The sequence below is a fragment of the Nannospalax galili genome, unplaced genomic scaffold (genome assembly GCF_000622305.1).
Source record: "Nannospalax galili isolate Female #2095 unplaced genomic scaffold, S.galili_v1.0 scaffold485, whole genome shotgun sequence".
NCBI lineage: Eukaryota > Metazoa > Chordata > Mammalia > Rodentia > Spalacidae > Nannospalax > Nannospalax galili.
In genome coordinates, this window is record NW_008354534.1 from 852,203 (window position 1) to 923,219 (window position 71,017).

General features: G+C 47.0%; 2 protein-coding genes across 6 annotated transcripts in view; both read right to left on the reverse strand.

The window, feature by feature from the left end:
- Positions 1-7,888: 7,888 nt before the first annotated feature.
- On the reverse strand, positions 7,889-30,637 carry Tkt (transketolase). 2 transcript variants are annotated; one of them, XM_008851824.3, is made up of 14 exons: positions 29,967-30,303; positions 22,443-22,560; positions 21,593-21,706; positions 20,809-20,906; positions 16,354-16,545; positions 14,824-14,942; positions 13,391-13,584; positions 12,276-12,440; positions 11,379-11,535; positions 11,111-11,241; positions 10,379-10,462; positions 10,161-10,254; positions 9,036-9,158; positions 7,889-8,175 (listed from the first exon to the last, which is right to left on the reverse strand). In XM_008851824.3, exons 2-14 carry the CDS (start codon positions 22,524-22,526, stop codon positions 8,000-8,002), a joined length of 1,731 nt encoding a protein of 576 aa, XP_008850046.1. In that variant the 5' UTR covers positions 22,527-22,560; positions 29,967-30,303; the 3' UTR covers positions 7,889-7,999. The 2 variants fall into 2 exon arrangements, with proteins under 2 accessions (XP_008850046.1, XP_008850045.1); XM_008851823.3 differs by lacking the exon at positions 29,967-30,303 and adding an exon at positions 30,419-30,637 and having other exon boundaries at positions 7,891-8,175.
- A 22,103-nt stretch (positions 30,638-52,740) lies between these two features.
- The window catches only part of Dcp1a (decapping mRNA 1A), a 56,933-nt gene continuing 38,656 nt past the window's right edge, over positions 52,741-71,017 (reverse strand). Inside the window, exons 6-11 of one of the 4 annotated variants that reach the window (XM_008851827.3) lie at positions 69,960-70,073; positions 61,917-62,015; positions 61,269-61,652; positions 58,453-58,518; positions 56,931-57,149; positions 52,741-56,647 (exon numbers count right to left, since the gene is read on the reverse strand). In XM_008851827.3, the coding sequence (XP_008850049.1) occupies positions 56,567-56,647; positions 56,931-57,149; positions 58,453-58,518; positions 61,269-61,652; positions 61,917-62,015; positions 69,960-70,073 (963 nt within the window). In that variant the 3' untranslated portion in view covers positions 52,741-56,566. Of the gene's footprint in view, positions 56,648-56,930; positions 57,150-58,452; positions 58,519-61,268; positions 62,016-69,959; positions 70,074-71,017 lie in introns of all 4 variants that reach the window. The other 3 variants (XM_008851825.1, XM_029555347.1, XM_008851826.3) reach the window with 3 other exon arrangements.

Genomic DNA, 71,017 nt, shown 5'->3' on the forward strand with positions numbered 1-71,017 from the left:
TATTCTAGGAAATATGCATGACTTTCAAAGGTACAACAAGAATCTTCCAGAGACAAGTTGGGCATGGCCCAGCAGCTTTGAGCTCTCATCTGACACCTGGGATTCCATTTCTCTTTGCTATTGACTGGGGATACCAGGACCCAAGAGGACAAAGCTTGCTTGAAATCTCAGAGTTGCGGGTGCAGGAGCCTAGGGTGGTTAACCAGGAGCCCATGCTCAAGTGCCTGCCCACCATTGCCTCGCCCCATCAGCATATTAATATTATGTGATCTGGCCTGAGTCTTACTTCAGATATAAGGGGTGTGATCCTCTAAGGGAGGGTGTGTAGCAATACTTTGTTTTATCTGTACAGTGTGAGTCCCTTCTGGCAGGTGAGGGATTTGCCCGAGGCCACACAGGATAGATGGCTGATTGATTCCCCTATGATTGGCAGGCTCCATTCCTCTGCAGGAAGACCCCACCTCCCAGCTTCAGTTCACATCGGCTTGCATATGCCCTCTGTTCAAAATAGGTGTTTGCTTTTGCCCAAATATGGCACCTCTGCATGCCCCCCTTCCATCCTCCCACAACTCATTTTCAGTCCAAACCCAGGGTCTTCTGAAGACTTAGCTTCAATTTCCTCTCAAGAAATCTCTGCTGAACTCCCTCCCCTCAACATCAAGCTTACCCCTCCTTAGTCCTGGTTTTCTTCCAGTGGCTGAACTGACTTGCTTTTCTCAGCTGTAAGCCTGGCAGTGGGAAGCAGAGACAGAAGTAGGAGAGACTGTTGAGGAACTGAGAGTGAGGCACAGGCTGGGGGTTAGGGGTGGGGTTGGGGTGGTGGGGAGGTCATTCAGGGGCCTGGAGAACAGAGCAAAGGCTGGTGGGTGCACGTGGGGAGGCTATGCAGGCCCTGTCCAGAGGCTGGGATTCATTTCCAGGTAGCTCTGTGTGTGCGTGTGTGTGTTGGGAGAGTGTGTCAGCTTCTAGAAATTTTCCTGGGCCTGTTGTAGGGAGACTGAATTGGTGTGAGGGGTAGAGGTCAAGAGGCAGCCTGGGGCTGGGGAGATTGCTCAGTGGTTAAAGCATGTGTTGGGCAAGCGTGAAGACCTGAGCTCACGATCACACAACCCACGTAAAGCAGGTGCTGTAACAACAGTGCTCCTGTGGTGAAATGGGAGGCTGAGACCAGAGAATGCCTAGAAGCTCTGGGATCCCCACAGACACATCCCCAGCATCCATACACTTAGGAAAAAAAAGAGAGGGTCTGGAGAGATGGCTCAGAGGTTAAGAGCACTGGCTGCTCTTGCAGAGGACCTGGGTTTGGTTCCTAGCACCCACATGGCAGCTAACAACCGTCAGTAACTCTAGTTCCAGGGGATCTGATGCTCTCTTCTGACCTCTGTGAGCACTGTATGACACGGGTGCACTTACACACACGTAGGCAATCTAGTCATACACATAAAATAAAAATAATAAATAAAAGATTTTTTTAAGGAGGCAACTGGAAGGCCCTGTTGGGGAGAGATGTGGAGATCTGGAGATCAGGAATTCTAGACCTAAAGTAGCTTATTCTAAGGTAGATAAGAATTCAATTTACTTGTTTGTGGATTTTGTTGTTGTTTTGGTCTTTGGAGACAGGCTATCACTAGCCCAGGCTAGCATCGAATATGACATAATGTCTTACAAGAAGAAATAGAAAAGCGTTGGCGTGGTGGCACATGCCTTTATTCCCAGCACTCAGAAGGCAAAGAGTTGGATCTCTGTGAGTTCAAGTTCAGCCTGGTCTACATAGTAGATTCTAGGCCAGCCAGTGCTACATGGTGAGACCCTGCCTTTAAAAAAAAGGGGGGGGGGGCGTTGGAGAGATGGCTCAGCACTTAGGAACACTTGCTGTTCTTCCAGAGGACCTGGGTTCGATTCCCAGCACCCATATGGTGCCTTAAAACTATCCGTAACTCCAATTCCAGGTTATCCAATGCCCTCTTCTGACCTCCATGGGCATTACAGGGCGCAAATACACTTATATACATGCAAGCGATACATTCCTGCACATAAAATAAAAAATAGAAAGTAAAATATTTTTTAAAAAAGAAGGCTGGAGCGATAGCTCAGCAGATAAGAACACTGGCTGCTCATCCAGAGCTCCTGGGTTCAATTCCCAGCACCCACATGGAGGCTAACAACCATCCCTAACTCCAGCTCCAGAGGATCAGACACAGTCTTCTGGCCTCTGTGGGCGCTGCACAACATGGATGCACTTACATACATGAAGGCAATATACTCATACACATAACATAAAAATAAATACTTTTAAAAAGAAAAAGAAAAGAAAAAAGGGGGGTGGGAATAAATTAAGTCCTGAGGGTGGGCCCTGAGCTGACAGAATTTTCATCCTTATGAGACACCAAAGGTTGGGAGCACAGCTCAGAGGTAGAGTCTTGATTAGCAGTATTAGAGACCTTGTGTTTGACACCTAGCACTGAGAACAAACAAACCAAAACATTCTGTTCTTTAAGGTTCCTATAGTTTTTTTTGTTTTGTTTTTGAGACAAGTACGCACTATATAGGCCAGGCTGCCCTTGAATTCATAGATATTTGCCTGCTTCTGCCTTTGGAGTGCTGGGATTAAAGGTTTGTGGCACCATACTTGGCCCTCTATTTTCATTCTTTTTAGTTAGCATACAAAATAATGGGTTTGATTACATTTTCATACATATTTATCATTACACTTGCTTATATTTGACTCCCATTGTATTTTATTTTTTGAATGTTTTTGTTTGCTTATTAAGATTTTTTAAATGTTTTATTTTATGTGTACGAATGTATTGCCTGCATATGTGCACTCGTATTGTGCAATGCTCATTGAGTCAGAAGAGGACGTTGAATTCTCCTGGAACTGGAGTTACAGATGGTTGTTAGTCACCATGTGGGTGCTGGGAATCGAACCCAGGTCTTCTGCAAGATCAACTGATGCTCTAACCACTGAGCCATCTCTCCAGCCCTGTTTATTAATATGTTTAGGTTAGGATACAACATAATGGGTTTCATCGTGGCATCCTCATACATATTTGCTATTAAACTCTGTTCTCATCATTCCCCTTCCCAACTGCCATGCCTGTGCCCTCTCCCTTCAGCTAGTTCCCTTCTCCCAGTTAGTCCCCACTTCTGCTTTCCTATTATAAGGATTCCATCATCTTCTCTATTTCCCATCTCCCTTAAGATTGCTTCTTCCACTCTCATGATCCCTTGTCTAGTTTATTGACCTATAAACATACATATCTAAATACATATATATACAAATTTAATTTACACGTGAAGGAAAACATTCCTATTTGTCTTCCTGAGTGTTGTAGAATTCAGACCTTTAAGCAAAATAGCCGCCATCTTCATCATATCAGCTATTCCTGCTTGCAAAAGACCATTGGGTGCTGTCCTGTTGACTGGTGATTATTTGCTCAGAAAAGGAGGGGATAGGGAGGGCCACTGGACCCCCACCTTAGATTCTAGCCACTCCCACGTACTCCTCCCAGCCATGTATGCAATTCTGCCCTATCTACATGTGGCCAAGGGGGTCTAGGTGCTAGAGTATGTAGGCTGGGGAGGAAAGAAACTCCCATCTATGCAGGTAAGAGGAAGCCATCATCTACTAGGTCAAGACTTTCCAATGTGGTTGTTTTGGGGTCCCCCATGCTCCTGTAAGAATCCCCTCACTCACAGACAAAAAGCAAAGTATTTCTTATTCTCACTCTTGTCCCTCACTGGCTCTCACAGATGTAGCCTCTAGTCTGCCATCTTAACCATAAGTCTCTGTTGTGTTTTATTCTGCAGTCAGAGCCTTTTGCTCCACCCCACTTCTGACATGGCTCCCAGACCCGAGAGCTAGGAGCAGGACCCCTCCTGTGTCAGGCTCAGGCTGTTGGGGGGACAGCCTCTAGACTTTTCCTGCCTTGCCTTGGAAAGCTGGATAAAAGAAAGGACTCCTGCTTCCCAAGGCTGTGTCAGTACCCAAACTAGCTCAAATTAAGACCCTGGGTATCCATGCTGCGGGGCCTCCATTTGGCCTTCAGCTCACAGAAAAAGCCTCTCTTTCCATAAGGGCCACTTGTAGGCAAGCCCCTTCCCCTGTGGTGGACATTGGGACAAGAGATGAGGCTTGTGGGTCTCCACCGAGCTGCCACGTGGGCAAGAGGAGCCTTGTGGCTGATACCATTTGACTACCCTGTTCTTTTGACAAGTTTATGCTTATTTTCTGTGATTTATACATCAAATTCACATGTCTATAAAGCCCAGACCACTGACAGTCTGATTTGGAATCCCACCCAGGGTACTTGCAGTGTCCCTTCCCTTGGGGGACACAGAGGACATAGGGGAGCTCCAGGCCCCCAGGCAGAACATCTTTCTGAAGGTTTTCTTTTTTAAAATTAACATTATTATTTTATGCATGAGGGTTATGCCTGCATATACGTATATAAGTGTGCCTGTGTCGTGCAGTGCTCATGGAGGCCAGAAGAGTGCATTGGGTCCCCTGGAACTGGAGTTATGAACAGCTGTTAGCCGCCATGTGGATGCTGGAATTCAAACCCAGGTCCTGTGCAAGAGCAGTCAGTGCTCTTAACCCTGAAGCCATCTCTCCAGCCCTGAGGTTTTCTGCATAGCAGAATCCAGATTCCCATCACATGCACCTACCCGGCAAAGGTATCCTTGGTGGGAGTGAGGAGGCTGGATCACCCCAGCTTTTCAGACATGGGGGCGGCAGATAAAGGGCACAAAGTTACCTTTCAGAGATGATGAAAATGTTCTGGAACTGATTATGGTGATGTACAACTTGGTGAGTTTAATAAAAACCACTGAACTGCATACTAAATAGGTGAATCACGAAGTATGTGGTTATGTCCCAGTAAAGCTGATAAACACGCCAGGGTTCTGTTAATGACAGTCATCATAAAGTGTAACACCCCAGCATGCTGGGTAGCTCCCAGTGCTATGCCCTGACTCACATGCTGTGGGCAGAGCCCCATGCCTCCATGTCTGTGGTCACAGGAAACTCGGTGCTAAAGGCTACTTGCCCTGAATGAATTGTTAAGAAAGGCATCATCTCTGAGCTCTTATCTGTCTGATAACGCACTAATGGTATTATTTAATATGCCTCTTATTTCATCCTCATAGCAGCCTTAGGAAGCTGTCATTATTCCCATTTAATAGACGAAGAAGTGGAAGCTTGGGAGATGACTCCCAGTTCAGAACAGAGAGCTATGGAAGTGGGCCAGACAAAGCTCTACCTCCAGAGTTGTGGTCTGGGAGCTTCATGAAGTCCCCTCCCCTGAGAAAGGTGCAGTGTACCTTGCTCCGTCACCATGCCACATCACATGGCCATGTGGCTCTGGCTCCCTTCTGCCAACTAGGCTGGAGGGGCTCTCATGGGTTTGGGCAGTCAGACCTGCATCTTTTGTGCAGCCTGGCATTCTTCGCCCTAACCAGCTCCTTCCAACCTCCACAGGCCAAGGAGATACAAGGATGCTTCGGTTATCCTCCCTGACCAGAGCCTAGGGGAGATGACAGGTTCCTCAGGCTCTCAAGGCCCAGGTGACTGGGCTTCCAGCACTCTGTATCAAATCTCATCAAAAAGCAGCAGCAGTTTCACACTGATCATGGCCCCTGGATCCCTAAAGGCTATTGTTTCCTGATGTCATAGGACTGGGTCCAGGTGACTAGGCCATGGGTTCTGGGAGTCCCAGTACAGCTCCTTAGCCTGCCCACACTCTAAGCTCCTACCAACTTGCCCAGGCTCTTAATGTAAACTGTATGGGCCCTGGAGAGGCTGGGCTGCCTACAGGTGAGAACAGCTGCCTCTTCCATCTCTCTCCCTGAAAGTTCAATCCCCTCCCTGCAGTGCTAGAGACTGAGTCCAGAATCTCAGACATGCTAGCAAATGCTTTACTGCTGAATCACACCCTTGGCCCTCATCTCTCTGCCTTGCATTAGCCAATCCTGCCTAAGTCCGTGGGGCCACAGATAACCAGCATGTAGAGGCTCATCAGGTCCCTATGCCTAACCCAGAGGCTGGAGCCTGGTCCCGCAATTTGGTGCCCTTTTCCCATTTACTTCTGTAATCTTATTTGCACAGACCTGTAAGCTCTAGAGAGCATGGTAACTTTGCTGACATACACAGGCTCTGAGCTGTAGACATCTCCCATCATCCTACAGGATAAGGACGTGTATATGGGACTGACTGTATAGCTCCCCGTTAAGGAGGTCACAGAAAGTTGGAGACTGGTATGCTTAAGTTAGAGAAACCCAGGCTGCAATCCCTTACTTGCTGTGCTGGGCCAAGTAGCATGTCTTCTGAGCCACATCTATAAAATGGTATCCTACTGTGGTGAGGATTAAATAAAATGTGTGCATAGAAAGTACTGGAGGTGTTTAGTAATGTGACCTTCACCTCACCCAGCTGCTGGGAGGCTGGCTGCCCAGAGCTCACACAACAGCTCCCTCCTCAGGTACCTGTGCAAGCAATTGGAAGCACTGCAGTACACAGACGGCCACCAGAGGTTGTCCAAGCACCCGACTCCAGGTTGCGGCCTGAAAACCTCTGTAGATTTCCTTACTCTGTTTTTATAGGTTGCTGGAAAAAGCATTATAAGTCAGGACCCCAAACTTGACAGAAGCATCCCCTTCCCACTGTCCCTCACTTGGTCTAGGCAGGGAGAGGCTTGCCTGCTTTTCTCTGAGGGAGGTTTCCTGCCCTGTGCTGAGAAGCCCTGGCCACCTGCCCGAGATCCACTTGCGTGCCCCTTCCTACTCCTTCTGAAGCTGGCGATGGACGATGAAGCTACACGGCCCCTGGTGCAGCCAGCTCTGGCTGAGTAGTCAGTAGCTGACAGGTCTGACAAGCTCATTCTGTCCAGACTGTGGGGTGGACATGTGCATACCTCAACAGACACGCCTCACCACCCTCCTCAAGGACACTGAGGATTTCCTAGGGAGCCCAACAGTGCCAGGCCCTCTCTGTCCTTGCCAGGACTTCTACATACACAACTGGTCTTAAAAGTGGGGCTGACTCTGGTAGCAGGAGGAGAAATGGGCTGTGGTCACCAGTGAAGTGACCTACCTGGAACAACAGAGCAAGGCAGGCTGGGGCTGGTGCTGGTGCAGCTGAGACTTGCATCCCAAGTGTGTGGGCCAGAAGTCAAGTGTAGTCCTGTGCCCACTGGACCCAGGAATCTGTACTCTAGCAAGTTGAGGGGGCAGGGTCCATACACCTAGGATGGAAGACCTCTGGTCAATGGTGTCCCATCTGTTTCTGCTCTGCTACCTGAAGTTCTGATGCCACTCTGAGGGTTCCTTTCTTCCTCAGGACAAGGCTGCCCCGTCTTCCTTTGCTACTCTGAATATTGGCTATGAGGGTTCAGAGGGACAGCTATACATGGTGGCTCACATCTGGCCACAGCAGGAGGATTGCTGAAAGTCCGAGGCTACCTGGGCTACAGAGTGTCTCAAAACCTAAAAACACAAAAACAACTTCCCACTATCCCCAAAGGAACAGGACAAAGAACAACTCCCTTCTACTCTAGACTCTGACCACAAAGCTGCAGGACCTTGGGGGACATGAAGTGACCATGGAGGGTCCTGGACAGCTTCCAGACCAGGAGGGGAACTCCCTGGTCTCCCTCAGGGCACTGTCGACAGGGGAAAGGAAGAGGCTGGACCCTAGGCTGGCTAGAAGGCAGGCTTTGGCAAGTGTCCCGAGTGTGGCTTTGGACTTAGAGGCTGGACTGGGGGAGGTGATTCCTGGGGACACCCAGGTCTAACCCTAAGCCAGAGTGCCAACCAGACCATCCCTCTACCTCCAGATTTCCCAGAATCAGTCCTGACTACATTCACATCAAAGAAAAAAATCATCGCCGGATATTTTTTTCTCAAAACATATATTTACGTCTCCTCTCAGTACATCTTTGAGCACCTTTGCCAGAACCTCTCAGGAATGTGCAGACCCCCCACCCGGCACCCCATACCCTCCTTAGCCCTTGGTGACAAGGCCCTTCACAGCTTGCACAATGGCATCCTTGTCAATACCAAACATCTTCAGCAGCTCAGCTGGCTTCCCACTTCTTGGTACTTGGCTAACAGCTAGACGGGTGACAGTGACTCCAGGCTCGCCCACAACTGCAGCAGACACCGCCTCACCTATGCCACCTGAGCAAAGGAAAGTGAGGTGAGTCAGACAGGCCTCAGCTTGAGCCAAAGACAGCAAAGAAAGTGCTCTATGGCCCTCGATAGGCAGACGCCATTAATCCATCATTTCTGTAAGCCCAAATGTGGCCCCTCAATTGATCTTTTTTTCTTCTTTCTTTTGAGGAGTTTGGCCTCAAACTGGCTATGTAGTCCAGGATGACCTTGAACTTCTGATCCTCCAGCCTCCACCTCCACAGCACTGGGATTATAATCATACATGTCACAATGCCCAGATTCAATGGATTTTATCTTTCCTTTTTTAAAAAAATATTTAATTAGCTAATTCATTGTGTGTGTGTGTGTGTGCACGTGTACAAGCATGCATGTCACAGCACAGGTGTGGAGGTCAGAGGACAACTTGTAGGACTCAGTTCTCTCCTTCTGAACATGTGGGTTCCAGGTATCAACTCAGGTTGTCAGGTCTGGCAACAAGTGCCCTACCCACTGAGCCTTCTCGCTGGCTCTTCAATGGATTTTAAAACACCATCCTCTTGGCACTTATCAATAGACCAACTTGACTCTCTTCCTTTGAGGCCATTCCAAAGAAGAGTGGTATGTATTTCTGGATGCTGCTTTTTAAGAGACTCAAAAAGACTGATACTCAGTCTTGTTTTTCCCCTCTGTGCAGTCACCTTGCTTCAGGCTTGGTTTAGGGATCCAGCCAACTCAGAGCTGCTGGATGGCTTTGTTCCATGAGCCCCTTTGTTCAATGTTAAGAATGGCAAAGCAGACTACCAGAGGAGTTTAAGGCATGTCCATCCCTTGCCCTTGCTCTACCACCCCTGCCCCTTGTCTAGGCTTCTCTTCCCTGCCTCAATTACCTTCATAGTAGTGGTCCTCCACTGTGAGGATCCTGCCCTTGGTTGCATGGGCGCTGTCAAGAATGAGTTTTCTGTCCAAGGGCTTGATGGTGAAGGGGTCCAGCACGCGGATGTTGATCTTCTCTGTAAGGGAAGAAGACCTAGGACATGGCTGAGGGAAAGGCTGAGTGCTGTGCTTTGCTCTGTGGTGAGCATTCCATGTCCCCAACCCTGTGGGACATTCTGGGGGTTGTCACATAGCTATGAGCTTAGCCTGTAGGTCTGCTTCCTGGGATGAACTAGCAGTCCCCTTGTTAGCATTGTTGAGCCCTTGCTTGGCAAACCCTTTTGGAGGATCTTGATCAACTGTATGGCCTGTGGAGTGTCCCAGAACAGAATGGAATGTGGGGCCCTGAATGCTTCTATACCTTTGAAAACAGAAGGGGAGCCAGGGGGAGGGCTCTAGGTATCTGGTCTACGGCAAATGTTTACGGGGAGATGGGGAGAGGAGCTGGAGCCAGAATGACCTACTCAGAAGGAAAGACCCAAGCTCGAGACTCCCAGAAACCTGGACACCCTGCATAGATGGGGCTTCCTTGCCCTCCCCCAAGCCCCGTCTTGCCGTAGCCTCCTTCCAGTTCCTCCCCCACTGCAAAGGCCACTCTGAGGTCACTTTAGCAAGCTACCACCCTGTTTCCTGGTGTTCACATGCTTGAGATGTGACACATCTGGTGACTCTACTGCAGGGAGGTTAATGCTTGTTGTCTACTTTATTACTATTGAACACTCAGTCACAATATAGTGTTAGCACCAGTCACACCTAAATCCTCAGGGCAGCTATAGGGAAAGTGCTAGTTTACAGATGGTGAAACTGACGCATAGCAATGGTGAATAACTTAACTACTGTCCAGCTGAGCTTGATTCCAGTTCCACTAGAAGGCTCCAGGGTCTCTGAGCTGACCACTATGCTTGTTAGAGACTGTGGTCACCAGATCCAGAACTTAGTGTCTTGCTGGGCATGGCATAATAGCTCAAAGGATGGCTTTAGTTATTGTCATCATCATTTAACTAAAAGAGACTCTGTCTTATCTAACACCTAACATGAAGGCAGTGCTCAACCTGAGACTTTCCTAGTCTTTTCCTCACCTTTCTTCAGCAGCTCTGCAGCAGCCAATGCCTCATGCAGGGTCACACCAGCCCCAATCACTGTCACTTGGTCATCCTTGTTCTTCAGAACCACCTGGGGATGACATGGGACCAGTGAAGTTCAGTGATTGAGGCCAGGGTGGGCTCTGACAGTGGAACTAGCAGCAGGGGGGGTTCAGCTGGTTCTATGGGGTCCTCTGAGACATCAAGGCACTGACCTTGGCTTGTCCGACCTGGAAATCCTCATTGTTGCTGTAGATGATGGCATTTTCTGGGCGGCTAGTCCGGATGAAGCAGATGCCCTGGGATTAAAACAGAAAAACTGAGAAAGAGGCCAACATTGTGCCCTCAGGGTCCTTCTAAAGGGCCACCCTTCCCAGGCCATTCTAAGCTTCTTTCCAGGACATCAATCCCAAACTGGAGAAGAGCTGGTGAGGTGGGCTGCAGTCACTGCAACCTAGATGCTTAGCAGGGGAAAGGAATTTGTTCTCTGTAGCCTACACCTCTCTAAACACTCCTGAGAACCATCCATAGCTCTGCCAATCTCAGACTGGAAGCAACTTCCTACAAGGTAGACTGGCCTCTGGGTGGGGCTGTTCTCCCAGAATGCTTCAGCAAGCACCCTGCCCTCAGGCAGAGAAACAGGAACCACCCAGTCTGTGGCAACTCTGCTCACTCATTTCATCAAAGAGGGCAAATGGTATCAATTGCCAAACTGGCAAAGTGTGGTGATCAACTGGCCATATATGCTGTGCGGCACTAAGAATGGCATGTTTCTTTCCTCCTGGTCTCATTTCTTTTAACTAGACAAACACCAGGGCAAGGTCAGGAAATGCCTCTCTGGGCAACCAGTGGCCAGCTCTGTGCCTCTTTTTTGGCTTCTTTTGTCTCTTTAGGAAACAGCTAACTTCAGAAAATACAGCCCCTTGACCAACAGCCATATAACCAACCTTTGTATTGGCTGCTAGTTCCACTGCCTTCTCTGTTGCAACTCCATCACTTGGATAAAAGACAGTTGACATGGGGATTGACCGAAACATAGCCAGGTCTTCCAAGGCCATCTGAGAGGGTCCATCTTCCCCTGGGGTATGGGAAAGGAAAAGCTGATGATTGTCCATCCATGGATTCCAAGGTCTTAGAATCCTGGTCCAACCCCTCCCACACCTACTGGTCTAAGTCAAGGGAAGGTATGGGTATGAGCATCTAGGCTGAACTCACCGATGGACACACCACAGTGAGAGCCACAGAGGTTGATGTTGCTCTCAGAGATGGCTGCCATGCGAATCTGGTCGAAGGCCCGTGTGAAGAAGGCTGCAAAAGTGCTGCAAAAGGGCACTGTCCTATCTCGAGTGGCACAGCCTACAGCAATGCTCACCTAAGAACAGGAGGGGAAGGTCAGCCCTGAAGACAGAGGGAGCCTGGATCTCCTCCTGAGCCCACCATGCAGGAAGTGCAAGAACCTATGGTCCCATCAAGTTACAGTTACGTGAGAGACTTCTGTACACATGGGGACTCTGCAGTTCATTTCTAAATTCCTTTGACTTGAAATAATCATCTCAAAACTTCTCTTAAAATCATTTTCCTGACTCTAACCCCAGCATTTGGGAGACAGAGGCAGGAAGACCAGGAATTCAAGGCTAGCTTTAGCTATATATTGAGTTCGAGGTCAGTCACTACATGAGATTCTGTTTCAAAAAAAAATTTCCCCCCTTTGAAACTGCTTTTCTTTTCCTCTTTCCTCAGGGTGACAAAGCTTCATACAGGCTGAGGAGGCCTTGGCTGCTAAACCCTATACTAGCATGTTTCAACTCCCTGGCTGCTTTACCTTCTTTCTGGAAGGTCCTTTATACCAGGAGGTCTCCTTCACCATACCTGGCCTATGCACAAGCTCTTCCCATGTGCACCTACACCCTGAGCATAACCAACCCAAACTGTAGCTATTCAAGGCCAAAGATCAACATTGGGTCCTAGCTGTCTTTGTAATCTCCCTGGGCTGGCCCACAGCTGACAGCTGGCCCAACATAGCTGGCCTAAAGAAGGAAGAGGGCTTTAGCCTGTCTTTGCACAGTCAGATGGCAGCCCTGCAGCTGTGGCTGGCCCACTCCCAGCACATACCATGTTCTGCTCGGCGATGTAGCACTCAATGAAACGGTCTGGGTGCTCCTTCTTAAAGATCTCTGAGAAGGTGGAATTCTTGGTATCCCCATCCAGGGCAATGATGCGGTCACTGGCATGGCCCAGCTTTGCCAGGGCCTGCCCATAGGCCTTGCGGGTGGCTATCTATGGGGAAGAGGGTAGGCTATAAGTACCACTGGAGCCTGTGCAGAGCTGTGACCTGGGGTCTTGCCTGCCTCTGGGGACTCGAATCTTTAAGGGTGGATACAAATGGTAGCAGAGGCTGGGCACGGAAGCACATGCTTGTTAAGTCTAGCAGTCACCTCTGGCAAGAGTATGTTGAGTTTGAGGCCAGCTTGGGCTACACAGTGAAAGCATGGGGGCCAGAGAGATGGCTCACAGTTAAGAGCACTGGCAGCTCTTGCAAATGATCTGCATTGGTCCCCAGCACCCACGTTAGCTAAAAACTGTCTATAACTGTAGTTCGAGGGGGCTCTGACACTGTCTTCTGGCTTCCATGGGCATTGTATGCACACAGACAGAACTCTCATATGTAAAATAAAACTAAAAAAAAAAAAAAAAAAAAAAAAGCTGAAAGCAAAATAAATACAAAAAGGGAGACAGATACAAGGTGCCCTAGAAACTGCCAATGCACAGGAAGACCGAGGACCTGGGGGATTTAGCTCAGTGGTAGGGCACGTTCCTAACAAGTGCAAGGCCCTGGATTCGGTCCTCAGCTCCGAACAAAAAAAAAAAGGCTGGATGCAGGATACACCAAGGAGTTCACTCAGGCGAAAGACTCAGAGCAGGGCTGCTCTGCCTAGCTTTTGCCAGGCCATGAAGGAGTCCTGAGTGCTACTCTTACTTCAACCAGAAGATTACCATGTGACTGATGGCAAGTCCCTTGACCTCTGAGCCTCTTCAGAGCTGGCTGTTGCTGTCCCCATCAGGGAACAGACAATGAGCAAGAGGGACTCTTAATGTTCTCTCCTTACCACAAACCCCTTCCTTTCCCAACCTTCCAGAAGATACATCTTGGTCATGAACTTGGCAAGCCAAAGAACCAGCCCATCCCAGTCTCGGCCAATTCAGAAAAGCAAGGGCCAACCAGTTACCTTATCCCCCACTTTGTAGCTGGGTGGTGTGGGCATGTGGATATTGTTGATGTCCACTGAAGGGGCATCCTCCTGTGGTGGACTGGCCAGGATCTTCTTTTTGCTCTGAATCTGGCTGTAGATCTCCTGGATGGTCTGATCAGCCATGTTTTTTGGGAGGGGCTTCCCATGCCAGGCCTCCTTGTCTTCAATCCCTGCAGGTACAAGAGGACAGAGGGACAGGTAAGGTGGGCACTCCTAGGGGGAGGCTTGTCCAGGGGAAGAGCAACCATGGAACACAGGAATGGTGTTGTCACAGACAAGCAGAGCCTACCACAGGGCACCATCAGGAAAAGAAGAGGGCACAGAACAGGACTCCTGCATGCCAGCCCCTTAGTGAACTCTATCTGTGTTCAGATGAGTAGGAAGGAGGGGAAATGTGTGTGGGCAGATGTGTATTTCAGGCATCCAGCCCCATCCCCTTTTGTCACTGTTCCTGCGGGTCCCTTCCCCAGTCTCCACAGCCAGTACAGACAGGTCTGCTGCAGAAATCACAGACTCATTTTCTTGGGGGGTTGGGAGGAACCCCTGCCATAAGAAGAGGAAACTGAAAACCAGAAGAGAGAGAGAGAGAACTTGACAGGCCTAGGAGTCAAAGGGCTAAATGCATCTAACATATTGTGAACAGAGTGGGGTCCTCCCATCCCTTCAGACCTTCACTGTGCGGGGATCAAGCAAGGCTTATATCCCTTTCCTCTGAGGTGCCAGGAAGCCGTGTTCTTACTTGTCAAGTCATCTCACCAGGCTCCCCCGGCTCCTTTTTCCTTTATGACACACAGTCTCATGTAGCCCAGGTAAAGCAGGTTAAATAGCTGAGGATGACCTTGGTTTCCTGATGCTCCTGCCTCTACCACAAGTGCTGGGGTTACAGCTTATACCACTCCTCCTGACTCTTTTTTATTATAAGCCATTCTAACTGGAGCAAGATTTCTCATTATCCCTGGCCACTTTGAGCTCAATTTTCTCATCTTTAGAGTAGGCAAGGGCTAAACTAGGCCGTGGGATCTGAAGCCCACCCCTGGGTGCTAAGGAGGGAATCTAGGCCTGCTTTTTTATTCTCAGGCAAGAAACAGGAACCACTTTCCAAAGTCTGGCATGGGCCTCTGCCAAGCACCAGTCTATTGTACACCGCTTCCTTGTGGAGAACTCAGGTCTTTCCAGTATCTCCTGGAGTATGTGATGCTATCCTGCACCGCAGCTCAGGGCAGATGGCTGGAGCTGGCAAGGATACTCCCTAAGGTGGGGTACACAGATCCCACCTAGTGAACTCCTGCCTGCCCACAGAGCTCAGCTGAGACCAGTCACCAAAGGAAATAAAGGCTGGTGTTTCCTCAGGCTCAAGGCTCCCACCCTCAAGGCTCTGTGTTGGGAGGGGAAGGAGCTGACACACAGACCTGTGATCCCGCGGCCCTTGAAGGTCTTGGCAATGATAGCTGTCGGTTGGTGCTTGGCCTGGCCAAAGGCCTTGCACAGCTCCTCCACACTGTGTCCATCCACGATGATGGTATGCCAGCTGGGTGGACAGAGGTAGCACAGGGTGAGAGGAGTGGCTGGCTCTGAAGAGCCCCCCCAGGGAAAGGTGTGGCCTGGCATCTGGGAGCTTGCCTGCACCCCACCCCATGGCTACACTCTGAGCTGGAAAGCCCAAGATGTTTTCAACTTGGGCTTGCTTTCTTTTCCTTCTTTTTCCACGTTGTTTTACTTCCTTTGGCTGGCTTTTAATTTCCCTCCTTCCTAATACTTCAAAGCTCAGTTCATGCACTATCTCTTTTGTCCTGATCTTCTCATTTCCTACTGAGAACTGTTTTCTGGGTTTGGAATCCATCTGCTAGTAGATTCATAAATGTTTTGGCTCTGTTTATCTGGAGGCCACATGTGTGATCCTTCCAAAGAGGTGCAAAATTTTTAGGCACTCAACCATGCTATGCACCCTCTGTCAGGGAACTGGGACAGCTCTGTAAGCAATCATGCTTTGGACTTTGTTTCCAGTGCCAGGAGCTGAACTCAGGGCTAAGGAATGACCTGACCACTAAGCTAAGCCCCCTCCCTTTCCTCACCTTTTTGGTCATATTGATAAAGATAGTAGGGATAGAACTCAGTGGTATAACATTTGCTAAACATATGTAAGGCCCTTGGTTCTATCCCTAACACTCTCCCTACACACAGAGAGAATAACTTGTTGAAGTCACAAAGCGATTTGTGGAAGGACTCAAGAAATCTGGCCTCAGCTACAAGTTACAGACAGGTCCCAGGGGTACTCCAAGTTTCCAGACTCATCTTGGGGAGGCCCTACAGGTACCTGGTAGCTACTTCTTCATCCGCCCAACAAGAATAGCACTGCCTTCTATCATCTCCCTCAGTAATGTCAAAGCAACCTTGATTGATGCTCCCATCAGTTATCATGGGCTTGGATTTATCTATAAAGGGCAGCCACAGAAGCCTTGCCCAAAGCTCTCAAGCCCTGTATATGCCCAACCCAGCTCAATTCCTGCATCAGAGTCTTTTTCTCCAGAGCTTCCTTAGCCAGTGTGGAGCGTCACAGCCCCAACCTCAAGAGCATTTTGTCTTTGAGGCTGGGGGAGAGACACTAGATGATGTAGGTTGGCACCTACCTAGATGGACCTTTGACTCTGAATCCATTTCACTAAAGGCTCAAGGGGCAAGTTCAGAAAGCCTGTCTGTCTCCTTTTCACTAGAAGAGGGTCCTGTTCCCCTGGATGATCAGGGATGGAGCATCCAGCTCACATTCACCCTGGTCTGAGACACTGAATCCATATGCCCAGAGTTTGGAATTGTGAGCCAAAACACCCCAGAAGGCTTTTTAGAGGAGGTTTAATCTTACTTTAGCAACTGCCTTTGCAAAGCTTCCATCACAACTACCTCTCCATGCTGTGACTGCCCCGAGGCCATAGCCTCATACATACCCAAAGGCCTCACAGCGCTTCTGGTAAATATCCACTTGGTGCTGCAGCGGGGCTGGGTCGCTTTGGCCTAGGCGGTTGATGTCAAGAATGGCAACAAGGTTGTCCAGCTTGTAAATTCCAGCAAAGGCCATGGCCTCCCACACGGAGCCTTCGGACAGCTCCCCGTCTCCCAGCATGCAATAGACCCGGTAGCTGTGGACACAGGGTAGATGGTCACTCTCCCCTGGGCCAGTCAGGTCTTTAGTACCACCCTCCCAAGAAACCCATTGAGCAGTTGTGTAGCCACAAATGGTGGTAGAGAGCAGACAGCAGGAATGTGAAAGGGGTACCACATCACTGGGCCCCTGCTGCCCATACCAAGTCCATACTCCCTGAGGAGGCTGCCAGGGGCCCCAGAACTGGCTGTTAAGATAGAGATCTGGCCAGTAAGAACCAGAGTGGGTGCTGTTGGGGCAAGAGGAAAATGAGGAAGAGTGGTGAGTGGACGAGAGAGGCAAAGTCCCTCACCAGGCTGTTGAGGGAGTCCCAGGGACTTGCTACACAGGACCTTGGTAACTAAGCTCATTGCTACTGCAAGGGGGTAGGCTGGTGAGCCCATGGTGTAGGCCACCTGGGGGGAGAAGGGGCACGGCTGATCAGCACCAGACTGGGCCTTTCTCCAGTAGAGCTCTCTCCCCTCAACACAGGCAAGTACGAGCTCCTCAAAGCAGTAAGACAGGGTAAAAGATTGGGATGCATCACTCAGAGAACAGAAGCCTCACTGGCCTCGTGGGAGGGTAGGGTGAAGAGGGGTGAGTAGAGGCAGGAGACTAGCTCAGAGATTCTGACCTGAATGTGAGGGTCTGGTGGTGACAGAAGGGCAATAGCAGCAACAGTTAACTATGTCTGGGACTGGAGAGATGGCTCAGTGGTTGGGAGCACTGGCTGCTCTTGCAGAGGACCCAGATTCTATTCCCAGCACCCACATAATAGCTAAGAACTGTCCTGAACTACAGTTCCAGTGGAATCTAATACCCTCTTCTGACCTCCATAGCATCGCACGGCACTGGTACACCCACATATATGCAGGCAACACACTCATACCCATAAAATAATAATAAATGAAATATTAAAAAAAAAATAGAGTTAACTACGTCCATCACAGGGTAGCCCACAGTTGGTGCTAGACCCTGAGCTGAGTGACTGCCTTGAAGTGAATTCAGTTGTCGTTCCCAAAATCCATGGAGAATAAGGTAACAGGCTCAGACTAGTCAAGGGTCCTTGTCTGAAGGTCACATGTCTAACTGCAGCCTGGACTGTCATCTCCTTGCTGTGTAGGAACACACATAGGAGGGGCAGCAGAGTGGGGGGTTACCCCTACACCATGCCCACTCTCCAGGTGTGTGGCTCCAGGGGACACAGATACTCTTCTACTGCTCCAAGAAAAGGCCCTGAAGCTGGCTACAGGCTGAGAGCCAGGCAGCCACAGAACTGTCAGCATGACTCAGCACTTTGCACACACACACACACACACACACACACACACACACTCACACACACAGAGGCCAAAGAGCTCCCGGCATCCTCCCCAACCAGACTGCCTGGAGCTTCTCTTCTGAGACTTCTACGGGCCAGGCTGTTGGTTCTCTGGCCAGGCAGACCCATGTTTCAGAGGCCTTATCAGACCTAGGCGTTTTTGGAACTTGGTTTGTCCCCAAGCTGTCTCCTCTGTCCCTGCAGGTTACTAGGGTCCCAGAGACCCTGAGGGAGTTCTGCTCTGGCATAGCAGTTCCCTAAAAGGACCTCCCTGATGCTGGGCTAGAGAGGCAAACACACAGGGAACTTGACATCCAGAAAGGGCATCTAGGGAGGCAGACTGACCATGTCCCACATCCAACGCACTTCCAGGAAGTCAGAGTGGAGCTGTGTAGAGTTACAGCATAGCTCTGGGTTAAGACCAGAGACAAGGCTAGCCCCATGAGGCCAATAGGCTCAGGTTAGGCAGGTATCCTAAGGTCCTAAGATGCTGGGAATGAAGCTGTGAATAGTAAAAGGACTACAAAAGCCTGGCCTAACCTGAGCTGGTGCTGCTGGAGCTATAAAGACTTAGGGACTAGGGCTAGAGGGATGGCTCAGGGGTTAAGAGCAGGTACTGCTCCTGTAGAAGACCTGAGTTCAGTTTCCAGCATCCATGTCAGGTAGCTCAAAACTGCCTGTAACTCCAGCTTCAGGACACCCAATGCCTGGGACCGCTGTGGTCACTTGGGCGTGTAAACAGACACATACACACTTTATAGTTAGGGTTAGTACTGTATATTATTCAGCCATTTAACACTGAGAAAACACCCATGATTGAACAGTTAAGATTTTTAGGGCAGCAAGATGGGTAAAAGAGCCGGCCGCTAAGCCTGACAACCTGAGTTTGATCCCCAGGACCCACATGATGGAAGGTATGCTGTGCCATGCAAGCCTGCCTTCTCACTCCCACAGATACAAGTAAGTGTAATCCTCAAAGCAATGTGACAAGGATGTTTAAGTTTTTTTTTTTTTAAAAAGCAGAATATAAATTTATATGTATATCAGATTACAAGTTTTTAAATCTTCATGAAGACAGTATGAAGGGAATATATTACTAGATTCAAATTGGAGAAGGATGTTAGGAACAAAGAAAGTGGAGCCAGTCTTTGTTTTCTGAGACAGGGTCTCCCTGTAGTTCCAGTTGGCCTTGAACTACACACACTAGGCTAGCCTCGATTTCATAGAGTTCTGCCTACCTCTACCTCCTGAGTATTGGGATTGAGGCATGTGCCACTACACCTGGCTCTGAAGCTAGTCTTAAAGTTGCTTGGCTGTAATCTCAGCTACTCATGAGGTCGAGGCAGGATTACAAATTGAAGGCCAGTCTGAGTAATTTAGCAAAAAAATAAAAAGGGCTGAGGAAACACCATTACGTTTGAGCCCCAGTATTGGGAAAGAAAAGGGGAAAAAAGACTAAAGAAAATGTCCATTTCATTTTACTACTGTTTGTAGCTCTCAGAATAGCTAACAAGATTGACAGTGCCAACAGCCTGACTGGCTCTATCAGCATGCCACCTCTGGGTACCTGGCTGGATCTGATAATCTCCTGGGGCCCTGGCCCCCTCCCCCAGGTACAGTCTGAGGGCCCAAGCCTCAGCCAACCCTGGCTCCAAGCCACATGGCCTCTGGGAGCCCACTAAAGCCCTTCTCCCTTCACTGGCTCATTCTATTATGTTGGGGTCTGGAAATGATCCTTCCCAGGGAATTAGTTCAAGCAACTGTAGGGAATAATTAACTCACATCTCTGGTTCTAGGCCAGATAAAATGTTCTTAAACATACACCCCATTCTCTGTGTGGGACACTCTTTACTTCAGAGTGAATCACTTCTGGGTGTAGCCAAGCCTGCCCTGAGGCTCAGCCAGGGACTTCAACGGAGGCTCTGCTGCCAGGTGATCCTGGTCTGTGAGGGTCTTGGAAGGGCTGGGACTTTCCTAGAGAGCAGAATCAGGAGCCCCACCCCTGAGAATAGCCTACACACAGCAGGTGCCCTACAGTATGCAGGCACTCACGTTTCCTCAAAGGCCTCAGGCCCTCTTCTTCGGGGGGTGACCTGAAGGGAAGAGGGATGCCCCTGGCTATAGGCCAGCTCCCCCCAGCTGTCCTCTCCTAAGAAGCTCCCTGCCCATAGGGCATTTGGAACAACAAATGCACCTTCTCTCAATACTCACAGGAAAACCAGAGGACCTAGGTAAGTATTCTCCTTGGATTCTTTACCTATAAGTGGGTAACTCCTCACACCCCTCCCCACCTCACAGGGTGAGATTGGGTACTCAGCCTTGCTGCTCCCATGTGGCAAAGGACTGAAGGAACTGTTCTGACCAGTGGTTACTTTTAACAGCCTATAAGCTTTGTTTTCTAGGCCCAATCTGTCCACAGCAGATCCTGCGGCTGAAATCTGTCCTGAGGTTACCTGGATGGAAATAAGTCTCCTACCAGGCTGTACCCACCCACTGCAGGCCTCAGGTGCTGTCTCTCCACTGGCTGACAGGAGGTGGTTTGGAGACTCTGGAGCTCTCCAGAACACAATTTAATCCTCTTCAAACACAAAGGCAAGTAGCCCCAGGCCTGGACTCCTGGTACCTAGTCAGACATGGGGAGTGGGGAGGCAGTTCTCATTTCCAGGGTCCAGGCACTAGACTGAGGGCATGCAGCACATTCTAAGGGTGTAAACCTGGCTGGTCCATTAAATCCCTAGGTCTGTCTCATCTGAAAAGGGACCCGACAATACCACTATCCTTGGGGCTTTGTGAGGGCAGAAGAGGGCACATGTCTATGATACTCAGCCCCAGTTAAGCAAAAAAAAGGATACAGGAACAAAGTGGGAGGGATTAAGTAGGCGTCACCAAGGACCTGCTCTCAAAATTACCACGGGTAAGGGTGGGGAGCAGGGGTGTTACCTGGCTTTGTCGAAGTATTTGCCAGTGTAGGCCATCCCACAAGCAGCTCCGAGGCCCTGGCCCAGGGAGCCAGTGGCCACATCAGTGAAGGCTTGTTTCTGTCATAACAGAGAGCTATGGTTATTCATGGGGAAAGAGCTGTTTGTTTCCAAGTCAATCCCTAGAACCCTGGCCTCTATGGCTACAAGAACCAAGGCAGCACCTTCACCCAGAGCCAGTGAGCTTCACCCCTGCAGAAGGCTCTTCTCCAAGAGCCTTCTCCAAGAGTGTGATTTCTTGTGAAGTCCCTGTGGGAGTGGGTTCAATTCCAAGCCTTGCCCTCTAGTGAACTGTGTGGCCTCAGGCTGGGAACTAAACCTCTGAGTCTCATCTATAAACATAGTTTAGTTGGAGTATTTGTGACAAGGTAATGTAGAGCATTTGGTCACTGAGGATCCAGACCACAGAAACTTGCTTCTGGTACTGCAAGAATTCCAGAATGTGCACAGATGAGAGCTGCACCAAGGGGCAAGGTGGTCACCAGCACTCTGCTGCTACCTCCTTACTGGCTCTCCAGTAAGCTCTTTCTGAACAGTGTCTACCCACCTGGGGGGCAAGCGGGGAAGACAAACTTGGGGAGCATTGTTGATGGAGACTCAAAAAGACTCGCCCTTATTGAGGTGAACTCAATGATGTGTCCCACCCCACATCTTTCCCTCCTCACAGTCTGCTCCTCTGCTTCATTCCCCTCCTGGATAACCTAAAATGAAGCAGAAACCCAGGAGGCTGCTGTTGGGTGACTTACTGGGACAGGATGCCCATCCAAGTCAGAGGTGATCTTCCTGAGGTTCAGCAGTTCTCCTTCGGGCAGGAAGCCAGCTTCAGCCCAGACAGCATACAGGATGGGAGCTGCATGGCCCTGTCAGGGTGTGCACCAGACATGGGGTCAAAGGCAGAGCCTGTATTGGGTTATTCCCGATACACATGGAGCCCTAGGGCCTGGCTGAGTTGGCCAGCCAAGATATCCATTTCAGAGGAGGAAGTAATGAAGGCCACAATTCTCCCCTTTCATCTCTCTACAGTTTCTTGGTTTTCAGAACAAAGCTCCCATAGCCAAGGCTGGGGAGGCACTATAACAGGTGCAGGGGGCACAGCTGTGCAGCTGGACAAGCCCAAAACCCAGTAGGCAGCCACCACTCTAATCCCTGGTTTCTGGCATGTGACATATTTGGATAGACTTCTAAGCCCTACGAGCCTGTCCTGGGAAACCACAGAGGCCTGCTGAGCCAGGCCTGAAGACAGGTGGATTTCAGGCAATTGTAGTATAGTTTGTGGCTGTGATTTTCACAAGAGGAAAGACTGGGGCCCAGACCCCAAGCCCTACTGCAGTGGCCTTCAGAATGCTGCCACAACAGAGGGACTCAGGCAGAAATCCACGAAGTATCTCCAGATGCAGATTCAAGTGTGCCTGTCAGCATCCTCGGGATTGGCACTGAGCAAGAGGAAGGGAGCAGGACAAACAGGTGGGGAGGGAAGGGTGGGCTAGGATGGGGCTTAGACTGAACTTGTGGGTCTTCTCTGAGACCACTCACCATTTCAGGAACTCCACAGTACCTGGCCCTGCAGTGAAGGGTGGCTGGCAGCAGGGCTCTTACCTTGGAGAGCACAAATCGATCGTTGTGAGGGTTCCGGGGGTCCAGGGCCTTGTAGCGCATGGTATGGAAAAAGAGGACAGCCATGATCTCAGCAGCACTGCAGCATGATGTGGGGTGGCTGTGGCCCAGGACAGAAACAGACATGAATATCCTAGGCCTGGACATGAACTACAGCACGCACCCTGGCATGTGCCAGGGACTTGGGGATGCCTGTTTCGAGAAGACTTACACAGGCCTGGCCTACCACAGCCATGTTCTCCTGCTCCTTGGGAACATGGTATAGCCTCAAGGAGGCCACTACTTGATGGCCTAGGGCCTAGAGCAGCTAGTAGACATCAGAGACTGTCATGCCATCTTGAGAATACCAGCGCAGTCCCTCAGTCACAAGTCTAGGGCTGGACTAGTATAAGAAGGTAGGGGAAGGAGAGACCAAATACCTCAGATACAGCCTGAAGCCAGCATCATGGGGGTTGGGGAAATAGGGATCAGCCATTGTGGGCGTGAAGCCCAGTTCTTATTTAAGAGTTTTTAGTGGGGCTCTAAGGAGATATGATACCTCTATAACCAACACACCCCAAAGTGGCTGCCTACAGTCTGCCTACTTGTAAGGGGAAAATTGCCCCTGCCATCCCCAGGGGTTGGAGTGGAGAAGATTTGCAAGCCAGAAACATTAGGCTTTGGGTTTTCTGGTAGCTTTTTGCATGGGCACTCTGAAGGCTAGTGAAGCACTCAGAACCATGCAACACAAAGCTCTTCAATAAAGGATATATATATATATATACACCCTTCTGCCTATGGATAAGAACTGAGGTAGGGCTGACAAAAGTGAAACCTGCCCTTCCAGCTCTGGAGTGGCAAGGTCTCCATTTTAGATTCTTCTTTTAATAACAGAATGGTTTTAGAAAGCACAAGGATCAAAGGATCTACTGGATTAACCCAGCTCCCACCCCAGGAATGGGGCTAGAAGCAAGGTTAGGACAGGCTGTAGCTCCTAGGTAGCTTTGAAGCCTGCCCTTCCACTGCTCTGTTAAGAGGTCAGCCTCCCCACACATGCAGCTTGGCTTGGCCTGGACACTGTTGCTCGAGGTGCTTCACACTAAAACATGCCCAATGCCAAGCCCAAGGGCACATGCAATCCTGGCACTCACACCAGCCACCTCCTCCCCCCCTGCGGGGGTCGCCATCAGGTTAGGGGTGAGTCACTCCTGGCATAGACATGTTAGTAGAGGAATCCAGACTGTCCATGCTGGTTTAGTTCCCACATTCCAGACACACACCACCTCATACTTAACCATTTCTATGAACTCCCGGTCATGGGGGAAAGACACTACACCTGAAAGAGGGAGGTGAGGACATGTAAACAAGAAGCTCTTGCTGCCTCACAGGGACCCTAACCCCCTGCTCCTAGTACCAGCTTCAGCTGCAGGACACACCAGTCAGGCAGACCACCTGCCCTTCCCTCATCCAAGGGCAGCCCCATTCCCAAGGAAGCTGTTTGGAAAGTCATGGTTGTTACAAGAAAGTTCAATGGAGGAAGGAACTGCCCAAAGAAGGAAGAGCAGGGGCTCTGCCTAGTGACCCCAGGATGACATTCACACATGACCATTAGGAGCCTCCCAGAGAATGATGTGACCCTTTGGCAAAGGAGGGTTCAGCACCCTGCCACACACACCCATGGATAAGTGGAACAAAAAGTTGATTTTTACAACCACCAAGAAAATGCTATACAAGAAAGAAGCCCTAGGAGTCTGGGTTCTGTCAGGGCTTTTGAGGTTGTCCCTTACCAAAGTGCCTTCTAAGTGGGGGTATACGCTGTGTCACTTGGATATCTGACTTACTCAGTTCCTCTCCCTGGGGCTCAGCTTCTTCACTTGCAAATGGGATGCTATGAAGGAATACCTGGGGGGACCCAGCAAGACAATGCATGGGTACAAAGTGCACTGACCATCAACACTATGCCAAACCTCTTAGTGCCTTCAGTTCTTATCTATAGAGGACTGTGATTCACCCCAGCTATAGGCAGGGAAGAAGGAAGCAATGAGTCAGGATTGATAGAGGACGCTGTATGTAACCAGCAAAGTGCTGAGCACTGAGGAGACAGAGTCACTTTTAAGGTCAAACTTCTGGCTGTTCTTGCAGAAGACCTGGGTTTGAATCCCAACAACCACACGGTGGCTAAAACCGTTAACTACAGTTCCAGGGGATCCAATGCCCTCTTCTGTCCTCCATGGGCACTGCATGACACCGGTGCACTTATGTATATGCAGGCATTAACACACTCATACACGTAGGAAAAAAAAAAAAAAAAAAAAAAAAAGACACAGGCACCCAGAGAAAGTACTGAAAATCAACAGCATAACAGAAGAAGAAAGAGTTGTGTGTGTTTCGTGTGCATGGAGGTTGAAGCCAGGGCACAACCTTGGTTGTCCTTCCTCAGGTTCTATCTACCTTGGTTGGTTTTGTGTGTTTTTTGAAACAGGGTCTCTTGAGAGCGCCAGCAGGGCTAGAAGTGGCTATGTAGATGAGACTGGCTCTGCCTCTAGAGTGCTGCGATTATAGGTATGTGCCATCATGCCCAGCTTTTTGTTTGTTTTGAGACAGGATCTGTCACTGGCCTGGGACTCACCAATCAGACTAGGCTTGCCAACCAGTGAGCCCCACGATCCACTTCTCTCTGCCTCACCAGCATGGGATTACAGGTGGGTTCTGAGAGATTGAACTCAGGTCCTCAAGCTTGCAAGGTATGAGCCAACACCCCAGCCAAGAAAAAAAAGACTAAAAAATAAACCCGGAAACTCATGAAAAGGAAATAAATATACAATACCAAGAACCACAGACAAGAGCTAGTTCATCCTAACAATTTTTTTCTGTGTTAGGGCAGTGCTGGGGTTTGAACCAAGGCTGCAAGGCAGGCACTCTACCACTGTGACACACCTCCAGTCCAAGAGCCAGTTCATAAAGGAGGGTGGGGAGACACGATGATAATTTGGCAAACGTCTGACAAGAAACTGAGAAGAGCAATGTTAGACATAAAGATCAAGAAGGCAATGGTAGCACATGCCTGTATTCTCAGCATGTAGGAGCTGAGGCAAGAAGATCACAATTTCAAAGCCTAAGCTACAACGAGGCCTTGTGGGTTTTTTTCCCTTTTCTTAAAGTGGGGGCATGATGGTACATACCTTTAATCCCAGAACTTGGAAGACAGAGGCAAGAAGATTGCCGACTTTCTCTATATGGTGAGTTCCAGGACAGCCTTGGCTACATAGCTAGATCTCGTCTTTAAATAAGTAAATAATGATAATGGGGAGACAATTCAGGATGTCAGGTGGAAGTTCAGCTGATGCTTGCCTAGAATGAACCTGTCTCTAGACCCCAGACCATTTCTTTAGCTCTCTGTCCCACATTACTGCCTCTGAGAAGCACCCCAAGAGTGCACTATCTAAAAGTGTTCTTTCACACCTGCCACCACATGACTAAGGTAGTCTGTGTAAAGAATGTGATGCAGCACACAGAAACCAGCAACTTCTCGCTTAATAGTTGTACTGATTAGTATCACAGATCAAGTCTCATGTCCTTTTCATTTTGAGGCTGGGATGCTACAGTCCTCAGTAGCCAAGTGACCTGTCTAGGGACTGAGGGCCTGCCAGCAGCAGGGCTAGGACAAAAGTAAAATTGTGAGAGAAACTAGTAATTAAGCAAAATGTACAATACTCATACAAGGGAATACTGAAGCATAAAAATACATGAAGTACTAATCCAGGCTACCACATGCATGAACCCCAAACACTACGCTATGTAGGAGAAGCCAGATCCAAAAGACTTCATTCTGTAAGATCCATCATATGAAACATTAAATTTACAGATAGGAAGTCAGACTGCTCGTTGCCCAGGTGTGGGAAGGGAAGAGACTATTAATGGGCAAGAGAGAGCTTTTTAGAGGCAGTGAAACATCCTAAATTAGACTGCTAAATTCACTAAAATCTACCATAAATGACCATGTATTTTATTAAAAATCTCAGAATTGGCAGAAGACAAAACTCCATGATAAAATATTTGCCTGGGATGCTTTAAGCCCTGGGTTCACTCCAGTACCACAAAAACAAAACAACACACACCACAACAGTATACTTAAAATGTTATGATATGCAAAGTACACCTCTACAAAGCTGTTAAAGATCTGTCTGTGAAAGGAAGAAAGGGTACTGAGAAAGCCCAGTGAAGGAAGTTCTCAGGTGTCTGCGCTTCCCAGACAAGCTGGACAGCCTTCAGAGATCAAATTCTCCAAACATGGAGCGGGAGGGCCCAGTGTGTAAACTGCAGGAGGCAGACCTACCAATGGATGGAACCCTAGCAGCCAGCAAATGCACCTACTCTACTTCATCTCTAGGTCTGGCAACAGCAATCTGCCTAAGGATCCAGGTCTGTGCAGGACCCTGGCCTCAGGAGTGTTCTGGATATCAACAGGCCAAGTCCAGGGGTCACTGTGAGTTCATGGGAAGCCCTAATCAGGAATCTATCCCTTGGTCTCAGCTTTAAGAAACACTGGCCATTAGCTCTGCTCAGTTCAGAGGTCACCTAGGCAAAGAACCCAGTAGTCCCAGGGCAGCCAGGTGTCTTTAGAGTTGAGCAACTGCTGCTTCTGGGGCAATCTCAACGGTTCTGCTCTTGCCTCAGTCAGAGCCAGATGCCCTGAGCAAGCCTGAATGGAGAAGCTGGTCCTAGGAAGCCCTTTCCTGCCCAAAGAGGCTGCACCCAAGTAGGGGCTAGAATCCGGAGAATGCCCTCTGAGCACTGTTAAAATGCCCCTGAAAGCCAGAAACAGGGATGTAACCCCAGTCACTTTCAACAGCAGGGGGAGGCGGACCCCAGGGCCTGTTCACCCTTAACCCCCAGTCCCACTCCTAAAGGACCTGGTTTGAAAACCATGAACTATGGTTTGGACATTGTCTGTCCCTCAAAGGTTTATGTGTTGCAAGTTTGGTTCCAAGTATGGCAGTATGGAAGCATGGAACCTTGGAAAATCCTTAAAGTAGGGGCATGCCCTCTGAAGGTACCGTGGATTGCAACACCCTACTTGTTCTCTGGCTTCCTGTTCTGCTGTGATCTCTTCCTCTGACACACATTCCCACCATGAGCCTGAGGCAGGGATTATTAGCACCTATATCATGCTATTTGGACATTGTGTATCTAAAAGTATGAGTTTTAAAATAATCCCAACACTCAGGAGGCAAAGGGCCATCCTGGTCTACATAGCAAGTTCCAGGTCAGCTGGGGCTACAGGGCCCACTTACTCAGAACAGAGCTGGATCCCACACATCTCCTTGTGCCCACCAGCCAGGCCTGGGCCTCCATTATCCTCCCAGGTACTATCCCCAAAGCTGTGGGCCAGAAGCTCTAGGGGACTTGAAAGCACAGACCACTTCCCCTTTGAATCAGGCCTGACTCTGGTGGTATCTTCAGATGACACTTGGCCCTGTCTGGGTAACACAGCTTAGCCCTGCAAGGTGAGAGCTGAGAACCCTTTACCACTAGCATAAGCAACCTGGTCACTTATGACAAGGCCATTGGAGTTTCCTTTTGTTAAAGCTTAGATGAGCTGGACCCTTGCCACAGCTAGCCTCTGCTCACAGAGGGAGATGATCTTGAGTCTGGCACTGTGGGTGCTGTCTCAACAAAAAGGCCTGTGTGGAAATTCTGTCCACCCAGTTCCCCAAAGAGGCCAGTGTGCTGACTTTCTGTGGCCTGGTGAGGTTCACTGCACACAGGATGGGTGATACCCGGGACAGGAAAGCTGTCCATTCAGGACTTCTCCCAGTTCTGAAACCAAGAGCCTAGGTCCTAACTGATAGAACATCCAAGTCCAGCCTCAGTGAGTGACCAAAGAAGGCTCGACCCAAGCCTTGTTTCTCTACTAGATCCCAAATTCCGCCAGGAGACTCGGCATTCAGACTAGCTGGTTAGTTTAGCTGTCTGCTGCTGACTGAGCCAGAACCTTAGCACTAAGCCGTACTTTGTAGAATGTCCCCATTGCAGTGAGGGGCCAGAACACACTCATGCCTTAAGCCTTCCTTGAGTATTTTTTGTACACACATACACTCTTTGCAAATAATTTCAAAATCTCTCTTGTGACAGAGGGTTGAGCAGCAATGTTACTTCCTTCTGAAAAACAAGGTTTGTCTAAGTATTTCTTTCCTGCACCTCACATATACAGGAACAAAGATGCAAGTAAGCAAACACCCATCCCCAGAATCAGATTTTGCATGCCCTTTCTCCCCATGTTGCAGATACATTTGAGTCCAGTGAGTTCCTTCCTAAGGCTACAATGTAAACATAGGTGTAACTCTGCAGTCACCTTCAGTCTATAAACTGGAGACCACTTAACACTCTCAGCTCCTAGAGTTTAAATGTTACCTAATTTCTCTCCAAATAGCCCTTCAAACTAGTATCTGCTATGGCTGCTCTAGACTTTTCTCTGCCCCTCCTCACTCCAGTCTGGTATGGCCTGTATGCCCAAGAGGACTTCCTGTTATGAATGAGCACTAGACAAGGCACCAGTTACTACACAACACACTGTATTTCAATATCCTCATCTGCAAACTAATTATCAGGATGCAATCAAGGATGCTGTGTCACTCCAGGACCACTCAGCTGCTCAGTGGCCTGCATGTTATCCAGCTTTGCATAAAGCTTGCCTGGGTAGGTAGGTAGTTGGGTAACTGCTCTATCTCTTCAGATAGACCTCAGGCCTGAAGGGAAAGCGTTAGAATACCGACTAAGCAATACAAGATGTGAAGACCTACTGTGTGCCAGGCTAAGGGTGCTGTGAAAGGAAGTCACTGGGCAGAGGATACCCTTCACCACACACTCATGATCTAAACCTGCAAGCAATAATAGGTCCAAAGTATGCACTGGAAGTGGGGTGGGAAGCAAAGGGCTAGCAAGTCCAGACCTTCTGACCACAATGACCTTAGGTGCACCAAGCGTGAGTATATACCCACCCTAAAGGCAAGAGAGGCTTACTCCTTAAGAATACACGCTGTATGGAACTGGTCAGAAGCCAGAATCTTGTCTGTGTTCCAAACCCACAGCTTGGTTTGGTCCCTGGAAACCACTCCCTACCCAAGTCCCATGTCAAGGCGCCCACATCACAGCGTCCTCACACTGGGCTGAGGCAGAGCCCAGGAATTCTTGAAACCACTACCCCGTGTGGAGCCACTGATACCCCAGGCCTTTCTTTTTCCGCTTACGCCCTGGAACTCGCCGCTCCGTTCACCTAGTATAGCCAGCCTCCCATACCCAGGGTGCTGCGTCCACGTGCCACCTCCCCACCCCCACCCTGGCGATCTCAGCAACGCGCTAAGGCAAACCCGGACCCCCATCCACCGGCCGCGGGAATGAGAATGAGCTTCGAGGAGCAAAGGAGCGTGGCTGGAGCAGCGAAGGCTGGGCCCCGAGTCCCCTGCAAGATGGTGTGCTCCACAGACATCCCCGGCTTGGACGGCAACAGCTGCAACCCCAGCTCACCCCGTGTGACCTCAGGGAACTGACATGAACTCGGAGCCTCAGTTTCCCCATGTGCGAACCAGTGGCGCCCACAGGCAGGTGGAGAGACTAAGAGGGCCGCGCGTGCGCCGCGTTCTCCAATGAGCAGTCATGGTGGCCTCCTCTCGGGTCCCGCTGCAGAACAAGGCCGCGCGGATGGCGCCCGGGAGTCGCGACCGGGGCGCTGCAGGCCGCGGCCCATGCGGCCGCTGGACGCAGCGGATGCCGACAGGGTGCAGCGGGAGCCCGGGAGTCGCGGCCAGGGGCGCAGATGGCCGAGGCCCACGCTGCCGGTGCACACAGCGGAAGGCGCCCGGCACTCGGACATCCGACCGCGCCTCCGCCGCCGCCTTCATGGCGCCTCCGTGCAGCGCCGCACGCAGCCCGCGGGGCGGCGGGACCCAGCTGTCCGCCCGCCCACAGCCGGCGCTCACCCCGAGCCCGCCGCCGTGGTGGCCTGGATGGAGCTGATGCGCAGGCGGTTGGCCGTGTCCTTCAGGGCCTGCAGCTTCTGCTGGTCCGGCTTGTGGTAGCCTTCCATGGTGCGCCGGCGAGGGAGCGAGGCAGACGGACCAAAACCGTAACGCGACCCCAACAGCGACAAGCGGCGGCCACGGTGCGCGGGCGCGTTAAGACTCCTCAGGACCCGCCCTGGAGGGCTGGCCCGGGGAGGGGCGGAGCAGGGCGGGGCCGGATCACCCCAGGCCGACGAGCGGCCGCCGGCCCCGCCCCGCACTCCCAACCCCCAACCCCCGCACTTGCAAGACATTCAGTTTCTGCCGGTCCTTGGGTGTCTGTCTGTCTGGGTGCAGTGCTCTGCTGGAATTGGGAATCAGACACACACACACACACACACACACTAATAATACCAACAAAACAATTTCTACCACTTACCCCAGGCTCTAAGTGTGGCTCACAGTTCAGTTGCTGACCTGCATAGTCCGGGGTGGCTTTGAGAGGAGAGGAAATCTGTAATTCCACTTTATAGATGAGCATATTGAGACTAGGCAAGGTCGAGCAAGGTTATAGGGTTGGTGGATAGTAGGTCTATCCCAGCAGACCAGCCCCATGGCTTTAGAGGCCGTACAGTGTATGAGAATGAATATTCTACTCCCAGTAATGATGATACTGAGAAATGACCAGGGGCAGGCCCTTCCCAGATTACTAGGGCCTAGGAGGAGCAGAAAAGAAATTACAGGGTTGACCTCTAGGACTGTAGGAACAAGGGCGCCTATTTCTGCTGGCACTAGACCTTGTCCCACAAGGGATGAGGCTTCCCAGAATGGAGGTAAGGTATTGCCTCACTGTCTCATCAAATCCTTCCAGCACACACACTCAGGCCAGTGCTCTTTGTAGAGGAGGAAGCTGCATTTTGCAGAAGGGAGATAACAGCAAGCCTGTGAATGGACAGATGCTGGGCAGAGGCAGAGGAGGGCACCAGCGCAGCGTCAGCCCAGGTCCTCTCTGTTTCCTCCACACTGCCCACATTTTGAGCTGCAGACATGAGCACCCCTCCCCTTAGTGCTACCTGACTGGCCTGGCCTCCAGGTGCTCCTATTAGACTCCAGGTGTTTTGTCTCATAGCTCCTGACTTCTGCTTGGCCCACAGAGTCTGGCCCCCATCTTGTCCCATGGGAATTTACTAGACCGTCCCTAGTAATTTCTCAATCTTAAGGAGTGGGCCTGGGACTGGAGTGATGTGGCCTGAGGGTGTGCCACCTTCAGAATCCTGGCAAGGTGTCACCTCTGTCCTCAGGCTGCTCACTATCTGACCAAGGAGGCCAACCCTGGAGTCCTAAGTGCATGATCTTCTGTCAGCTCCAGGAGAGCTGGGAATGGATGAGGACTCTAACCTCTTGCTCTACCCCTAAGGACCATAGCTGTCTCTTGTACACAACAGGGGCTCAATAAATGTCTGGGAAATGAAAGCATGACTAAAATAATGTTTCTGAGGTAACACAGCCAGCAGGTGTCAGAGCTGCATCCAAGGAGAGGGGGCATCAGGGAGGCCTCCCAGGAGGGAATCTGGCCACTCTACCTTATGCCTTCTATTCTAACCTGTCCACTTTGAGACACAAAGGTGCTCTGTTGGAGGCTAGGAAGTGGCACAGATGACCTGTTGCCAGCATCAGGTGATAGCAAAGGCTACCCAAGAGCAGAGCCACACACTGAAGTGAGCTGTCCCTCGGGACCCACACAGGACCTTGGGCAAAGGGCACCCTTAGTGAGGCCAGATAGTGCAATGCCTGTATGCTAATGCCCCTCAGCTGCTGCCTGGGTCATTCAGGACTGCCAGAATGGACTGGGAGGGAAATAGGGGTGCTGAGGGAGCAGCGTAGGGTCACGTATAGGGTATCTCACTGGAACAGTGATGAGGGATCAGAAAGACTGCCTGGAACAGAATGCAGAACAACAGAACTCTGAGTTCACCTCAGCAGGAAATGCTGAGACTGCTCAGCAAGGTTGGGTAGGGCAACTAGATGGAAGAAGGGCATGTAGACCTATACCTCTCATGCTGCACTTGGACCAGACTTGACAAAGCCCAGGTTTGAGATGGTCTGACACACACAATCTCATACACTTTCACATGTTTCCTCATAATCCTTGCACTCTCTGAAGCATTCATGAACACACTCTCACACATTCCCACTGTCACACTACACCTCATAGTCTGGCAGGCACATACACAACTTGGTCACTAGCTTGCTATCATTCTAATACACCCAGGTCCTTCCCTGAACAGTGCTAGTGGCATCACCCTACAAAGCCTCCTACAAAGGCCTTGGCTAAGGCCCCAGGTAGAGCCAGGTCCAGCCTTCCTGTCAGCAGCCTGGGCAGGAACCTCAGACAAGAATGCTCAGGCTTTCATAGGCAAGGCTGGGCAATGCTCATGCCCTTTGACCCAGAACACTATGCTGAGAGCATCCCCCTGTAAATACCTCTGTGGTGGTGGAGGGCAGGGACTAGGGCCAGAGAGAAGACCAAATCCCCAAAGTTGTTTGTTATTTTAAAGAGAGTCTTAGATTGGCAAAATAAATTTGATGTCTGAATCCTAAAAAAAAAAAAAAAAAAAAAAAAAAAGATAGGGTCTTAGTATGTAGTCTAGGCTAGACTTACACTTGAAAACCTCCTGAGTGCTGGGTTTATGAGTGTTCTACCATGCCTGGCCCCAAACCTCTTGAGAAAAGGAAGATCTCTAAAGTCCATTGATGTGGGAAGGGCCCATGGGAAAATGCTGCTCCTTAGTGGTCCCAGCAGACATGGTAGTCCTCCAGGGGACATCATGTTTAACCATCTGACCTGTCTCAAGAGTTGGGCCTAGAACTTTGTATTCATAACAAGCCCCTCAGGCAATAGTGTTGGGGTTTTGGGAATTCTCCAGGGAGAAACACAGTGGAGCAGGGTGCTGGCGCAGGACAACCCTAAGTTCAGTGTTTTGCTGGGTCCACAGGGCTGGTTACACACCTGTAATTTTAACACTCAGGAAATTGAGACAGGAAGACTGAGTTCTATGCCAGCCTGGGCTACATTGGGAGAATATATATATCAGCATGTGCTGAAGAGATGTCCCTCATACACCTTACCAGAAAGCAAGGGTCAGAATAGGAGGTAGATATTTGTTTCTTTCAAAAACAAATAAGAGGCCAGGCATAGGAGAATAGATTTTTTAAAATTTTATTTTTTAATTAATTAATTAATTTGGTCTTTTTGAGACAGGGTCTCCCTGTAGCCCCAGCTGTCCTGGAATTCACCATGCCCAGCTCTTATTTTTTTATTTTAAAAAATATTTTATTTATTATTTTTATGTGTATGAGTGTATTGCCTGTATGTATGTGAGTGCACCTGTGTTGTGCAATGCCATGGAGGTCAGAAGAGGGCTTCGGATTCCCCTGAAACCGGAGTTAAAGACGGTTTGCAGCTGCCATGTGGGAGCAGAGAATTGAACCCAGGTCCTCTGCAAGAGCAGTTAGTGCTCTTAACCCTTGAGCCATCTCTCCAGTCCCAGGAGCATAGGTTTTTAATCTTGCAGTCCCAGTCCAGAGGTGGAGGCAGGCAGATCTCTGTGAGTTGGAGGCCATCTTGGTTTATATAGCAAGTTCCAGACCAGACAGGGCTACAGACTGAGCAATAAAATAGGCCGAGTGTGGTGGTGCATGCCTTTAATTCCATCACTTGGGAGGCAGAGGCAGGTGATCCTCTGTGAGATCCAGGTCAGCCTGGTCTACTAGAGAGTTCCAGGCCAGCTGGGGCTTCAGGGAGACCTTGTCTCAACCCTCCCCTACCCCTAAATAAAGTATTTAAAAGAAACACAAAAAACTGGAGAGATGGCTCAGTGGGTAAAGATACTTGCTGCCAACCCTGTAACCTGAGTTTGATCCCCAGGACCCATATGGTAGAAGAAGAGAATTTGTTCCTGCTCCAAGTTATTCTCTGACTTTCACATGCATGCCCTGGCATCATGCACACATGTGCGTGCACACACACACACACACACACACACAAATTAAATAAATAAATAAATGTAATAAAAATTAAAAATAAAAGTAAAAGCATGCAGCCAGACGTGGTGGCAAATGCTTTTAGTCCTAGTACTAGAGAGGCAGAAGCAGGAAGATCTCTGTGAGATCGAGGCCAGCCTGGTCTACATAGCAAGTTCAGGTCAGTGGGGTTACAGGGAGGCCCTGTTTCAAAACAAAACAGCAAAAAACACCAAAACAAACCAAATCAAAACAAAGTAAAGGCATGCACATGCATTTGTGTGTGTGTGTGTGTGTGTGTGTGTGTGTGTGTGTTACCCATTCACATGGGCAAGGCAGAAAGGATAGGTGCAGTGCCTAGAGACAATTGGAAGGGTGGAACCGAGGGCCACTTACAGTTTCTTATTTATTCATTTCTTTTTTTTTAACTAAGATTGATGGCAATGAACATAATCAGAAGAAGGCAAAATAAAATTCCATCTAGAAAAACCTGCTGTTGAGGTTGGGTTGCCTTTGTAAGTATATATTTTTTCTCTTCTTTTTTCATGATTATATAAAGCTGTGCCTATGTTTCATAAGCCAGGCTGCTGCCGGCAATGTTTGGGGTTAAGAGCAGAGCCCCAGGCTGTGAATGTGTCTCCGCCCTTGTTTGGCTGCCTGTATGCAACTCAGGGCAAAGCTACCCTGATGTGCTCCAACATATCTGCCGTTCACTATCCACCATCCACCGAGTGGGCACCGATGAGGTGTGAAAGCTCTCTAGCAGCTGCGTTCCTGAGTGAAGGTGCTGGCATCGTTTTGGCGGGGGCTCGGCCCATGTGTGCACTCCTAGGGCACGCCTGGGCCGGGTGCTGTGAGCCCTAAGCCAGCACAGGCCTTGGGCTGAAGCCAACCTCAACAGCTATGGCCTTGGGACACTTCCCTTTGAGTCATATGAAGCCAGGGCTCCTGGCCAGCAAGGCCCAGGGATGAGTCCTTATGGGGTGAATGCTCAGCACTGCCCCCAGGAGTACTTCATGGAAGGCAACTGAGGCTTATAAGTTGATTAGTGGAGTTTTAATAAATCTGTTACTCTCCCAAACACCAGAATCTCCTTCCAAGGTGTTTTTAGGGAAATACCTCTTTTGATAAGGTGCCCCAGGAAGACAAGGATCTCTGATTTCTATGGGATAGAATAACTTTTAAACACACTTCATATTTCTGATTGTAAAAGTAAAACATGCTTATTGCAAAAGCCTGGAAAATAAACCATGCCTGGTGGCACACACCCTTAATTCCAGCTACTTTGGAGGTTAAGGCAGAAGGATCCCAAGTTTGAGGCCTTCTTGGGTAACATACTGAGTTGAAGTCCAGTCTGGGAAACTTAGTAAGACCCCGCCTGAAAAGAAATTATTATTATTATTATTATTATTATTATTATTATTATTATTAGCTAGTGTCTCATGAAGCCCAAGCTAGCAATGAACTTACTAGGTGGCTGAGGATAACCTTGAACACCTGATCACCTTGCCTCTATCTCCTAAGTGCTGGGATTACAGGTGCATACCAGCAAAAGAAAAAGCCCATTCTGGGCTTTAAGTACATGCGGGGATGTAGTTGTAACTCAGCGGTAGAATGCCTAGCATTCACAAGGTCTGGAGTTCAATTTCCTGTGTAGCACACAAAGCAAAAATATATACATACAAGGAAATACAGAAATTTTAATTTATTTTATGTGTATGAATGTTTTGCCTGCATATGTGTGTTTGTGTGCATGCGTGCGCATGTGCGTGCACCCATGTCATGCAATGCCTCTGGAAGCCAGAGGAGGGCGTCGGATTCCCTGGAACTGGAGTTACATATGGTTGTTAGCTGTCATGTGGATACTGGGAACCGAATCTGGGTCCTCTGCAAGAGTAGTCAGTGCTCTTAACCACTGAACCATCTCTCCAGTCCCCAAATACAGAAATTTTAAATGTAAACTAAAATCACGTGTAATTTCATACAAAGTCCACTGTTAAGTAATCTTATTTGACAAATACTGATTTTTAAATATTTTTTTAAATTTTTTTATTTATTATTTTATGTGTATGCGTGTATTGCCTGCATGTAGGAAAGTGCACCCATGTCATGCAATGCCCATGGAGATCAGAAGAGGTTGTCAGATCCCCTGGGACTGGAGTTACCAACAGTTGTTAGCTGTCATGTGGGTGACTGAGCCATCTCTCCAGCCCTGATTTTTAAATATTTTATTTATTTTTATTTTATGTGTATGAGTGTATTGCCTGCACATATGTAAGTGCACTTGTGTTATGCAGTGCCCACAGAAGTCAGAAGAGGGTGTCGGATCCCCTGGAACTGGGGTTACATGCTCTTAACCCAAATACTGATTTTTAAAAAATAATTGTTACGAAGAACATCAGACAGGTATATAGGTTGGGGTTAAGGAATTCCTGCAGAATAGGGTTTACCTATGCACCTCAGCTGGCCAGGCAGGGCTGAAAAGATAGTCATTGCTTAATAGGTGTTTGTTTTTTTAAAAAATTATAATTATCAGCCGGGTGTGGTGCCACACGCCTGTAGTCCCAGCACTTGGGAGGCAGAGGCAGGCGGATCTCTGTGAGTTCAAGGCCAGCCTGGTCTACATAGTAAGTTCCAGGACAGCTGGGGCTACAGGGAGACCCTGCTTCAAAAAGACCAAAAAAAAAAAAAAAATAGTATCATTTCTCTTAAGTTCCACTAGCATAAAAAAATTCTTCAAAGATGCTGGGTGTGATGACACACACCTTTAATTCCAGCACTTAGGAGGTAGAGGCAGTTGAATCTTTGTGAAATAGAGTCCAGCCCAGTTCCAGGCCAGCTGGGGGCTACAAGGAGACCCTCTCTCATAAAATAAACAAAAATCTTCAAAGGTATCATTAAATTTTTGTATTACATTTATTTGGGGTGTGTGTGTGTGTGTGTGTGTGTGTGTGTGTGTGTGTAGAGGGGGCCATGTGTGCCATAGTGTGTATGTGTGGAGGTCAGAGGACAACTTGCAGGAGTTGTTTTTTTCCATTATGTGAGTCCTGGGATCAAACTCAAGCGGTCAGGCTTGGCAACAAGTACCTTTACCTGCTAAGCCAACTCAGTGGCCCCAAAGACATTTTTGTAAGTGTATACTGTCCAATCATAGGGCTGTGTCTATGTCAGAGATGTTTCGACTGTTTCCATTTTGCACTATGATGGGTAACTTCCTTGTCCTAGTAGAATGCCTTATGAACCAGAGCTTAAAACAAGAAATTGCTGGGTAAAAGGGTGGTGATCCTTCCAGAGCTCTGGACCTATTTGGCAAAGAACGCTCCAGAAAGTCTGGTTCTGCTGGCTCAGTCACCTTTGTCTCTAACTGATGAGGTCCCATCCTGGGTGATGAGAGAATGCAAAGAGAGAGAACCCAAAGCCTACTTGATGTTGAATGGATCTTTGACCATCCCTGGGTCCCAGAGTCCTCACATCTGTAAAATGGGAATTCTTTGCAACACATAAAGGTTAAATTCTCCTTTTGTGCTAGATTCTGTGTGGTGGGTTAGAATCTTGCAGGGCCAGTCTCCATCTGGGAGAGGGAAATACCACCAGGCCAGGAGTACTGAGACCTGCCAGCATCTTCAGATAATGTTCTTTTCAAGTAGTGGCATGTGGGTGTAGGGAGGTTGTTGGAACCCCTGGGGCCAATGAGCAGAATGACATGGAAAGAGAGGAGCAAACTGGGAGAGATTTTTTAAAAAAAGATTTTATTTTTAATTATGTGGATGTGTGTGGGTATATGTGTACATGAGGGCACTTGGAGGCTAGAGCATTGGATCCCCCTGGAGCTGGAGTTATAGACAATTATGAGCCTCCTGAGGTGGGTGCTAGGAATCAAACTCAGGTCCTCTGCAAGAGCAGTACACGTTCTTGACCAGAGAGCCATCTCTTTAGCCCCCGAGCTGGGAGAGTTTTGCGGATTCCTTTCTCCAGGCCATCTACAGGTTCTGGGACCTGTGCAGCACCCAGGCCAGAGTCCCATGAAAGGGAATGTCATAGTTAGTTTTGGTCAATTTGACACAAACCCAGACATACTTGGGAAGAGGGAAATCTCAACTGAGGAATTTCCTCCATCAGATTGACCTAGGGCATTCTCTGGGGGCACTCTCTTAATTGGTAATTGATGAAGGAGGAACCAGCCCATGTTGAGCAGTACCATCCCTAACCAAGTGGGCCTGGGCTGTATAAGAAAGGCAGCTGAATGTGAGTTGGGGAAGCAAGCCAGTAAGCAGCGTTCCTCTGTGGTTTCTGCTTTGAGCTCCTGCCTTAAGTTCCTGCCGTATGTAAAGTCTAAGATTAAACAAGCCCTCCCCAAGTTGTTGTTTGTCAGTCTTTCATCACAGCAACAGAAACCAAATGGAAACCTGGACACAGGAAAGAGTCGCTGCAGCCCCTTAACTTAGCTGGGAGCCAGCTCACCCAGGGACATGTGGCTTTCCCATTCTTTCCTTTCTTGTTGATTTTTGTTGTTTTAAACCATAGCTTTATTGAGATATAATGACCACTTCATGAATGTCACCTTTTTATTTATTTTTTATCTTTGAGAAAGGTTCTCACTCTATAGCCTTGACTGTTCTAGAACTTGTTATGTAGACCAGGCTGGCCTTGAACTCACATAGAGGACTACTTCTGCCTCTTGAGTGCTAGAATTAAAGGTGTGTGCTACCACATCTGAATCTTTTGTTTTTTTTAAAGATAGGTTCTCATTATAGCCCAGGCTTGCCTTGAACTCATTATGTAGCTGAGGATGCAAAGTTATACTTAAAGATTTATTTAGTTTATTTAATGTGTATGGTATGAGTGTTTTGCCTGTATGTATGTGCACCATGTGTGTGCAGTACCCACTGAGGCCAGAAGAGGGCATCTGGTCCACTGGAACCATTATAAATGATAGTAAGCCATCATTTGTGTGCTGGGAACTGAACCCAGCTCTTCTGTAAGAGCAGCAAATGCTCCTAATGGCTGAATCATCGCTCCAGCCCTAAAAGTCTACAACTCAGTGATTTTCTTTTTTTTTGTATACAGGGGGAAAAACAAACAAACAAAAATCAACCAGCTGGGCTCCTCTAATTCAATTCACTTCTGATACCATCTGCCTAGAAGTCGTATCTTGTCTCACAGGTTGAAGGCTCAGTCCCAAAAGATACTCATTCACAAGTCTGGCCTTCCAGAACTTTTGATAGACCAGCTATAAATTCCCACAACTCCCTTCCTGGGTTGGATTAGTTTACTAGAATAGAACTCAAGGAAACACTTTCTTTACAATTTGCCCATTTATTATAAAGGATACTGATAAACCCCAAATGAGAAAATGAGAAGACAGACAAGGTGGGGAGTTTGGGTGCAGAGCTCCCATGCCTGAGTATCACTTTCAGCATTAATGTGTTCAGCAGCCTGGAAACTCATTCACGAGCATTTATTTCTTTAATTTTAATTTTAATTTTGTTTTGTTTTGTTTTTTGGTCTTTTTGAGACAGGGTCTCCCTGTAGCCCCAGTTGTCCTGGAACTCACTGTAGACCAGGCTGGCCTTGAACTCACAGAGATCTGCCTGCCTCTGCCTCCCGAGTGCTGGGATTAAAGGTGTGTGCCACCATGCCCGGCTTATTTCTTTTATTTTTAAAACATTATTTTATCTATTATTTGCGCGTTTGTGTGCATGCTGTACATGTGTGTGAATGTGGTGGTCAGGGGAAAACTTTTGAGAGTTGACTCTCTCTTTTCACCATGTGGGTTCCAGAATTGAATTCAGACAGTGAGGCTTGCATGGCAAACATCTTTACTCACTGAGCCATCTTGCGGGACCCAAGGAGGGGAGGGGGGGTCTTTGAGAATCATGATAGCCATTCCTATCGATCAGCAACTTCTAGTGACTTTATTATTGTTGTTTTAATTTAAAAGTGATTGCATTTAGTGTGTGTATTGTGTGTGTGTGTTTGTGAGATGGCACAGATGTGGAAGTCAGAGGGCAACTTGGGAATCAGTTCTTTCCTTTCATGTGGCCCCCTGGGATTGAACTCGGGTTGTTAGTCTTGGCAGCAAGTACCTTTACCCACTGAGCCATCTCCCTCACTGGTTCTAAGACAAGAGCAGAGCTGGGAACAAACACCACATATGTTTCATATTCCCCAGGTATCTTCCTAGAGTTGTGATCACTATTGCTCTCTAGCTTTGGGATATCTTCATTTCCCACAAGACATCTGGACCCATTGACAGTTGTTTTCTATTTCTTGCTCCTTTCAACCCCAGGCCTCCATGACCATTGTCTCCTTTCATCTTTGTGGAGTTGCCTATTCCGAACACTCCATGTAAATGTTATCATACAATATGTGGGTTTTTATGCCTGGCTTCGTTCACTCAGAATGATGTTATGAAGGCCAGTTCTTATTGCAGCATCTATTAGTACTTTCCCTTTTTATCGCTGCATAGTGCTCCACAGTATGGATATACCACTCTTTGCTTATCCATCAGCTGAGAGGCACTTGGGTTGTTCCAGTGTTATGAATACTGCTTTCATTAGTGGTATGAAAATGCTTGTGTGGGCATGCTTCCAGGTCTTTAGGGTGTGTATCTAGTAGTGAAATTACTGAGTCATGTGACATGAACTTTTTTTCCTCTGTCTCTATCTCCGTCTCTGTCTCTGTCTCTCTCTTCTCTGATGCTGGGGATCAAACCCAGGGCTTCGTGCATGCTAGTCAAGCATTCTGCTACAGAACCTCAAACTCATCCCTTAAGGATTCCAGTTTCCTTATGACTTTGTCATGCTTGGCATAACATCATTTTCATTTTAACTACTCAAGTGGATAAGAAGGGACATTTTATGGTGGTTTTGCCATTTTTTTTATTAATTTTTTTGTGGTGCTTGGGATCAAACCTAGGGTTCTGAGAATCCTAGGCAAGAGCTCCACTACTGAGCTATAATCTTATCCCATATTGCTTTTAAATAAGTTTCACTGGAGCTGGCAAGATGGCTCAGCAGGTGAAGGTGGTAGCTGCCAAGCCTGATGACCTATGTTCAATCCCCAGGACTCACAGGTAGAGGAAGAGAATGGCTCCTGAATGAAATAAAAATTTAAATTTGTGTGTGTATATGTGTATGTATGGACAGTTTAAAGAGATGATTTGGCTAGTCTACAGTTCTCAGTTATTCAATGAAACACTAACCTTGGTGTTTTCTATGTTTGTATGTTACAGATGTAATTAAGTAAAGGAGATATTCCTGGTGGCCCTGACCCACTTTTTTTTTTTTTTTTTTTTTTTAGACAGGCCTCACTGTGTAGCCCTGGCTGGCCTAGATCTTGCTATGTAGATCAGGCTGGCCTTGAACTCACAGAGTTCTGCTTGCCTCTGCCTCCTGAGTGCTAGAACTAAAGGCATGCAACACCATACCTAGCCTGAGTGGAAAAACTCTGTGAACAGCATCTTCTCCTGTGCAGAGTCCAGTGACTGACAGACTTCCAGCTTGCCAGCCAGCCCCCAAGGAGTAAACTCACTCCTTGCAACAAATCTCTTAATGCCCATCTCCTGCAGGGTCTATTTTTGAGACAGGATCTTGCTACATAGCCAAGGTTGGTCTCCAACTCTTGATCCTCCTGCCTCAACCTCCTGAGTGCTCGGATTCCAGACCTGTCCCTTCCCTTTTTACTCAAGGATTACTCCTGGGACAGAGGAAGATCAACTATCTGTTCTCCTTTGGGTAAGATTTTGCAGGGTTTCTTTTATGCTACAACACACGACACTTGTGCGGGCTCCAGCTAGCCCTGTGGTTCAGATGGAGAGGGTTTTCCTCTAGATGCCACTTTACACAGGACCCTGCGTATTCAGACAGTATTGTTGCCCTTCTGAGTCACTGAGACCGGGAGGCTAGAGCAACTCTTGGAGCCCAGCCCAGACCATGTAAATACAAAGAAAAGGTGCCTAGTCATTACAACTTGTAATTTCAGTATTCAGGACTTGCCTGACATTGCTGAAGGCCTGGGTGCCTCCCTGGGTGGAGAGCAGGCAGCCTCTGAGGGCTTTGCTCAAGGGATTGTATGAGGCTGGGCTGAGTGTGAGGGTTCTATGGACACTCAGGGCACTTTTAGGGAAGTTGGTCCCTACCTGGAAATCTGCCTGCAAGAGTAGGGAGAGATCTTTGTCATTTTCTGAGAGCATATGGATTTCCCTGGGCAGGACAAGGAGATGGATGTGTCTGTGATATTTCCATGGATATAAAAATGAGTTTTGCTTTGTTTCGTAGGTGGATTTTTCTCCTGGGCTGGTTGTTGAATAACTGAAAGTGAATGGCTACTTAGAATAGCACCAAAGACCACTTAACTGCTCTAATCCACAAGAGCCCCTGGGAAACACAGAAGCCACTGACTGGGCCTTACTCATAAGGTTGGAGGTGGGGTTGGTGAGGAGACATATCCAGGCCCAAGCCCAGGTCCCCCTCCCCAAACTTCTAACCCCCACCTCCAGAGCCGGCAGCGGCATTCACTAGCCTCTTGTTCTGCTGACTGGGACCAGGTAGCATTTTCCCAGTGCTACTGTACGTAAGAGAGGAAGATGCCACTGGTCACCCAGTCAGAACTGGGAGATGGTTCTGTTGTTGTGCCCCTCTGACTTTTGATCCAAGAGTTCACTCTCCAAGGCCTGTGCAGGGTGCAGTGCTAGACATGTGGCACAGTAGGATCAGCCTGTTTGGGTTCTGGGTTCTGAGGAAGTCATAGGTCTGCAGAGATCATGTGTTCATGCAGCACCGTGTTTTCTAAAAAGAACTGCCTGTCAGGTTGCAGATCAGGGACAGCTCCAAGGAGGAGGTGACCATGGACAGCTGATGGTTGTTTTCTTCTTCAGTGTAGCCTAGGTTGGCCTCCAAATCACAATCTTCCTGCCTCAGTCTCCAAAATACTGGGACTTCACCATACCCAGCAGATGGCCAGTTTTGAAATTAAAAAATTCCTGCAAGAAATTGTTCCTGCATCAAGCTGGCATGGGTGAGAAGGAGACTGAGGCAATAAACTCAGCTGCTAAATGTAGGGTGCAAAATGGAAGGGCAGTGCTGGGGATCCAACCCGGCAAGCACTGTGCATGGAGCCATACCCTCAGCCTCCCTCCTTCTCCCTTTTGTAGTTTATTTATAATTAAAAAAAATATAGGGTGTCAGAGTGTGGTGGCATGATTTTCATCTCAGTGCTCAGGAAACAGAGGCAGGTAGATCTCTGAGTTTGAGGCCATCCTGGTCTACACAATAAGTCCCAGGTCAACTAGGGTTACAAAGTGAGACCCTATCCCAAAAACCAACCAACCACTGGGCTTGGTGGTACATGCCTTTAATCTTAGCACAAGGGAAGCAGAGGTGGATCTTAGTGAGTTCAAGACCATCCTGGTCTGCATACTGAGTTCCAGGCCAGCCAGGGCTGTATAGCGAGACCTTGTCTCAAAAACAAAGAGACAAAAACCAACCAGCCAACAAACTAAGCAAGCAACCAACCAACCAAAAAATAGGGTCTCTCTGTATAGTCCATGTGGGCTTGTAACTCCCTGTGTAGTCCAGGCTGGCCTCAAACCTGCAATCCTTTTGCCTCAGCCTCCTAAGTGCTGGGATGACAGGCCTGAGCTACCACATTCATTTAGGAGTTTTTTTTTTTAATGATTTATTTTTATTTGTACAAGTGTTTTGATTGCTGGTATGTATTTTGGTATGTGTGTAGTGCTCTTAAAGGCCAGATGAGGGTGACAGAGCTGATATGTGAATGCTGGGAATCCATCCCAGGTCCTCTAGAAGAACAGCAAGTGCTCTTAACCCACCAGCCACCTCTGCAGTTCCACATTTAGGAGTTTTAAAAAAATACTTTATTATTTTTATTTTATGTGTATGAGTGTATTGCTTGCATGTATGTAAGTGCACCTGTTCTGCACAGTGTCCATGGAGGTCAGAAGAGGGCGTGCATCAGTGGATCCCCTGGAGCTGGAGTTATGGCAGTTGTTAGCGGGTAGAACAACCCCAGCTAGCCCCATAGAGTTTTCTAATTGGCAGTTTTAGGTTAAATCAACAAAGAAAACACTGCCCTATTTCTTTGGCTATACGTTGAAGTATAGCCTTTAAAGTGACACGGTGGGGCTGCTGAGATGGCTCAGGAGTAAGGCGCTTGACAAGTAAGCCCAACAACCTGAGTCCAATGCCTGGACTCACAAAGAGAACCAACTCCACAAAGTTGTCCTCTGACTTCCACAGGTACCATGGCACATTCACCCTCGCCCCCAATCATACACTTGCAACAGTAAAGATAAATAAAGTGACAACATAGTTTGCCTGGAAAACAGACCAACCAGGGGTAAACAAGCCCAGCTTCTAACAGACCATCCTTTTATGCTAAGACTGTCTTCTCTTCTGGATCTCATGTAGCTAAAGTGTAGATTTGTGCCTTCTCTCAACTTTTCATTGTACAGAGCCTGGTTTCTTGAATCCAGTAAACAGTTTTTCTTTCTCCCCTCCCAAGCTTTGGGACAGAGTCTCTTGTAGCTCAGGGTGGCCTTAAACTCATATAGCTGAGGATTATCTTGAACTTCTGATCTTCCTGCCATTACCTGCCTAGTGCTGGGACTACAGGTGTGGGCTCTCCTGCTCTATTTATGCAGTAGTACTAGAATTGGAACCCAAGGCTTCTTTGTGACTATTATCTGGACACAATGTTGTGGTTTAGGTTACTTGCCCCAGGACTGCTCCTTTCATTTTGGACTAGCATCTGTAGTATCTCAATAAGACCTTTTGTTTCAACAATGTCTTGGTCTAATTTCTTTCTTTTCTTTTCTTTGGGGAAAAGGTCTCACTATATATCCCTGGCTGCATTTACTGTGAGCTCTCTGGAGCCTTCTTCAGACTGGTGAACTGATGCTAGTCTAGTCACAGCCAGTGTCCTGGGCCTTTCCCCAGGCTGCACTTAACTTCACCTCAGGAGTTGGAGGGGTTAAAGGGGAATGTATACACACCAGACATAACAAATACTAGGATTTTATTTTATGGAACTGAATTTCAAACTTGTTCAAAGTCCTTTGAAACAAATGTTTGTTGCACATGATGGGACTATCACATTAACCTTGAACTACCTCCCCCCAAATCATTTTACCTGGATTGGTTATAAGAAATCTGTCACTAGCTGTCTTTATTTTTAGTTAATTTGTCTAGGGAATCTAAAGTGTATGTAAAGTGTGGAATGCTCTCAAGGGGCTGGGAGCCAACCCCCCCACTGCTGAGAACAGCACAGGCTCCATGTGTCTTTGTAAGCAGGCAGCTCTTCATTCAGCAAGTTCTAAGAGGTTTAGAATCCTGAGTTCAACTACACTCTTTAGAAGTCTGTTAGGACTCATGCTATGAGCTAAACAAGTTGCATTGTCTGGAACATGGAAATGTTAGATTCCATGACCCTTCCTTCCTTCCTTCCTTCCTTCCTTCCTTCCTTCCTTCCTTCCTTCCTTCCTTCCTTCTTCCCTCCCTCCCCCTTCCTCTTCCTTCCTTCCTTCCTTCCTTCCTTCCTTCCTTCCTTCCTTCCTTCCTTCCTTCCTTCCTTCCTTCCTTCCTTCCTTCCTTCCTTCCTTCCTTCCTTCCTTCCTTCCTTCCTTCCTTCCTTCCTCCTTCCTTCCTTCCTGCTTCCTTTTCTCTTTTGCTCTTCTAAGGTTTATCTTATGTGTATATATGTGTGTGTGTGTGTGTGTGTGTGTGTGTTTTACATGAGTGCAGGTGCCCAAGGAGACCAGAAGAGGGCATTGGATCCCCTGGAGCTGGAGTTACAGGTGGTTGTGAGCCACCTGACATGGGTGCTGGGAACTGAACTCGGGTCCTCTGCAAGCCCAGTACATGCTCTTAACCTTTGAGCCATCTCCCCAGCACTCTTTCTTTCTTCCCCTCTTCCTTTTAATGTTTTGTTGTGTTGTATGTGAGGGGTGCATGCATGTGTGTATGTGGGTGCATATACGTGTGCAGGTGCTCATGGATGTGTACATGTGAGAGCGAGGAGGCTCAGGGCTGACGTCTTCAATCTCCCTTTGTAGCTTTCCATCTTATTCATTGAGGCACATCTCTCAATTGAACCCAGAGCTGATGTGGCTAACTCTGGGGGTCCCTTGTTTGCCTTCCAACTGCTGGAATTACAGGTGGGCTGCCACACCCACCTGGCATTTCTGTGGGTCTTGGGGATCTGAACTCTGGTCTTCACACTTGCACAAGTGCTTTCCCACTGAGCCATCTCCCCACTCCTCATGACTGCTTCTTGCTGCTCCCTCTACCTTCATCTAATGGTGGGCTTCCTTCACTGACAGCATGGCGGCCGATCTCCAGCTTCTCCTCCAGAAGACCAGCTTCTTCCTCACAGTTGCCACAGAAATTTGATTCCTGCAAAAATTAGATTGAGGCTGGGTGTGGGGGCACAGACCTTTAATCCCAGCATTGTGGGGGGCAGAGGCAGGTGGATGTCTGAGAGTTTGAGGCCAGCCTTGTCTACACAGCAAGTTCCAGGCCAGGTAGGGCTATATAGAGAGACCCTGTCTCACAAAACAAAACAACAAAACAAAACAAAACATCAGATTGCTAGTAGCACCTAACCTATGAACCAAGATCTGTAAACAAGTGAAAAGTTACTAGAAAGAATCAAGAAATCCCTGGCCCCTTTTTGTTCATTTTAGAGAGAAAACTCTCCAGCTCTTACTCAGAATCTCTGAACTTAGTTTTCACAAAATTTCAATAAAACTAGCTACCTGGACTCTCATCTAAGTCATTATGTGTGGTGTATGTACAGGTTTGTGTGTGTGCACATTGTGCATATGTATGTGTATTCATGTATGTATTATGTATGTGAGGGCTCACAGGTACCATGGCATGCATGTAGAGGTAAGAGGACAACTTGGGGGAATTGGTTAGTTGGTTCTCTCCATCATGTGGGTCTAGAGGATCAAACTTAGGCCATTAGGCTTGGTGGCAGGCACATTTACCAGGAGAGCGATCCCATTGGCTCTCCACCTTAGTTTTTTGACATAAGGTCTCTCACTGACCCTGGAGTTTATCAATTTGGCTAGGTTGGCTGGCCAATGAGCTCCAAGGATCTGCCTGTCTCCACTCCACCATGCCGTCATCTCTTTCCTTACCCTCATGCTAGAGTTGCAGCTGTGCTTATCTGCAACAGGCTTTTTCTGGGTGCTGGGGTTCTGAACTCAGAACCTCATGTTTGGCAGGCACTTAACCAACTAAGCCACTCCCCAGAGTCCCCTCATTCCCAAGTCCTGATGATGAAATGCAGCAGGTAAGAAGCAGACTACTCTTTCTGTTTCTTGTTGTTGAGACAGGGTTTCATATAGCCTAGGCTAGCCTCACTATGTAGCAGAAGATGACCTTGAACTTCTGATATTTCCATATCTACTTTCCAAGTGCTAGGATTATAGATGTACACACCTGATTTATGTTAAGTGATATTAGGGATGGAACCCAGGACCTTGTGAACTACCGGTAGGCAAGTACTCTACCAACTGAGCTACATCCACAGCCCAACTCTAGCTTTTAATGAAAACCAGCAGCATGAATGATCTACAGATCTAAGAAACTACAAAGCAGTTTGGAAAACTTTATCATGGAGGCTTTTACTTTTAGACAAGCTTTTACTAGGTAGTCCAGGCTGGCCTTTGAGGTCATGCAATTTTCCTGTCTCTGCTTCCTGAGACTGGTCTCAGAAGCCAGACTGACCTTGAACTTGCTATGTAGCCAAGGATAACCTTGAACTCATGATTCACCTACCAAGTGCTGGGATCACAGGTGTGCCTCACCATGGTGGTGAGTTCTAGACAAGACCCTTGTCAGATATATGATCTGCAAATATTCTTCTATTCAGTGGTCTTTTTCATTCTCTTGATATTGTGCTTCAAAGCACAAAATACTTTTAACAATATCTGTATTTTTCTTCAAAAATCTCATGCATGCATAAAATGTATTTAAAAATTTAAAAAATGTATTTTGTATTATTATTATTATTATTTTGTATTACGTCTAAGTGCACTCCTGTGTCATGTAGTACCTGCGGAGGACAGAAGTGGCCACTGGATCCTCTGGAACTGAAATTACAAATGGTTGTTAGCTGACATGTGGGTGCTGGGATTTGAACCTTGGTCTTCTGCAAGAATAGCCAGTGCTCTTAATGACTGAGCCATCTCTCCAGCCCACAATGCATTTTTAAAAATCTTTTTTGTTTTTTGAGACAGGGTCTCCTTGTAGCCCCAGCTGGCCTGGAACTCACTGTGGAAACCAGACTGGCCTTGACCTCACAAAGATCCTTCTCAGCTGCTGTGAGTTGATGTGTGCATTAGATAGTATTTCACAGCACTACTCCTCATCCTCCTGTTTCTGCCTCCCGAGTGCTGGGATTAAAGGTGTTTGCCACTATGCCAAGCCCCAGTATATTTTTTTAGTGATTTATGTGCTCAAGTGTTTTGCTTTCATGTATGTATTTATACCAGGTGCATACCTGATGTCTGAGGAGGCCAGAAAAGGCATCAGATCTGGAACTGGAGTGACAGAGGGTTGTGAGCCACCAAGTGGGTGCTGGGACCTGAACCAGGGTCCTCTACAAGAACTAGTGCTATTTTTCTTCAAATTGTATTTATTTATTTGGTCTTTTTGAGACAGGGTCTCCCTGTAGCCCCAGCTGGCCTGAACTTGCTATGTAGACCAGGCTGGCCTTGAATTCAGAGAGATCCGCCTGCCTCTGCCTCCCGAGTACTGGGACTAAAGGTGCAAGCCACTGTGCCCGGCCTATTTATTTTTATTTAATTGCACTTGATGATTTTGCCTACATGCATGTGTGTATTTGCCTACGTGCAGAAGACTATTTCATTGCACTCCTCTCCATCCTCTAGCTCTTACATTCTTTTCACTCACTCTTCTGAGATGTTTCCTAAAGCCTTGGGATGGGTGGGGGGAGGTTGATATAGATGATTCATCTACAGCTGAGCACTCAGGTCACTGAATCTTGGCACTTTGACCAGTTATTGGTCTTTGCATTAACCGCTACCCAATGCAAAAACAACAACAACAACAACAACAACAACAACAACAACAAAACTCTGACCAAGGCTGAAAGCAGCACAAATCTATAGGTGTAAGCATAAATATTAAGGTAGTTTGAGCCAGGTGTGGTGGTATACCTTTAATTCTAGCTCAGGAGGCAGGGCATGTGGACCTCAGTGAGTTTGAGGCTAGCCAGGTCTACAAAAAGCAAGTTCCAGGCCAACCAAGGCTGGTTGAGATCCTGTCTCAAAAAAAAAAAAAAAAAAAAAGGATGATCATTTAGAGACAAGAATAGTAGGTTCCCCTCTAGGGCCTGTGATGTCCCTGGTAATTGGCTTTTGAACAGGCTGAAAGTACCAGACCTGAAATGCCTCCTATGGAGCGGGCCAAACAAAGTGCCTGGTTACCCTCGAAACCACCATGCCACTGTTGCACCAGTGGGCACAACTTAAACCTGGCAGGTTGGTGTTGTAGCATGTAGTGCCCAGCACCAGGTAAGGCCACTGATGTCTTCTCTCTCAGTAGCCTGCATTGCGCCTTTCAGCACTATGAAAACTAGCCATCAGGAAGAGTTCCTGATCAGTTTGAGATAGATTTCTCCATGTCCTACTACTGAAGTGGGTCTTACCGTTTACTTATGGTGGGCAACCGAGGGCAATGCAATACCTTGTGTTGTTTTGGGGCCTCTCTGATCAGTATCTGGCAGGTAGGTGTCCTGTATTTGGCACTTAGATTGTCATTATATAACTCATGCCTTTGGGGAACAATATTGTCCACACATTCATGGTCCCTCTGAGCAAACGCCCTTTAAAATATTTAATTAGCTTAAATTAGTGCATTTCCATTAAGGCTTAGTCATACATCCTTAGTTTTGATTAACCTGTCCCCTACCCCCTTCTCTCCCCTATCCTCTTGCCCCTATCCCCAGCTAAACCTTTAATCTGGAGTATTTGCTACCTGTGTTCTACTATCTCATCTAAATTTTTATTTTGTATATATGTTTTGCCTGTGTGCATGTAAATGCACTACATGTGTACATTGGATAGTCATTAGTCACCATGTGGGTACTGGAAACTGAACTTGTGTCATTTGCAAGAATGCCCAGAGCTCTTAAGGGCTGAGTCATCTCTCCAGCCATATATATTTTTTTGGGGGGGGGGTCTTTTTGAGACAGGGTCTCCCTGTAGCCCAAGCTGACCTGGAATTTGATATGTAGACCAGGCTGGCCTTGAACTCATAGAGATCCACCTGCCTCTGCCTCCTGAGTGCTGGGACTAAAGGCATGCGCCATCATGCCTAGTGTTTATTATATTTTTTACTTAGGCTGTAAGAACTTAGGTTTCCAAATAGCTTTTTCATATCCACTTCATTTAGCACAAAATGCTTTGCTTAAAAATATTCTATTTTATGTGTATGAGTGTTTTGCCTTGTATGTTAAGTGTACCACATGTATGCAGGGCCTGTGGAGGACAGAAAAGGGTGTCATATCTCCTGGAACTGGAGTTATGGACGACTGTTAGCTACCATATGGGTGCTAGGAACTGAACCCAAGTCTTCTGCAAAAGCAACCAGCACTCTTAACCACAGAGCCATCTCTCCAGCTCCTACTTTGTTTTTTTTTTTCAAGTGCTGGGATTAAAGGTATGTGCCAACATGCCTGGCCTCAAGATAAGATATTCTGTAGTCCAGGTTAGCCTCAAATTTGAGATTCTCCTGCCTCTGCTGGGATTATAGGTGTATACTGCCTAACTCAGTTCACAGGACTTTAAACCACCTCTTCAGTCTGCTTGGCTTTGTGTCTTTGGCCCACTACTGGCTTAACATAACCTCTGGCATATGCTTAATCACTCTTCTCAGCTTCAACTTCTTTCTCCCTAAGAGCACTGTGAAGATCAGGGATAATGGGACAGCAATCCCCCCCAATCCCCCCCCCCCCCCCCCCGCCGCCGAGACAGGGACAAGTGCTGGGATTAAAACTGTGCACCACCACGCCTGGCTGGGACAGCAGTTAACTACTTAATGAATATGCAGTATCAATGACTGGAGTGTGTGCACGTGTATGTGTTATGTGGAAATGGTCATAAAGCAAGTGTTAGCTCTCAGACAGGCAGACTTTTTAGGAAGAATGACATTTGGAAATACTGTATACTCTATAATGGGACTCCTCAGAGGACTAGATGAAACTCTTCAAGATGTTCACCCATGTGAACTACACTTCTATACTTCTTGTTGTGCTAGTGATAGAAACAGGGTCTTATGCATGTTAGGCAAGCACTTTGCTACATTGCCACCTCCCCAGCCCTCATTAAAAAACAAAACAGTGTATATATTTATGTGGGCATATGTGTATGCGTCGTGTTTTTTTTGTGTGTGTGTAGGTCATGGGTCAACCTCATATACTGCTCCTCAGGTACTGGGACCTTACCAAGTAGGCCAGGCAGCCCAGCCGGCCAGTAAGCCCTAGGGATTCTTTTTCTGCCTCCCCAGCACTGGGATTATAAGAGCTCACTACACATCTGGATTTTTTTTTTTTTTTAACCTTTTAGGTCCTCATCCTTGTGTAGCATTTATGAACTGCTCTATCTCCCCAGACCCAAGTTGTTTTAAATGATTTTTAAAAATTATTTTTATTTTATGTATATGGGTGTATTGCACGCATGTGTGTAAGTGCACCTGTGTTATGCAAGGCCTGCAGAGGTCAGAAGAAGGCGTCGGATTCCCCTGGACCTGGATTTATGAATGGCTGTTAGCCACGATGTGGGTGTTGGGAACTGAACCTGGGTCCTCTGCAAGAGCAATCAGTGCTCTTAACTGCTGAGCCATCTCTCCAGCCCTGTTTTAAATAATCTTTATTATTTTTGTTTTATATGTACAAGCGTGTTGCCTGCATGTAAGTACACCTGTGCTGTGCAATGCCCATGGAGGAGGTCAGAAAAGGGCATCAGATCCCCTGAAACCGGATTTATGAAGAGTTGTTAACCACCATATGGGTGCTGGGATTCAAATCCAGGTCCTCTGCAAGAGCAGCCAGTGCTCTTAACTGTTGATCCATCTCTCCAGCCCCCATAAACCTATCTTCTACTGGTTGTTTCTCTGGGAACCGTGACTATTCTCACCAGTACAGGGCTCTGGCAAAGTACAACTCATCTGAAAGTTCCTATTTCTACAAATTAAATAAAAACACAATTAGAATTTTTAATAGGTGCTAAAACTTGGTTTTTGAAATTTTATTAAAAAAATATATTTGCAAACATATAAAATTTAGGATGAAAAATGCTCATTTTAAAACATGTAATAACTTAATATTTGCAAACATACACAGATGGTAAAAAATCCATACCATTAAAAATGTTAATGACGCAGTATTGCGCTCATGGAACATAAATGTCACTGTCAGAATTCTTCGTCCCCATGTCCAGAGAGTGGAGAACCTGGTAGAATGAAGTCATGAGAGCCACGTGGCCAAAGTAGTAATATAGAGCGAAAGACCACTCAGAACACATACTTTAAAAACACGTCTCCTACAGATTCACACGGGCAAAACGGGGAAACAATTTTGCATTTTTCCCACTTCAAAGTGATCGATATTGCATCGTAGCATTTTAAGAAAGATGTTAAATCTGAATCTGGGTGAAACATCGCACGTCTCTCCTGCTGAAATCTGCTGAAACAAGTAAGTGAGCAAACAAAGTAAAACCAAACCCAGCTTCTTGAGGCTCTGGCCCACTCTTGGAAATGCTCCCAAGCGCAGCTTTAAAAGACCTACTGTAAGTTGCTCTGATCAGACCCTAACATTTTAGATTCTTGCAAACAGGGCACTACTGGTTCCAGAACGTGCTCTGAACACAACTCAAGAAAACCAAAGGCAGGCAAGGAAGAAACACAGGCTCCACATGGGGTGTGCAGCAAGGACACAGGTCTCGGGTCATGATTCCTCAGTCCTCTCCATGCAACAGTGTCTGCCTGTGTCCACGCCCCTTCCCACTTCTCTATGAGTTACAAGTATGGTGCTGATTTTGTTTTTAAGCAGTTAGGCACCTTCAGTTTCATGTTGCATTACTAGTGATACAATGGCAGTTATGGCCTCTATTACCAAAATGAGAAAAATTTCAAATTTCCAACTACATTCTTTGCGGGGGGGGGGGCACAGAAGGGGGGAGGGGGTAATAAAGCTGCATGGTTTAGAAACACTTACTCAGTAGTGGATTCAATGGGATTTATAGTTCTGGTAAGAAAATACAGGCCAGAAACAGAACAAATGCTTGCACATGCAAAATCTGGTTATTGATATTCTACACTAAATCTATGTATCCTCCTGCAGAGAAGGGCCCAGGGTCTTGACTTGGGTTCTGAACGAAATGTTCAAGGTAAGCCACAGACTGCATGAACTGCTTCTCCTGATACTGATGGTCACTTGAAATAAGGACTAAAGTCAAGCAGGTCAAGTGGATCAACCATCACACACCATGACCTCCAAGAGAGGTGCACAACAAATGGAACAAAGCGGTCTGAGAGGTCTTGGGGGATGGCTGGGTGGGCATCCATTCAAAGACATCACATTAACCACATCAAGAGCAGCGTCACCCACTGGTAACACCTCAGACACACTGTGGCATCCCAAACTCTGGGCTGTTCCTTCCAGACCTCCTACGCTTGGACTGTAGGGGTGAGAGGGTTGAAATGGGTTCTATTGGGCAGAGTGGTCTAGATGCAGGTCTCCTCAGGTTCTGCCAACCTAGCAAGAAGCAACTCCAATGTCCCTTTCAGTTCAGCAAAGGTTCCAGCAAAGACACCATAACAATGTAAACATGCAACCTAAGCTAGCAGGAGGTCTGGATAGTAGCCTGAACAAGGAGTAAGGCAACGGAATCGACTTTCAGGCCAGGCTCATCCAACTGCCACCACCCAGGCTTGGCCTGGCTCTCTGGGGGCTCATTCTGGCCTGACATCCTTGTAATCATGACCAGGAACTTCTGGCTTCTGAATTTTAAGTAAATGCTTGGAATATATAAACTTGGGAGCTGAAACAGGTTACCCTTTTCAAGTCTCCATCACTTGGGCACTTAAAAGTTTATGTTCACACTAAGGAAGCCTTCTCAGCCTTTACCATTTATCGTATTCATTCCTAGGACTGAAGGGTGGAAAGTAACAGATTTGACTATGAAAGCTCTTTAGGACATCCGCTCTGTACTCTCTCAGAATATTATACATACTTAAAAGCATCACTTAAATTCAAATATCCACTGTAAGAATCCCTTGATTCATCATTTTACTGGCGTCCACTTAGACCACACTTGGATGTGGTCAACCCACTGGTGGCTGGTGCATTCATTTTATGAGACCATTTCCTGTGCCAGCAGCACTCATTATGCCTACTGCTTTGTCTTTCCTAGATGACGCTCGAGCAATTCATTTTTGGTTGCTAAATTTACATACTATCACGAAAACTATCCCTAATTGAGTATGAAAAGTCTAAGCTTCCCTGAATTCTGCACAATTCACACACACTAGGTAGACTGTGAGAGAGGACACTGAACTGAGAAGCAGAAAGGTTGTCAGGAGGCATGTTGTGATCAGCACAGGCCCATCAAAGTACTGTTTAGGCTAAAAAACTAAGACCAAACTAAAATCTGTAATTCATAAGTAATTTTCTAAAATTCCAGCTAGAAAGAAATTGGATGAACTTATGATTGAGTTACCATTAAAGCTTAAATGATTGTTCCCAAGGAACTATCACGACTGTCAGCATTATTCACAGCTAATCCTTACATTAGCCGGCTGAGCCAATTGGGTTCTTACCCATCATTAAATAGTGCTCAGAAAAGTAAGCAGTGCATCTTAATTGGTTAAATACTACAAAATGACCTGTGTCATTGAAACGAAGACACTTTTCATTCAAAGAATATCTTAAAATTGCTATTGCTGAAATAATCAAATTCTACATTAAAATATTACTAAACACCATTACATGCCATAAAAGAATAAATATAAATTGTGGCAGATCAATAGCAGCATAACAAAGCATCTTTACATATTTTCACACTTTGGGCTGGGAAAGCTCTCACAGCCAAGGAACATACTGGTGAAGTTTGAGTCGCACACTTTCTTTTTAAACTCCATATTCTACTACAAAGTAAGGGCAGTGTGAGTAACAGCTCCTTTTCTGCATAGCTTAAAAACTGCTCTCAGCACATCTGAGGAATGGAACCAGAACAGCTTTGTCAAATTGGTCCTCTGGTCCTTGTGTTAAAGTGTTAAGGAAAACAATCAACAATGACCTCTAACTGTGTTTAGACAGAAAAGGAAAATAAGGCTGTGCTTCACACACAAACTTAACACTTGCAAACCACTGGAGAGTTTGACTGAAAATGGAGCTTTCTGTAAGCTCTGGATCTGTGTGGCCCCAGCTGGTGCCTGCTGTGGAGGCACCATGCCTCCTCCAGCACACAGCCCAGCAGGACTCTACTCAAACAGCCACTTTGTGAAGTCTGCCCATGGCAGGACTAGAACACTTAAAACAAAACACAAAGAAATCCCAGAAGCTTTAAGGCCCAAATGGGGGTGCTCATAGAAAACATACTTCATTTGAACAAATACCTTCCAGTTAATCCTTAAAACTTGAAGCTTCTTTGTGGAGCTGTTCGGTTGACAGCTTTTAGGGGCAGGAGAGGGAGAGTGCCGGCTCTGCTGGGCTCTGCTGCAAGGCTGGGGGCTCCTCCCAGGGGCCTTGAAAGCAAGCCGAAAACCAGACTCCATATCCACATACTCCCTTATAGCTGATGAAACAGCCTCCAACTCAACACAATGATCTTTTTTGTTTTTGTCAAAACAAAGGTCTGCTGGTGATGCTTCACAGTGCAACCTCCATCATCACTGAGAACGACACTTAGAAAATGTCCTTAAGGAAAGAGTTTCTCTCATAGGCTCAAATTTGAGATTCTCAAAGCTCAAAGCTCCTTTCAGAAAGCTGTTTTCCATGATGAAGTCTGCTTGCTCGTGAGGCTGACCCTCCCTCAGACAGACTTCACTCTAGTCAGAGGCTGTGGTTGTCTTTGCTCTTGGTCAGAACCTGCAAGTAAACTTCATGAAGTGTGCTGAGGAAGCTGGGGTCATTCTAGAAGAGATAGATGGCAAAGGTGAAAACACAGACATCAGGCACTTCCTCACAACTTAACAACTTAGTAACAACTTAAGTGATTGGTGTAATTAATTACCCAAATAATCTCATCCCCCCAGATAAACATGATGAATGTCCTAGAGTTAAATCTCATTATTCAGCTAGGAATATATTCTTGGGAAGACAGAAATGTTGCTCTCAGACAGTCTTTTGAATTTATTTAAACATAAAAACCGTTATTATAGAACACAAAATTTAAGACTAACTGATGTCTCCATACCTTTATTAGATGTATCAATGTGTCCTGGAGCTGAGACCTGCTGAGAACAATGGAAGGCTTCCTCTGATTTTCTGGGGTTCCAACAGTGAGGGGAGAAGGGGAGCTTGCTTTCCTCTCAAGGTCTGTAGACCTGGGAACTGTTTGCTGGAATACACTGGGGGACAGCAGGACTGAGGATACTGCTGTGGTCGTTGCAGTAACCAATGGAGGGCCTGTGACCTGCAGAGAAACCAGAGTTGACTGCACAAAGTGTAGAAGCTAACACCAAGGGTGAGAGGAGGGGACATCTGATAAGAGGCATTAGCAGTATGAGGCTGAGGGACACAGCAGAGGCAACACTATTTTCCTTTCTTCCCTTCTCTACTTTTATCCTCCTTTTCCCTTCCCTCCCTCCCTTCTAAGATAGGGTCTTGCTAGTTCTGGCCAGCCTAGAAATCACTATGTAAAGCAGGCTGTCCTCAAACTCATAGATCTGACTGCTTCTGCCTCCTGAGTGCCAGGATTAAAGGCGCGCACCACTATTTAATTTTGTGTTTGTGTGTGTGCAGGCATACACATACCATGGGGCATGTGTGGAGGTCAGAGATGACCTTGATGCCAGTCCTCACACTCACCTTGAGACAGGGTTTCTCTGTTGTTTCCTGCTGCATGTGTCAGGCTAGCTGGACTGTGAGCTTCTAGGAATTCTCCTGTCTCCACCTCCCATCCCAGGAGCTCTGGGATTACAGAGGCATGCTACCATGTCTGCCTATATGGGTCTTGAGTTTTGTAGTAAGTGCATTATCCACTGAGCACCTTCCCAGCTCTTGCTCTTTGTTCCTGTTCCTCCTCCTTCCCTTCTTAACATCCAGGGCCTCCTAAATGCTAGGCAACACCCAACCACTGAGCTATACTCTCAGCCTCCAAACAGTAACTAAAAATAAAAAAAGCCCACTTACAGGAGAATCCCTACTATGGGGATTGGTGACAGAAGGTATATCATTAACACTAAGAAGAAGCCTGACAAAGATATAAAATTTCTTTGGGGGTGGGGCTGAGGAAATGACAGGACAAAAGCATGAGGGAACTTTCTGGAGTGATGAAATGTTACCTATTTTGACTCTGTTGTTCATTACCCAAGATACATACATATGTATGTGTCATATATATGTATGTCATAACTCAGAGCTGCACTTTATATATAAATTATAATAAAAAGACTTTGACCTACACACACATACACACACACACACCCTATTGTCATGCCTGTACTCCACATACCTACCTGCTTTACTCTGTAAAAAAAAAAATTGGGCCGTGCGTGGTAGTGCAGGCCTTTAATCCCAGCACTCTAGAGGCAGAGGCAGGTGATCTCTGAGTTCAAGGCCAGCCTGGTCTACATAGTGAGTTCTAGGCCAGCTGGGGCTACAGGGAGACTCTGTCTCAAAAAGACCAAAAAAAAAAAAAAAAAAAAAAACCAAACTCCACCGTACTCCTGTGTGGGAAAAAAAAAAGAAAAGAAAAAAAAAGAGGTCTTTCTTACCGGGATGGCACTGGGTAACACCTTAGGCTGAGCAAATACTTCAGGATCCTGGTTTTGCTGCATAGACTGAAAAAAACAACCAAAACAAAATCCTACAGATACGGCAAGTTTCAGTTAGCTACCAGTGAGATATCTAAGTTAGCAATAAGGAACAGTTTAGACATTAGTCCCTAGACTGCTGAGGGAAGGTGACAAGAACTTGTGACAATGCAACCAATGACTCATCTCATGGGTGAGCTGCTCTTGAGATCCCCCAGAAAAAGATGTGCAGGTCAGCCTTTAAGGTGACTCTCCAGGAAAGTGGGACGGGGACTGAACCCAGGGCCTGTGCGTGCTAGGTAGATGCTCTATCAGCGAGCTACAACCCCAGCCCTGGAATTTGTATCTTTGGAGGCTGAGGCTGGCCTTGAATTTGCAATCCTCTTACCTCAATTTCTCAAGAAGGTGGGATGACAGGTCTGTGCTACCATGCCTGGCTTTGGAACCCATATCTCTTGTAGAAGTTAGGGACAGCCCAGGCCTATGTTTGCTGCTGAGTGTAGAGATGGTCAGCTGACTAAAATTTTTTTTTTCCTGTAGTGCTAAAAAGTTGAACCAAGGGCCTTCCACATGATAAACAAGTGGCTCTACCACTAAGCTATGCCAATCCCAGCCTGATGCTTCTTGAAGGGTTATCTGAATTGGGACAGGTGGCACTAAACAGTTTTCATCCTTAGTAACATTTTGAATGCTCAGTTTTGTCCCCACTCACTGGAGGCAGAGAACTTCCTTTCTTTTTGGAGACAGGGGTAGCCTAGGTTGGCCTGTAACTTGAGATCCTCCTGCCTCAGTGAAGTGCTAGGATTCTAGGTGTGGACCATCACAGCCGGGAAAGAGTTATGTGTTGTACAGTAAGTACATGGGAACTCAATGAAGATCCAGGTCCTAAAATTAGCTACTGCCATCTAAATGATTATATATGCAAGTGATTCCTGCTATGAAGCATGCCAAATGTAGTGCTATCCCCCAAGGCCAGAATCTGGACACTGCTGCTTGAGGTTCTAGATCAACGGAGACAGTGGCAGCAGGTGCATTTCAGGGGCGTGGCACCTATCCATGGAGCAGAGTACTTCCTTCTGCTCTCTCAAAATATTTTATTTTTATTTTATGTGTAGGAGTGCATTGCCTGCATGTATGTAAGTGTGCCCATATCATGCAATGTCCATGGAGATCAGAAGGGGGTGTTGGATTCCCCTGGAACTGGAGTTACAGTTGTTAGTTGCCACGTTGGTGCTGAGAATCGAACCCTGGTCCTCTGCAAGAGCAGCCAGTGCATCTCACCAGCCTCTCCTCTCCTCTTTATATTGCAGAAAATTTCATTACGATAACGTAATAACGAAACCAAGATATCAAGCTTCTTGTCCTTCTAGGCAAGATTTCAAAGGAACAGAACACAGCATCTGATATAGGAATAATACACAATGATTATGGAAGGGTTCTTCTGAAGAGAGAGGTGTTCAGGGTGGTATGGTTGCAGAGGCAATGGGCTTTTCTATACAGTATACTGGGTAATGTAAGACTGGGAACTGTTATCAAGTGGCATTAGGCCAAATCCAGAAAGGCAACCATTGCTGGTTCAGACTAGCAAGCTCTACCCCCTTTCAGTTCTGTGATCTTGCACAAGCCACTTCAACTCTGAACTGATTTTCTCACTTGTAAACTTGCCACCTTTATGTCCTTCACAGTTGAAGGACAAATCTCTTCTTTACCCCTCACACCAATGTACCATGAAATCTCACTGATAATCTTAACAAATCTGTCCATACTTCCCAATCCAGGCCCCTGTCAACTCAAGACAAGGTGACCATCAGTTTGCTAATGGATGGCCATTTCCATAGGCCACTCTTTGCTCAGAACCTTTCAACACCCTTCCAATGTTGCAGAATGAAACTCCTTATACAAGTTACTCGCCTCTCAACACTACCTCGCCCAGCTTTCTTTCTACAGTAATTCCAGTTATAGAACACACATACACATACAAACCCATAATGTGGGGGACCAAACCCAGGGCCATTTGCATGTTAGGTATGTGCTGTACCAGTGACCTGCACTGCCAGCTCCCACACTATTGATGTCTAAGTTGACCAACTGTTGTGCTTCCATCTCTGTGTCTCTGCACGTTTGCCTCCTGGACTCAAACACTATTCTCAGCTCTAGGAAAGATCTGAGTAACTTCTGAGTCTGCAGATAGCTTTATTTCACTGACACCCCCAGACGTGGGATGTTCTTATGGTAATCCTGAGATGCCTGTCACAAGGCAGGAACTTGAGAAAACCGAAGCGGGAGAGTGAACCTGAGCTTTGATTATATAATCTGTGGTCCTGAGGCAAAGGAAGACCCCTAGAACAGTCATGCAAAACCAAGGAACATTCACTAAAGTGCCAGAAACAGAATTAAGCTACATCATCATTTACTACTAATTATGAGTAGTTCTCATGGGCTTTCTTACCAGCCCTTTCTCTTAGTATACTTTTTAATACGCTTTCCTTTTTCTTTTTTGAGATAGTCTCACTAAGTAGCCTAGACTGACCTTGAATTTGCAATCCTCTAGCCTCCTAAGTGCTGTGATTACACTTCTGTGCCACCAAACCCAGTCCTGATATATTTTAAAGACAACTCTTTAAAACTACTTTGGCGGGCTGGTGGTCTGGGTATGCTGTAACACAGAACAGAGAAAACACACACACACACACACACACACACACACACACTGTTCATCAGTGAAAACCAAGGTCTTGTACTTTCATTCCTGCACACCTTCCTGCTCCTGTCATTACCTGAAGGGGAGCAAGCACCATGTTGCTCAGGGAGGCTGAGGCTGCTGCTCTTGCTGTTGTCTTAGAGGGAGGCTCTATGAAGCTCTCAGGGGTGGCCAATTGGCCAGCTGCTGAAAAGTTGGGTGCCACTGCACCTTTTCCAAGTGGCTGTGTCTGTATTTGGTCATGCTGAGGGGTCAACCTGAGTTTCTGGAGCAGATCAACACTTGGGAGGGATGTGCCAGCTGTGTTTGCCAGGCTCACTGGGGCTCTGAAAGGACTCTGGCTGGCAATCAGACTTCCGTGGCTTAGCTCAGGGACTGGCTGGTTCAGGAGTGGAGACTTCTGTCTAGGCGTCTTCACTGCTTGCATCATGGTGCTGTTCCGAGGTAAGCTGGGGGGAACCTGTGTGGTAGGGGTTTCGGCTGGCAGAGTGGGACTGAGAACAGGGCTCAAGGGAATTGTGTAGCTCGGGGCATGCTTTTCACCAGACTGTGTGATGGAGGCTGGAGTGATTAGCACCGGGGTGGCAACTTCAGGCTGGACTGTGTGGGGAGTGGTGGAGTGGACACCCAGGTTCTCAGACTGAGGGGCTCCTGACTGTTCAAAGGGAAAGGGGAAGAATGAGCTGGGTTCTTTCTGGGATGCATCTCCTGACAACTTCTCTACCTCTTCTGAATCCAGACCCACAACTGCTGGCTGTTCCTTTGGCAAAGAGGTTCCAAATAACTCTTCTACTGTCAGATGTTTGTGTCCAGATGGAGCAGACTGAAAAACAAAATGAAACCACTCAATGAAAGATGTCTCTGGAAACCAGTGTAATCAAACTTCTTTTCTATTACCTGGAATAGTTTGTAAAAGCAAGGGCAGATGGAGGCTGCAAAATAAGGGCTGAAGCAATCTAAGATGTGCCAGGGTTCAGACCGGTCTAGCTGGTCTCTCCAAGTCAGTACATGGAGATCTGCCTCAATAGTAACATTTTAAGTATGGGTGTGGTGGTGCATGCCTTTAATCCTAGTACTTGGGAGGCAGAAGCAGGCTGATCTCTGGGATTTCCAGGTCAGCCAAGGATACATAGTGAGATTGTTTAAAAAAAAAATTTGACATGACCACTTACACTATAGCAGTAGATTCTCCTCTAGGGTCTATGATCTTTTTAAAAAATGTTTTATTTTTATTTCATGTGTATGAGTATATTGCCTGCATATAGGTAAGTGCACCCATGCTGTGCAATGCCCAAGGAGGACAGAAGAGGCCATTGGATCCCATGGAACTGGAGTTACGGACAGTTGTTAGCTGCCATGTAGGTGCTGGAATTCAAACCAGGGTCTTCTGCAAGAGCAACCAGTGTTCTTAACCACTGAGACATCTCTCCAGCCCCGGGTCTATGATCTTACAAGGCACTATAGTTGATGCATCTGAGGTATCACTGTGATAGCTCTATATTATGAGCTTATTTTTACAGGAAAACAGTTTTTCTATTGTTTTCCAGGCAAGTTTGTTTCATCCATCTGACAAATAATTACTGAGTTTAGCAGGTATTAGGCATTGGGCTGACTGAGAAGTAGAAGACAGGTAAAGACAACTGGTGACAGTGATTCCCTAGGGAAAGGCTGCAGGGCTCCATGGGAGGGGAGGAGGCCAGAACCAGGGCCTAAGTGGAGGAGAGAGATGAGTGGAGCTGACTGGAGAGGCTGGGAGGAAGGAGGGGTGATGAAGGGAGAGGGGAACATTGCTTAGAGTGCAGGGTGTCTGAGACACATTGGGGAGGTGTACTTCATCCTCAAGCACTGGAGTCAAGTCCAGGATACCAGCTTTACATTGTAGGATGTGCATTCTGGTGGCCACATAAAAGGCAGAGAAGTTCAGGAAGAAAAGGCATTCCTTTACCCAGTTGATTACTGGGACAAAGCCACAGTACTTTGTCAAACAGCAAGAGGCTGCCACTGTCTGGCTCTGGCTGGGTAACCTTGGAGCCATTCACTGCCGAGTCTCAGTAAGTCGGTAAAGTGGGGAGGGCCAGTAGAAGTAGAAATATATGGAACCAGCATACAGGATGTGATGGTATAGTATCAGCATGCCTAACAGTGGAAACCAAGTTTCTCCGAGGCAGAGGCTATCTTTCCCAGTTATATTTGAAACCTTTCTGTCCTTCCTCTTGGGCTTGCCTGCCCGCCACCCAGCACCACAGATCCAGTAAGGTCATAGAGGCTCAACAGTGTTCTGTCCCCAAGGCAGCATGAGGAGAGAGAGCTTAAGGGCAGCAAGCTCTGGGGGTGGTGTCATAAATGTCTATAGATAGCAAAGGGAAAAATTATTCTCCCCTAATCTAACAAATGTGGACTGGCATGGTGATGCATGCCTGCAAGCATCACTCAGGAGGCTAAGGCAGGAGGATAGTGAGTTTGAGGCCAACCTAGGCTAACAAGTGAGTTCAAAGTCACTCTGAACTACTCTCTGAGACTACCTTAAAAAACATGGGCTAGCATGCATTAAGGCTCTGAATTAGAATGCCAACTCTCTTCCCTGATCCCTCTGTCTCTGTGAGCCAGACATGCTAGCAAGTATCTATACTCCCGGTTATGCCAAGGCTTAAGCAGGAGGGAGGATCACTTCAGGCCATTCTGGGTAATAGAGTAAGACCTTGTCTTATAAATAAGAACAAAACCCAGAAACTCTGCACCCATTTAATTCCCTTTCTCTACAACATGAAAATGAATGATGTTATTTATTAGTGTCAGACTTGTTTCCACAGCATAGTATTCTCAAGGTTCATCCATGTTGGTAACATACTAGAATTTCATTACTTTTCAGGGTTGAATAACAGTCCACTGTAAGTACATCTGACATGCTGTCTAGGTATCTCTCTGCTGATGGGCACTTGTGGTGGTTCTTGCCTAGCACAGACAATGCTGCTATGAACAGTGCTGTGCAGGGGTGCTTGAGTTTCAGCTTTTGGTTCTTTTGAAGTACATTCTCACCACAGCAATCACTGCATCGTTAATTCCATGGTTTTTGGAAGGTGGTGGTGGATATGTGTGTACATTTGTGTACATGTGAAAGTCACAGATTGACATTGCATCTTCCTCTATTGTTCTCTATCTTATTTTTGGGGTCAGGATCTCTTGCTGAACCTGGAGTTCAAGGATTGGTTAGTGAACTGTAGGGATCCATCTGCCTCCATCCCTCTACTCCCAGGACTGGGTCTCAGGTATACGCTGATACACCCAGTCCTTTAAGTATGTGACAGAGATCTGAACTTACAGAGCCGGCACTTTACTGACTGAACCATCTACCCAGCCCCCAACTTTTCTATTTCTTTTTTTTTGCGTGATGCTGGGTATTAAATCTAGAGCACTGTGCATAGGCAAGTGTTCCGCCAGTGAGCTACATCCTTATCCCCTATGTTTAACTTTTGGAGGAATTACCAAGCTGTTTCACAGTGGCCACACTGTGTTAGCAATCTAAGAGGGTTCCAGATTCTCTACATCCTTGCCAGCTTTTTTAACTTTCCACCTTATTAGTTTAGCTCTTAGTGAGTACAGAGCAGTATTTCATTTCGGTTTGGATGTGCATGTCCCTAATAAGCAAGGAGGATGAGCACCTTTGCGTGTGCCCATTAGCCATTTATACATCTTATTTGGAAAAATGTCTTAGGGGTTTCTTTTTGGTGGTGCTGGCAATAACATCCAGGGCCTTGCACATGCCAGCAAAGGGCTTTACTACTGAGCTACAGTCCAAGCCTTGGAGAAATGTCTGCTAGTTTCTTGCTTGTTTTTGAACTGAACCCACTGTGTGCTAGAAAAGCTGCTCTACTACTGAGCTACACACATCCAGATCCTGGGTTTGTTTGTTCCTTCTTTCCGTCTTTCTCTCTTCCTTTCTTTGGAGACGGGGTCTCCCTGTAGCCCCACTGGCCTGGAACTCACTATGTAGACCAGGCTGGCCTTGAACTCACAGAGATTCACCTGCCTCTGCCTCCTGAGTGCCGGGATTAAAGGCATGCACCACCACCACGCCCAGCCCCTGGGTTATTTCTTGTCTATTTTTTGAGATGTTCCTACAAAAGCCGATGTTGACCTTGAACTTTCAATACTCCTGTCTCAAACAACAATTAAAAAAACCCCAAATCCCCAAACTATTATATATGTTATATATATGTTCTTCAAAATCAGAAAACTCGTGTGACTGGGAGCTGGATGTGGTGGTTCATGCTTATAATCCCAGCACTAGGGAAATAGAGGTGGGAAGACTTTTGTGAATTTGAGGTAAGCCTAGGTTATGTAATGAGGTTCAGGGTAGACTGGGCCCCACAGTGACACTCTAAAAACAAACAAACAAACAAACAAACAGCCTAGCCACCCACAGAGCTGGCATAGTAGTATACCCCTGTAATACCAGAACTTGGGAGTTGGTGGCAGGAGGGTTTTAAATTTAAAGTTGTCCTCAACTACAAACTGAGTTCATAGCTAGGTGAGCAGTCTCAAAAAAGGCAATTCAGCTCAAACAAACAGATGTAATGGAAAACAATGGTTCTCTTTTTTTGAGCAGGGTCTCCCTGTAGCCATAACTGGCCTGGAACTTGCTATGGAGACCAGGCTGGCCTCCATCTCAGAGATCCACCTACCTCTGCCTCCCAAGAGCTAGAACTAAAGGTGTGTGCCACCATGCCTGGCTCAGAACAATGATTAATTCTTGCTCAATCATGAATTGATATAAATCTTAAAACCAGCATATTGTTATATACACATAACATTCAGATAAATTATAATTATAATTTCTAAGTTATGGCCTTGTCCTAAAGACTCCAATTAATTCCTGGAGGATGTCTGTCTCTACTTATTGGCTCTGTGGCTCCTTAAAAGTCATCTTCAGTAAGCCCATATGCTTTCTTCAGCCCTGCGTGTTTGGCAGCTGACATTCCTTTCTTCTTGACTGGAGGTTGCATGAAAACATCTTTAATACCTTTGTCAGTGTGGAAAGCAATTCCTTTGTGGATATGTAATTCCTAAATGCTCCATCGGCTAGTCGTTTCTTTACATTAGCAACTTTGTGCTGGTTTGGGAATCTTACTGGTGCAACTGACTCATGTCCATCAAGCTGTAGAACTTTGAGATATGGAAAGGCCTTATCTTAGTTCTTCTTTAGTTCATCTGTTACATCAATGAAGGTCCTGATTTCTTGGCCAACTCCTGGGAGCAATGACACTCTCCTGCTTGAGAGACTCCTTTGGTCACATATGAATACATAACACTAAATGACTTCATCTGAGCATATGCTGCAAACAATTTTACTTGACTGATAAATGCCTTTCCAGTAGGCCCAAGATTTGCATTACCTGCTGATTTACCCAACATGAATTGGAGCATCTTAACACTGATTTCTTTCTCAGCAAGCCACACTGCTGTAGGTTAAAGCTGTCAGTGATCACTGCATTCAGTTCAGTTTCCAGGGGTGGTGCACCTTGTCTTATAGCTGCTAGCAGTGCTTGAACCACCTGTTGAGTTGTTGTAGAGGGTTTTGCTGTGGTCTTCTGACCAGGCAATAGATCACCCCAAGGGCCATTTTAACATCTGTTTATACTGCAACATTGTTCCCATAGGCCCATGGTGCTCCTTGTCCTTCCAGAAGAAGGGTCTCAGCTGCTCACCAAGAACACATAGAATTCAGTAAAAACAGCTAGGATTGATGTTGCTAAAGTAGATACAACTCCTGATGTCGTGGCTGTGACCGTAGCTGGAGATTCCAGTACGAGGGTGCATGCCCCTATCGTGCCATCTTAGGTGGCAACAATACTCCTTCAACCTCATCAAATGCTACCTCTAATTGATGCATCTTAGTGCCCTTTGCTCTTGGGGTCCTTGTAACCAGGGAAACCTATTTTGAAAACACGTTGGGGATATTCTGATGGAATTTTAGGGCATTTTTTAGGTAAGATGCCGTACTTCTATGCTAAACAACAGGAGCAACTGAGCTACGTGAAGAAAAACCAAAAGAAAGCAAACTATGGAAATATTCCTAAGGGAATTTAATAAGGGAACTGTGGAAGTGGAATGGAATTATTTGTGTGCACCACTTGTTCTTGAGGCATGTGAGTGTGGGTACATGTGCTCAAGCATGTGGAGGCTAAAGGTCAACGTCAGGTGCCTTCCTGATACTCTCTGCCTTCTCTATTTTGAGACAAGGTCTCTCACTGAACTTGGAACACACTGATACAGCTAGACTGCCCAGCCAGTGAGCTCCAAGGATCTGCCTGTTTCTACCTCCTCAGTACTGGATTACAGATGTATGCTGCTGTGCCTAGCTTTAAAAAATTTTTTAAAATTTTTATTTGTACAAGTGTTTTGATGGCAGTATGCTTACTAGTATGTGTGTAGTGTTCTGTGAAGGCCAGAAGAGGAAGACAGAGCTGCCATGTGGGTGCTAGAAGTCGAACTGGATCCTTTGGAGGAAGGGCACATGCTCTAAACCTCTGAGCCGTCTCTCCAGTCCCTGTGCCTAGATTTTTATGTGGATGCTGGGGATCTGAACTCTGATCCTGATGACAAGTACTTTACTGACTGAACCATCTTCCTAGCTTCTCCATGAAATGGAACACAACAAAAGGTTCGACAACATAACCTGCTTCACAGCACTAGGTGGCAGTGCTGCTAAACAAATAACAGGATCTGTGTGCAAGGGCAGACTATGGCAAATCACATAGCTTCTGACCACACTCAAACCTCATTATTTTATAATTTCTTGGTTTTGGTTGAAAAGATGTCACATGCAGTCCTCAAACTTATTATTTTCTTGCCTCAGCTTTGCATGTTTGTAATCCCAGGGTTGGGTCAGTGGATGCCATGGGTTTGCTGGCCAGCTACCCTAGCCTACTTGGCAAGCTGCAGGTCAGTGAGAGATCTCTTTAAAAAAAAAAGGTTGGTGAAATGGCTCAGCAGTTAAGAGAACATGCTACTCTTGCAGAGGACCCAGGTTCAGTTCTCAGCACCCACATGGTGGCTAACAACGGTCTGAAACTCTAGTTCCAGGTGATCCAGTGCTCTCTTCTGACCTCCTTGGGTATTGCACAACACAGGCAGACTTATAGACAAGCAGGCAATACACTCATACACATAAAATATTAAAAAAGATTGATGGCCCCCAAGGAATGACTCCTGAGGTGTCCTCTGTCCTCTACACATATACATGTACAGGAATACCTGAACATACATGTAACATAGCCCCCAACACCCTCTGAAAAATAAAAAAACAAACTTGTAGAGCGGGCATGATGGGTACTTGAGCATCTCTAATCTAAAAATCCACAAAGCTCCAAAATTCAGTCTTTTAAATCTCAATATGAGGCCACAGGTAAAAAATTCAAGAAATGACTGCATGTGATAAGATACAGTCAAAACATAGGCACCAGGCTGGGTGTGGTGGCACATGCCTTTGATCCTAGCAGATCAGGAGGCAGAGACAGAGGCAGGCAGATCTCTTGTGAGATCTAGGCCAGCATAGGCTGTAGGGAGACCCAGTCTGGTGAGACACTTCTGGTGGTCAAGTACTTCAGTTAAGGGATACTCAATCTTAACTGCCCTATCATCTAATACTATTTAGCAATAAAAGTTAACAGGGGCTGGAGAGATGGCTCAGCAGCTAACAGCACTCGCTTGCTGCTCTTGTAGAGGAACCAGGTTTGGCTCCCAGCAACCTCATGGCAGCTAATAACCATGCAGAATTCTAGTTCTAGGGAATCCAACACCTTCTTCTGGCCTCCATGGACATTACACACATATGGTGCACGTATATACATGCAGGCAAAAGACCCATACACATAAAATACCTTAAAAAAAAAAAAGAAATAAAGAAGCAGATGGGTTTGTTAGAGAAAGGCCCCAATCAAACAGACTCGTTAGAAGGCTTCCACTAAACGAAAGGTATTAAGAGTGCAAAAGGAAGAAACGAACATATCCCTGGAAGAAAGTACAGCAAGTCAAATGAATAACGAGACCAAAGCCCTGTTCTGAGGCAGGGGCATGCCTGGCTCATTTAAAAAAAATGCAAGTCAGATATTGGAATTAGGGCCACGTGAGTAAGGTGGAGGGAAGAAGATAAAGCTGATCAGAGGTAGAGCCTCACGGGACATTGCTATGATCTTGGCTTCTATGTGAGAGAGACAGGATATCACCAGATGGCTTAAGAATTAAAAAAAAAAAAAAAAAAAAAAAAAAAAAAAAACACAAAAAACAAAAAAACACCCATTTTTATGTGTTATGAGTGTTTTGCCGGTATGTATGTAAGTGAACCCATATATACAGTGCCCATGGAGGCTAGAAGAGGGCGGCAAATCTCATGAAACTGGAGTTACAGATGGTTGGTAGCTACCCTGTAGGTGCTGGGAACTGAACCCAGATTCTCTGCAAGAGCAGCCAGTGATCTTAACCGCTGAGCTATCTCTCTAGCCCTACCACTGGGGGGGGGGGGGTTTAAGCAGCAGAATGAAAGTTACATTTTACCAGGATCACTATGGTGCCTTGGTTGAGACTAGAAAGGAGGTTGCTGTACTGTGCAGATAAGAATTTCACAGGCCTGGGAAATGACCTGGGCATATTTCATTGTGTCACTCACCTGGTCCAGACAAGTGACAAACCAAACTTGCAATGCAGTTCAAACTCTCACAAAAATGTTTGTTTTGTTACTTTGACAAAGCTAAGGTTTAACCATACAAACCTTCTCCTGTGACCCACAGGGTGTCTCCTCTAGAGTCTCGGTGCTTCCCAGATTGGAGAGCTGAGTACTTGGCTGTAATCCAGGGCTGGAGATATTTGAGTCGCCCATCTGATTCTTGGAAAAAAATTAAAAGAAAAAGTCTATCATCTGAAAAAGGTTTGCTGTTTAAACTCTGGCTCACAAAATAGCATCTGAAGTTACCAAAATGCGGTAATAAAAATAAGCCAAAAATCTTTTAAAATCTCATATAATTTCCATAATAAAATTCCTATAAAGCTGAGCATCTACTTTTAGTCAATGTTAGCCCCAACTGTTTTTTTTACTCATTCATTTTAAGGGAAAGATGCTACTGCTCTCCCATACTTCCCTGTGATTTAAATGGCATAGGATGCCCCAGGCTGTTTAAGGCTACACAGTTCTGTTTGTGCACCCACCTGTACAATCAGGATACAGAGTATTTCCTCCACTGCAAACAATCTCCCTTGTGATGCCACACTGAAGTCACACCCTCTGACTACCCCTAGCAACCAGTAGCTTGCTCTCTGTCACTATGGATTTGTCTTTTAAAAAATGCTATATAAAGTGGAATAAGAACAATACTAAAAGTCAAGAAATAAAAACAAAAATAACAAAAGAATACTGACTTCTGCCACTTAGGATAAAGCTTCTGCGATTTAGCCAAGCTGATGTATGATACCAATGGCTCGTTCCTCTTTATTGCTGAATATACATTTAGATTATTTTCATTTGAGAAAATTATGTAGTGTGTTGAACTCACAGAGATCCGCCTGCCTTTACCTCCCTAGTGCTGGGATTAAAGGCATGTGTCACAACCCCCGGCTAAATTCCCCACTCAGAGCAAGCGAGAGTGCGCCTGTGTGGAGACCAGAGGAGGACATCAGGTGCTCAGGTGTTCTGCTCTTGTTCCTCACCTTATTCCCTTTGAGACAGGGTCTCTTGCTGAACCTGGGGTTCACTGCTTTTGGCTAAACTGGTTGGTCAGCATCCCCAAGGATCTTCCTGTTCTACCCCTATTTCCTCCACACTGGGGTTATAGG

Excerpts from the sequence above, each read along its gene's own strand:
- Tkt (XM_008851823.3), bottom strand. The coding sequence starts at position 30,525 with ATGGAAGGCTACCACAAGCCGGACCAGCAGAAGCTGCAGGCCCTGAAG. Across the intron at positions 21,707-22,442 it reads ATCGATTTGTGCTCTCCAAG|GGCCATGCAGCTCCCATCCT; the intron begins GTAAGAGCCCTG and ends ACACCCTGACAG. Across the intron at positions 13,585-14,823 it reads CAAGGGCCGCGGGATCACAG|GGATTGAAGACAAGGAGGCC; the intron begins GTCTGTGTGTCA and ends TTGTACCTGCAG.